Source organism: Thermobia domestica, chromosome 7, assembly GCF_964235325.1.
Source record: "Thermobia domestica chromosome 7, izTheDome1.hap1.1, whole genome shotgun sequence".
Taxonomy (NCBI): Eukaryota; Metazoa; Arthropoda; class Insecta; order Zygentoma; family Lepismatidae; genus Thermobia; species Thermobia domestica.
Window position 1 is genome coordinate 297437101 of NC_137460.1, and position 72089 is coordinate 297509189.

The 72089-nt window shown below is 35.0% G+C and overlaps 1 protein-coding gene and 1 long non-coding RNA gene across 3 annotated transcripts; one reads left to right on the forward strand and one right to left on the reverse strand.

The window, feature by feature from the left end:
- Positions 1-8908: 8908 nt before the first annotated feature.
- Positions 8909-23035, forward strand: LOC145691086 (uncharacterized). The gene is made up of 2 exons (XR_014132333.1): positions 8909-9012; positions 17606-23035. It is a non-coding gene; the product is annotated as an uncharacterized LOC145691086 (long non-coding RNA).
- Positions 23036-28217: 5182 nt separating this feature from the next.
- Positions 28218-43518, reverse strand: LOC145691087 (uncharacterized). Of its 2 annotated transcripts, none has more exons than XM_081766762.1 (2): positions 43468-43518; positions 28218-32583 (listed from the first exon to the last, which is right to left on the reverse strand). In XM_081766762.1, coding segments are annotated over exons 1-2 (963 nt in total). In that variant the 5' UTR covers positions 43470-43518; the 3' UTR covers positions 28218-31622. The 2 variants fall into 2 exon arrangements, with proteins under 2 accessions (XP_081622888.1, XP_081622887.1); XM_081766761.1 differs by having other exon boundaries at positions 43355-43476.
- Positions 43519-72089: the final 28571 nt, after the last annotated feature.

The following is a 72089-nucleotide window of genomic DNA, read 5'->3' on the forward strand; positions in this document are numbered from 1 at the left end:
AGGTACGTAATTCACTCTAGGTTCCCATTTCTTCACTTCATAATGTTTGTCATCAGCTCGGCTATCCCATAAGCATAAAAAACATTGGTACTTCGTGTAACCGCACTGCAGTCCTAATAAAATACCAACTACCTTGAGATCACAACATATTTGCCAACAATGGTCCTTGTAATTTATAAGATTTAGCAAAGTTGACATGGTGTTATAGGATTCCTTAATCTTCACTGAGTGCGCAAGTGGTATAGAAGGTTTTTTATTTCCATTATGTAAAAGGACAGCTTTAAGGCTGACCTTTGACGCGTCGATAAATAACCTCCATTCTTCTGGAACGTAAGGAATTCCTAGCTCCGCCATCAACCCATTTATATCCGTACATACGCACACATTATCTTGCATTGAGAAATAGCTTGAAAATTGAAAATGCCTTTCCTGTACACTGATATGTTCGTTTCTGCATCCAATAAGTTCCACTGCTGGAGCCTTGATCCCAGAAGTTCCGCCTCTTGTTTTGCCAGGTGCAAATCACGGACTAGGTCATTAAGTTCACATTGCCAAATGAAATGTGGCTCGCGAACACAGTCAGGGATGAACGTTGGATCCTTGGATGTACAGGTTGATGTCGATGGTTCATCAAGGTCATGATCATCATCAGAGTCTTTTGGCCATATCTCTTCCCAGTTGGTAGGGGGCTCGGGAAGTGGAAGTTCATCCCCGTGCGGAATAGGTCTAATTGCGGATTTAACGTTGGGATAACTTATTGTGTATTTGCTTTTTTTAGAATGTCCCTTAACTACTGTGAGACAAAAATAACAATCATCCAGATGGTTGGTGGGTTCCCTCCACACCATTGGTACAGCAAATTTCATGAACCTCCGTTTCCCTTTGGCCCATGCAAGTAAAGTGACGTAGCACGACGCACAAATTATGTTGGGTGCCCAAGTTTTGTCCTGATCTCCCACACGACATCCGAAATATATATAATATGCTAGTTTCACCGATGGCGTAATGGATCTACACTGTCCTTTAACTACAAACTGGCCACACACATAACAAAAACTATTTGGTGAGTTAACACACGAACGCCGTCCTCTTGACGCCATTGTACTGATCACAAACTAAACTTCTGGTCTTAGTTGGGTATAATGCCGTTAAGATCAAATATGAAAGCACTCTTAGCAGCAAAGGCAACTTTGAAAGTGAAGTAGTGTTAAACCACACGTCAGTATAAAAATATACAAAACTTCCTCACCAGGTGTCAAGAACACAAAAAAGAAAGAAATGCGCGGGGGGAGGGCGGAAACGATACCGTAGTGGAAAATTCAGACTGCATTAGTTCATTGTTGTCAACAATGAGTCTGTATTCAATTCTTTCTTTCTTTTGCATTCTGTTACATTTGATAACAAATATTGATAACCATTTCATGAAGTCTCGGGTTCAAACCCTGCTCCCGCCAAGTGAACTTTGTGGTGGACAAACACCGTGTGCGTGGGTTTTCTCGGGGTTCTCCCGTTTCCTCTCACTTTCTTCATTCCACCATTTCATTCATTACTCATTCTCACCGTCTCCTTTAGCCTAACCGGCATAACCGTGGGACGTAAAACTCAAAATTTCATTTCATTTTTTCATTTCATGAACAAAACGAAAAAACTTGGAGAATTGCATATATATGTATTAAGATATACATATACTGTACGTTTAAAAAAATATACGTTTGAAGTTCATTCTATTTTTATACACGTTTCTAATTTACAGAGAGCAATACAAGTGTGTTGTTGACTATTGTAAATATTCATTTTTATGTCTGTGTTTGTAGTAATAAAGCAAATCGTTTTTACCCCAACTCAGGAGATCTGAAAGCATTACTATCAGGTGCAATAAACAGTGCACACAGTATACATACAAATATATTTATTTCTCTAGAAAGAACAAAGCGATTTTTACGAAACTTTTAGGGTTTATTAAATATAAATCAAAGTATACTTAGGTATAATTTCTATGTTACTATATGTAAGGGGACAGGAGCTAGGGGAATAAAATATCTGAAAAAGGGAAATTTTTGAGGGAATTTCCCGAAAATCCCTCTGTTACGGGAAAACTGTACGTGATGGAGAGAAACCGAGTGCATATTCGAATTCAGCGCAAAAATTTCCTTTAAGAGCAGGTGATTTTTCTCATGTAACAAACAAAAAGTTTAAATTTGTTAACCAATGTTATTCAGTTTACTACAACCTCTAATTCTCTAATTCATGTATAATCAATTTTTTAGAAATTTTCTCATATGCAGAAGGGAATGAAATCATACATTATACAAACAACGAGTTACAGTTTCTTTTATATCTGAATTAATTTCACAACACGCCCCTAACAATAGAGTTTAATTTTAAAAGAGATTTTTTTGTGCATCTACTTCAAGCAAAAGCTTATTTTATTGTTGCCCCGGTTTACCAACTGTCTTCGGTTGCTACAATTGTTACGTGTAAATAGTGTTATTTGTGCTGGGCCCGACCTAATGGATTTCCATGAGTAAGGGGTTACAAATACGTACGTAACTGACTTTACCTTGAAACATTGGTTCCTATGAAAGCTGTTGGTATCAAACTGCATTAGCGGGACAATAAAAGCAGGAAGGGCACACAACAAAGTGAGGGCACAGCCAAGCTTCTATGCGCACACACAGTGTTCTTAGTTTGAGGGAAATTTCCCTAATCTAGGGAAATTTCATACATCAATTTAGAAAAGGGAAAAGGGAATTTTTCGATAAAACATCGGAATTTCTGGCGCTGACTGACTGATCAATATAAATGCTTAAATTTTTCTTTCTTCTTCAGAAATAAAACAAAACAATAGCAATGGTTTGCGTATGTGTGTGTTTCTCATTCTGTGTCTGTTCAAAGTATAGAAGTAAAAGGGAATAAATAAATGCAGTTGCCAATTTCTTTATTGTAGCTAAATTAATTTTGTCACCTAACTTCTGTTATAAGAATTGCATTCTCAACAAACTAGGGGAAAATTTGATAAGAAAAGGGAAATTTTTCAGTCAGTCGAGGGAAATTTTCTTAAGAAAACTTACGAACACTACCCACACTCTGCATGGTTTTAACAAACAAATACACTAAATATATAAAAGAATACGTATTTCTTCTATACATGTTAAAAAGCTACTGTCGCATGCAAGATCAAATTAGGAACTCAGCTTGCACTTGAACACTGCCTTTACATACGAACTCAATTCATAATTGTTTTCTTATGGTGTAATGTGAGGTTTAAAACAGTCGCTGCATTAGTATTTTATTTGGGTAGGCCCTCTCCCTCGCTTATCGATACATAAACACATTTGATTGATTAATGACAATAGGAAATTACTTTTACAATAGTGGTTGATGCTATTTGTTAAATAATTATTTACCATTAATATGAATACTCTTATATATTTACTCTTTATTGTTTCTTTTAGAGTGTATATGTTTCAAAATTTTTGGGTAGCCTTTGCCTAACCAGCCTACCTGCTAAAACCACCACTGGTTTAAAGCAGAACATTTGAATTATGTTTTTCTGTATTATAAGAGATACCAAAGGTAAAATCTCCATATGTTTTTAATACCTATTATTTTCTTTTGAAATAACATATTTCTATTCTAAATTTTATACATTTATGGATTCATAAACTACTTCAGCACCATTATTATTATTATTATTATTATTATTATTATTATTATTATTATTATTATTATTATTATTATTATTATTATTATTATTATTATTTAGAATTTGCACACATTATAGTTCCTTTCCTATTCAAATAAATTATCTACTTTAGTACTGTGCAATAGGATGCTAATAATTTCAACATTTCGGTCAAATATCGGGTTTATGTTGAGTAACTCTATGGTTTAGATTCACAGATCATGGCAACATTGAATATTCTTTAAATACGCAGCTGGTATTGCATGAGGTAGGAGTAGTTCTGCCAGTTGGCGGGAAATTTCCCCTAAAACGGGGAATTCAGAGCACTGCCGGGAATATGGAATTTTTCTTTAAAATAGGCTTAAAACGGGAAATTCTGACATTCTTAACTTTTCGGGTATGTTTTATCATTCTTTCACTTTTCTTATTTTCCTCTCCTCTCTCTCACATGAACAATTCCTTCACTAACTTATCTCAATATTGACCAACTAAGTAGGCATATTGCCAGCACAAACGACTAGTAAAGACAAAATGAAATAAAAAAGTGTCTGGTACTATGGACTCCTGCTGTGATCTGACCGTGAGTCAGTGATGCCAATTCCTTCAGAGCCGTTTTCCCTTCACAAGCTTCAGAATTTCCCTTTTCCGGACAAAATTTCCCTTCATCCAAACCGTTCAAGTACTGTATTTAGTAAACGTATTTTTAATCGTTTTCACTTTCACCGCCTCACCCCAATCTTATAGCCACATACAAGCAGATACCTGACAGCCTTCCTTTGAGCTTACGCAGAATTTGAACTTGATTTATTGTTTAGGTGTTTAAGGCGTCGCGATAGAGGAGGGCAAAGGATATGAAAAGGTGTAGGCCAGGACCTGTGTTAAAGGTGCAATCTCTGCATTTTCCTGGTGTGACTGAGGAAAAACCCTATAAATACCTCGGTCAGGACGGACAACCTAAATAAATCATAAAAAATATATAATAAATATTATATAAATTTAATTTTTATCCTAGATATCATGATAGATTTTAATATTAATGTAACCTAAGGTACAAAGAAAATATTAACTATATATTTGCTATGTACTTACTTAAGAACAGCACTCCCATATTTACTGAAACGAATACGAACAGTTACAAAGAAAACTCTAGCTGCTACTGTCTTTGGCTGTACACGAGGAATGTTCGTAATGACAATACAAAGTTTAGAGATGCGGAATTTTTAAGAATTTATAATTCAGTGCGCACAGTCACCAGAAAATTTGTAAACTTACACAAACACTACACACATACACTAATGAGACCCAGTATTCGCCCATATATACAGTGAAAGTCATAAGTATTCGTACACCGACTGAAAACTATGAATAAATGCCCGTAGCTCTGATTTCCTTGGGGATAGAGCATTGAAACAAATGGCACTGCATTCTGCATTAAGATCTTTAGTATTTACAAAAGAAACATTCCGTGAATGTGGAAACATAGATAAATAATAGCAAAAGAAACAAAAGTGGACATGGTTTTGATGTGTCAAAAGTATTCGTACACCTACGAAACGTCCAGAAAGAAAATGATTGTGCATGATTCAATACTTGGATGGATACCCTTTGGCCCTAATCACAGCTAGAAGGAGCTTCGGCATCGATTGCGCCAAATTTCGAGAATCTTCGACTGTTATAGAAACTCATTCCTCTTCAAGTGCAGTTTGTAAAGAACGTTTACTCGTAATGTTGCGATTGCGGAGTTTCTTTCCAGGTCAGTACCATAACACTCAATCGGATTGAGGTCAGGCGATTGATGAGGAGTGACCAGTTGCTTTGGTACATTGTATAGTAACCAGAGCCTTGTATTGTGTGCCGTATATTTGGAATCATTATCCTGTTGAAATATAAAGTGGTCGTGCAGGCCCATTTGATCAGCACTAGGACGTAGATTTTTCTTCAAGATATCAGTATACATATGCTGGTATATAATACCATCAATAATTGTGAACTTTCACACTCCCAAAGCACGCATGTGCCCCCAAACTAGCACTTCTCCACCTCAATGCCTGACGGTTTGCTGTACATATTTCGGGTTCATCTCTGTATTTGGCTCCCGCCACATTATTTTTCTACCGTCGGAGCCAAACACACTAAATTTACTATCATCTGAGAATATCACTTTTTCCCAGAAAGCTACACCTTTGTTCACGCAAGCTTTCGCAAACCGGAGCCGCTTCTTCCTATTCATCTCGGAAGCAAAAAAAAAAAAAAAAAAAAAAAAATCTTTCAAGCAACGCGCCCATTATAACCTTGTTTGTTTCACGCACGACGCACAGTACTTTCCGAAACTAACATACCTGATTTGGCTGCTTCTGCAGCATCTGTGGAGCTCTGATTCTTGGGTTCTTCTTAATTTCACATCGTCCAAAGATCTTCCGTGGACGTTCACTTCGCGGCATGTTTTTGATTGTGTTGGTTTCGCAGAAGCTATCTATGATTGACTGCACGGTCGAATGTGGTCGTTCGATAACATCTTATATCTCCCGTAAGAATTTGCAGTCAATGGTAGATCGTTATGAAGTATTATAATTATTTTACTTTCTGCATCTATTGTCTCCGTCCCTTTTTGACACATTACGTCTTCCGCCTTGAACAACTCTTTGAATTTGTATGATATTTCGCTTGTCTGTAGTTGTATTTAGCTTTTCAGATATCCAGAGGGCGTTCTATGTCAACAACAGCTCGAACAGCTGGACGTTTTTGTCTTTAATTTCAGTGTACGAATACTTTTGACAGATCAAAACCATGTTCATTTTCGTTTCTTCTGCCATTATTTGTCTATGTTTTCGCACTCACGGAACATTAGTTTTGTAAATAATAAAGAACTTATTGGATAATACAGTACTGTTTATTCCAACGCTCTATCTACAACAAAGTCGGAGCTACAGGCTCATAGCTTGTAGCCGGTGTACGAATACTTATGCATTTCACTGTGCATATTTACGTTCACGAAACGCAGATTTTTTTTTCTCTTACATCGATTAGTTCTCTTCACAATCAATTTTCTGGTTGGGAGAAACATCTGATTGGGAAAACCAAACTGTTATAATGGTTGGAGTGATAATTTAATTGAGAAATATTTCATCTTATTGCATTGCATTTAATTCAACAATGGGAAGATTAATTTTTATAAAAGATTTTAAAGAAGCATTGTTGTAATGTTTCGAATTTAACTGAACACGTTGATTGATGTGTAATATTGATAAATATTAACGAATGCAAAGCAAGATAACTTGTGAGAATGTATGTGAAATATGTGCAACGGATTATGTTTGGAACATATAGGATGTTGAATGTATACTGAATTTTAATGAAATTAATCAGATACGTAAATACATTCAATCTATAAATGATTGAAGAGAGGTTCAAATTTCCCTGCAATATTGAGAGATTACAAACAATTTCCCTTTCCTCAAAATTTACTCAAAATTTCCCTGCGCCAAGGGAAATTTCCTTTCAATTGGCATCACTGCCGTGAGTAAACACCTTCCGCCTTATGCAGAGTCGTTTTGACGTCATGATTAGCATCATACTAAAAACCTAACTACTGTAGAGAACATATGTTAGTCGAACTCTTTAGTATGCTACTAATCACACATCAAAACGACTCTGCATAAGGCCCCGTATCTTTCCGCTGTGGTAGCCTTCCCCTCGCATACGTGAAATGGTTTATTGTTTTCAAAACAAATGGGGTACAGTTGTCTGGTAGTTCTGTGTTTTGGCACGCACACAGGAGTCTGCTATGTTTCGATAATGAAAGGAAATATCAAACCCATCCGATACATATAGCCTAATAGGAGAAAGGGAGCCGACCATTCCTACCTGTTCTTATCACTTTTCAGCAGGAGCATATGTAGGATGTCTCAAATGATGAGTAAATTCCTTAAGAACATCAACTGATATCAATTAACAAGAAATAAAATAATACTTCACACTGTTATCATTTGTTGTAGGCTTACATCTTTATGAAGTTGTTTTCCATAGAAGCATAGCTCTCTTTTCGAAATAGCTCCTTCATGTCACAGAAGAGTCTAATTTAATCTTGTTTCATGATAGGATAAAAGAGAGAAATGCGGAATTAGTTTCGCGGTAATTTTTTATTGTTTTTTATTTATTTATTCTTATTTTTTAAAGTTGAGAGAGAGTAAGAAGCGAGATAAAACTAAAAGATCTAACAAGGAGTGGCTTTCGGATCCACAATCTAATAGGGGTTACAGTCCGTGTCGGGAATCGATACCTAAGATAGGTATTAGAACTGTAACGTCGAGCTCTTTTGTAGTAAAAGTGTGCTTCAGTATCAGACAAAAAACTTTAAGCATCTAGTTAATGTAATACAATTGCAAAATATCTTGTCTATTGCTACAGCTTTTTTTTTCTTAGCAAGGAACAAGTAATGTACAGCAACACAAAAATCATGTTAAGAACAGAAAATTGTATCGTGTTTCTTTGCCGATTACAACATTTCCTTCCAAATGATAGAGGAAAAGATGGTGTTCGTTAAAAAAAAAAGTTCAGTGTTCTTGATTTAAAAAAAAATATTTTGCCAGCATCTTTGTGATAATGTCATGCATGACTGTAAATAGTTGCTCCTACGTTACGAGAATGAGTTCAACTGTACGTTACAGGCCCTCTAAAATGATATTTTGCAAAATTATTTATCACTAGTTGTTATAAATTGTATCTATTTTTGTTGGCGGGAAATTTGGCATCTAATCAGGAAATTTCATGGCTTCGGAAGGAAAATTCGCTGTTAAAAAACCGGCATTACTGATTAGGAGATCGACAGTGTCCGTTATGGTGAGTGCTTCGTGTGTGGTGGTGCTCTGTGAGGATGGTAGTTGAGTGGGATCTCCTATACACCTACGCTACACTTACACTTTCTTTTACATTTACAGTTACATACATCCCCATCTTTTCTCTACTCTTAGTTCTTTTTTCATTTTACACTTCCTATTTTCCTGTTCAACAATTTTTGCCCTGTTCAACTTGGCTTTCAGCCCTCTTTCACTGTCTGAACGTCTTTCCCTATTTTGACCTTCTTCTGACTTTGACCTTTTTAACGATTGTGTCCTTTCTTCCCAATTGTGCCCTGAATTTTATTCAATTTTGTTCCTGAATCATAAATCCTCCGTGTGAAGTACACATTTGACAATTTTGCAATCGTAGCACAAACTAGTAGCGAGCAGATGCATCTATCTATTTGACCGCTAATGGTCTACGATAAGACAACACAAGAACGAAGTAGAAATGCAGAATTTCCAAGAGTTTGGCTATTTCAAAATAAGGTAACACATTTAAATAATAGTTTCTTGAATTCAAATACAATAATACCTATTAGATATAATACAGTGGGAGAGTACAGATATCGCACAATTCTGTACATACCTTTTCATTTATACTGGTAATTTGGGTGCAGTTTTACTATACGGATCCACAGATTGTACAAGGCATAAAAATTTAGGGAAGTCTTTAATTTGTCCATTTTATGTCGAAAACGGAACCCAACTAACCCCTGCGTGACTTCTGATCCGTTTATACTCCTACAGCTACCACTACTTTTACCCCTATTTCAACTACAACTGATACTATGGATTTGTGTAGTAAAACTGCACGGTAATTTGTGGATCAACTCGTTACCACAATAGAACAGAGACGTGGAGCGGATTTCAAGTTTTTTTTTTTTCACTTTTCAAATTGTTTATCGCCTAATACTATGGAATGAGGTAAAAGGAGACGACTGAAATAGAGAGTGCTTTTTTGGGTTAAGTGCCGCATCGCAGGCCCGTATCCACGGGGGCCAAGGGGAGACCAGGCCCCCCTAAACTTTGGCTGGCCCCCATAAAATTTCACGGTAGGCTTACAAATGAATTATGGTGATGAATATAATATTATTGGGTCGCCCCCCCCCCCCGTAAATTTTGTGGCTGACTACTGGCCTGCCGCATCGCCGGACATATTTTAGAAAATTTATCGGGTCAATTAAAGAATTATTTAAGTTTGTGAGAAAGAAAGAGTACAAAGCAGGTAAGGGGAATGGTGAAAGTTAAGAAAGTGGTTGTATTTGTTGATTGTTTTTGATGTTGTTAGCGGCACTGTATGTGGAGGCGGATGAACTGTTTCGCGGAGAGGTACACTTGCTTTACTATACGGACCCAGAAATTGTAAAATGTACAGAAAAAAAAATTGACAAGTTTTTAATTTGCCCATTTCATGTCGAGAACAGAACCCAACCAACCGCTGCCGAGCTTCTAACCCGTTTCTACTACTACTATTACTAATCTTACTCCTTCCTCTACTAATACTAATACTTATACTATGGATCCGTATTAAAGTAATACTGAACGCATAATGTAACGTAAGCTAACGTAACTTAATGGAATCCAACAAAATATAACCAAATGCAATACACTTTGGTGCTTTTCTTCAGTTTTGAAAGTGGTCCGGCGATACGACAGTAATGCCGATTTTTTTTTTATATGTATATAAAGGGGGTGGAGGAATTCGATAACCCAAAGATAATTCATGCTTGCGTTGTTTATACAACACAGTTTGGTCTGTGCCGATGACTACGTCCATTAGTTTTAGGCTGAAAAACTTAAATATTTTGTCATTTATGAGGAAATTTTTTGTCATTACCGTAGAAAATAATTCTTACGAGTTCCTCGGAGCTATTCACTTTAAGGGTCTTCATTACAGCAAAATTAAACTATCGCTAATTTTAGAGTTTTCCTGTAATATCTTCAAAACAAATAAAAATATTCGAAAAGCAGAAACGTAGTGAACTAGACAATACTATTTTACATGTGATACCGTTATCACGACTCATATATCTTCTTACGATTTGCAACTGTAGTTAGTTTTTTTTTTTTTTTTTTTTTTTTTTTTTTGTTGCGGGTTCTGTAAATTGCGGCATACCGAAAGCAGATAGGTGAATTGTGGTGAAGGTATCACATGCAAAATTGTATTTTCTAGTTCACTACGTTTCTGCTTTTCGAATATTTGTATTTGTTTTGAAGATATTACAGAAAAACTCTAAAATTAGCAATAGTTTAATTTCGCTGTAGTGAAAACCCTTAAGAGCACTTTACCGCTTTGCATTTACATAGTGTGCGGAAATATGCCTCAAAACTACAGGAGTAGAAACAGACAAACCTCCGCTAGGGTCCATTAAAAAGCATGAATGCTATCTACAGGAGCTCACAACGGAGTATCTTCTAAGTAGCGTGAATGTGCGCCAGTAGGGAGGAGGCGTCAGCGAGGATGTGGATTGTGATTATGCGCGTAAACGAGGATGATGTTAAAACAAGTTTATTTACCTTCTCCGTAGACAATTTTGTGTCGTCGAAGAAAGTATCGTGCACTGCTACGTTTTCCCATTGCCATTTCTCACCATCAACGAGATGTTCACATTTGAAAATGGAAATATTTCTTTCTTTCCAGTGTCTTCCTACATTTACCACACATTTTGATCATATTTAATAATCCGTGCCGCTCCACAAAACATAATAGCTCTTTTTTACACCAACATAGATTGTTATAAAATTCACAATCGAAATGCCACATCGGTCATGTGTAGCTACCATCTTTGTATGCTAGGAGTTAATTCCCTCATTGCAAGCATGATGCCTGACGTCAGTATGCCTCCATTCAAAATAGTAACGACACGAAGCATCGTCGAACTCTTCAAAACACTACATTATACTTTTTTGTTAGCACGAATTTCATGAAAAATAATCAATTTACCTTTCCTTTCCTGTAAATTTTTCACTTTTTGGGTATTCTCACCTACATTTAACTTAAAAATCCATTTAAGATAAACTAGGAAAATGAAAAATGAAACGAAATCTTTCAGTTTTACGTCCCATGGTTATGCCGGTTAGGCTATAGGAGACTGGGATTATGAGAAATGAATGAAATGTGGAATGAAGAAAGTGGGAGGAAACTGGAGAACCCCGAGAATATCCACGCACACGGTGTTTGTCCACCACAAAGTTCACTTTGCGGGGGCTGGGATCGAACCCGAGACTCCAAGCACCAGAGATGAACGCTCTACCACTGAGCCACCGCGCTCCCCTATTGACATAATTGAAACGTTCGTAGCGAGTTCCTACCACTTGCCTAAACCAACATTTATATCTCTGACCGTCCTTCCGTTTAATTTTTCCAATCACGTTAAAGAAAACGCGGCATATATAGATTGGGAAGGTGTACAGAAACTAGACAGGGAGAATGAACCAATAATAAGGAAATTGAATTAAGCACAAAGGATAATGAAGAGAGAAAAGTAATAAATTAATGAACTGGACGAGTGGACTATTAATATATGAGCTATGGAATAAATTGAAACAAATTCAAGAAAAAGAACAAGACTAGGCACATTTATGTAATTTATACCCCTATATTTCTATATAGTTTAATATTATATACAGTTTTATATACTGTTATAATTTGTTTTATATGTCTGTATATATTTTTATATTGTATTTAGTATAGTCTGTTACTTTAAGTTATATCTAGCAGGCATCAAAGGAAGATTAAGAGAAAGTTTTAAGGCAATTGATCAAGTATAAACAACAGAGGTGTTACAGATTTTTTGGAAAAGGTAAACACAGGTGTTAGGGTAATTAGACCAAAGCAGGTGGCCGATAGTTGACGCCCGGGGAATTACGACTCAGGTGGCTTCCCATGCAAACGATAAATTGTAGCACTTTTACTTTTAGTATAAATACCTATGCTCTGAAGATATCTCTTTCAATTAGTGTCTGATGAAGACAACGTTATGTTTTCGAAACCGAAACACTGAAATTTAATTTTTAATAAGTGCATATATACTGGTCAGAAGGGTTTTTTATTTCTTTAGTGAGTTCTAGAGGCGTGATGGATAGAGTTAAAAGTCTTATGGCTTGACTTGAGTGTGGTAATTGTGCTGCAATAAGCTGTGGTAGCCTTACTGTCAGTGTGAACATACTAATTCACTTGCTTCTTCTTTGAAGACAGATCGATGACACATGGAATTGTTCATTGCTTCATCAACAGAACCTGATCTTGTGCCGCTAAAAGTTGATCTCTTGCTGAACTATTGAGAACCACAAATAAACTTTCGTCTTTTAACTTCTAAAAAATATAACGTTCCTAATATGGACTGAGAAGAGCCTTTAATATATTCTAAAAGTCTTAAAAAGAGATACACAATTCTTTTAAAAATAGTGAATGGGAAATCTTTAAAAGACGGACACAAATTATTCGATATTCCTGTTCTTCACACGAGAAGAATAAGTCTTTGAAAATATTATTTTCAAAATATTTAAACCCTTACCGCCAATAGTATAGCATTTCAATGAAATGAATTGACCAAGTGCCAAGTGAATCCAGTTGCTAAATTCTGTATGTTCAAGATTGATTTTAAAGGATTTAAAACGTATACTCGCTTTGGCCAGTTTATGAATACAAAATGTGCAGAATTATGATATTGTAGCAGTTTTCTATCTCCCAAACAGAAATTTCCAAAGGAGTGGAGTACGTTATCACACATTTTAATAATGAGATTATATGCCGAGTTTCTTGAAATTCCGCCTTCCCTCCTTGAGATATATATTCTGATGATAATAAGATTGGAAACACTCGGCCCGAGGTAACTAGAAATTATCCGTTAGGAAATCAGGACACTATTTAGATAATGGTCAACTATGCGTATATACATAAATTCAGATGGAAGTTCACACGAGGGAAGTAATCGGGTCCGAAATGAAGTTTAGCAATTAAAGACAATAAGAGACATATTTTGATGCACTCTTAATTGGCCAGCAACAATTAGAGCGCAGCTATATTTTTCACATAGCTTTCAAATTCCTCTCACCCTTACGATATACGTGTTAATGATTTTAACATGATACAAACTCGGCTGTAGCCAAGTGCTAAAAAAGTACATTATGCTAAAAAAATAAATTCAAGTGGTTCATTTGTTTTGCCGTGATGACAAGTCATGCAATCTTGATGTCATCATTGTTAAATATGAAACAAAAATTATAGAAATTGCCTTTCTTTTTTCTTTAAAAGCAGAATTTCTAAAAAACGTTTTGGACACGTGCCACCTTGCTTTTAATAAGGATTCTATATACTAAGATCCATTTCAGTAACGTGAAATAGTCTATTTTTGACATGCATGTTAACCCTTCCTCAGCGTCAGGAAAATAACGTGAAAACAACTCTGTTCCAGATAAGTATTAATTATGTTAAAAAATTCAGTTCACATGATTGGGACATTTTGTTTTTGATAGACGACGTCTTTTCCATTTGTATAATGTAGATTCATAGTATTAGTGTTGTGCTGTGTGCGTACATTTTTTAATAATGAAAAACGAGTTGTTTCTTTAATGTTTGGATAATACATACCAACAATTGTCCATGTTATCTAACAGCCAAGATGTGAGTATTTTCTCCAAGATTTATCTTACGTTGATATATATTACACTAATTCCAATGTAAGCTTAAATGTTGGAATATTTTCAGTTTCAATTCTTAGGAAATTTTCTTTTTTTTCTAACCATTATTTTGTCAATAGCTTACAAACCAGTGGTACCAGACTTTTTGCATGCATAATTTTTAAGAGATTTTTCCACATATTTTTCACAACTTTCTTGGATTTATTTGAATATTTTCCTCAACATCTTTTCAGTACTGCAATTGTTTATGTATTGGTTCACCATTAGGACCTAACTTGAAGTGTGCTTCTGATAAAAAAGAAAATTAAATTGAATACACACAATATTATGTCTAGAGTGCTCGTTTTACAAATCTTTTGTGCTATTTCTATCGTACACTCTAATTTCGTTGTAAATTATTTGTTATTGCTTCAACTTTGATCACTTTGTTCACTTCATTTTGTACGTCATCCGAGTTCAGTTTGTTTTCTAGACCCGATCCCATCCGTACAGATTCGGTGATCTATACAAATTTAGCTATCCGGACAGACCCGATGGCTCAGAAGTAATTATTTCCAATATTTCTTGATTATTGCAAATACAATTTTACGTTTATTCGTCTTCTCATACTGGAAAGTATCGCAATGGTTTTGGTCACAGGCTAAGTATAAAATTAAAGAAAACACTGGACTCAGTGTTGTCTCTTATATTGTATACGATAGTTTTTTCGGGCTCGCTAGTTTTAATTTTCGCGATCCCTTATAAGAAAAGTCACATGTTTTCTATAATTCTCATCGTTTACACTATTTTAAAACACAGAGTTGTCTTGCAGTGCACTATTTTCACACACACACAAACAAATCAAAATCAGAAATTAACTTAGCGTCTCGTGGTTTTGTCTTTTAGGCTAAAAGAGACGATGTTTAATGAAAGTAAATGCTAGTTAAAGTAAAATTTTAGTGATTTATTAACGGGAATCAAACCTTTAACTACATGCACCAAAAGCGCACGGAAAATTTGTAACCAGTGTCATCTCAGCTTCCTGATAACAAATATAATACGACGTTCCAAGCGCAACAGGTAAGAACTGATTGTTAGATACCTTTTTCTAATAACAGAGTTCAATTCCCAGCTGGAGCTAATGTGATTCGGATCCCACATTTAGCTCTAGGTTCACTTCCTATATAGCCTTGATAAATGGTATGCTAAAGCCAGATAATCCATAACAACTAATAACAGATGTTCTTCAAAGGGCTGTACAGACCAATTTTTTCACAACAAACATTCTGTAAAATATTCAGAAATATAGTAAAACCTGCTTGATAATTTTGATATATCAGCTTCCACCAAAATTGGGTTCTAACAAGAAAGTGGTCTATTGTAGCCAGTATTAAATTTGATCAGTTGCTACATTTCCCAAAAAAACTTCGGAGTTACTTGTTCTTCCTGAAATATATGCCGGGGAAAACTTGTTTTAACCTAAAATTCTACAAGTAGTAATAATGCAGTTAGTTATATTAATTTATAAACAAATTTGAAAAGATACGGTGTCTTTCAATGAACCACTCCCTGGATTTATCGCTACTGTAATGAATTTGTAAATTCAATATTATAATCCCCTGATGTTAAATTGCAGACAATACTATAATTACTAAAACCATTCATCAAGTTTGCTCTGATGTAGTTATAAGGCTAAGGTACTTGCCTTCAACGCAGTAGAAATGTGTTTTAACAGATTGTCTGGTTTCGAAACAGCAAAGTTGTGTGATCATCTCTTACAGCATAACGTTGAACGACACGTTGAATTTCAAATCAACTGATTAATTACTCCACACTAATCTACCTTCAATTCGTTTACACGTTTTTGCCTCAGAATAACTACTAATAATACTTAATCATTCTTTATTTATCAGTTACATCCCATAAGGTGTGTATTAGTAAAACAATGAAACAAATTTAACATTGAAGAATATCATTTTTGTTTCAATCTACTCTGTAAGTTATCTAATTATTTAACAGCAAAATAAATATCTCAAGTTAGATTTCCAAATTGAATGACTCGTCAGCGAATCGTAGAATTATAATCGTAATAAGTTTGGAAGATCCAGTTTCCCAATTTCAGACTTCACTGTCCTGATTTCTGCATTTGAGAGACGTAAATTTAATTCCTAAGCTTTCTATTTCCTCGTAGCCGAACAGAATAACCATCCTTGTTTCGCCTTATAAACATTTTTTTCCTCATTTTAGAATTCCTTTTTTCAGGCCATCTCTACTGGGTTAAGGTTTACTCCTGAAAAAAGAAAGAAAGAAACATAATCATACTTCCGTTGTTCAGCAATCGTGATACCTGACTAAACTAGGTGTAACATTATTTTTTTGTTTCCCCTTCTTCAACTTCTAGTAATAACAACAGTAATAAGGCTGGCCATTATCCAACTCGTAAAGTTATTACTATTATCACTTATTAAACATATATTTTCATTATTTTTGAGTATAATTGGTATTACTATTAGTATTTTTTGTTTTCAGCCTTATTTTTTTTTTAAAAAACTTCTTAGTCTTGTTATCATTCCCCTCCCTGTTCTTTTTATTTCTGTTCTCCTTTGTGTCACGTTGCAGCATTTATTTCTACAAGCTTTTTTGAAGTGATTTTCTGCGGATGGTCAGTTTTCTAGTGTATCCTCAAGTTTTCACAATCTAATCTCTGCTGATTCCGTGTTCTCAGTCATATTAATGAACCAGTGTTTTATATTATTATTATGATCACATGACTGAAGAGATATGATTACATCCTTATAATTGAGAGTATCAAGTTATATTTATTCTCAAGGTGTGAATGACCAGTTATTTAAGACAGATCTTCACCGAATTGGCCGTGTACTATGACCAGCTAATTCTTAGATTTATTCCTTGAATTCAAGTGTTTTTTCTACCTGCTCCGAATTGAAAGAGATTTTCATTCGAGAGTTTCAAAAGAAACTATATGGTTGTTTATCGTCGTCTAATTTACGTCATTTCGTAGTATTTATTGTTTGTTTGCTTGTTGAAAGTAAGCGTCTCTTCTCACCGGGTCTGTGTGAGATATTAACGTGCGGTTTAAATGGAATACTAGCCATTGTAATGTAGTTACTTTTCAGTGTTTTCGCAACAGAAATTAAATTAGGGAGGGAGCGCGCACACTAAATATGTACATACTAGCCACTGTTGAGATGGTTTTAACAGTGTTTAATCTAAAAAAAAAAGTCTAATATACTTTCTAAAAGATTCAGGAATAAATATATTTGGCAGCCGAGCATCGTCCTCTTTCCTTAAGGAGGCATTTTTTATGTTGAACCTTTTTTTTTTGTGTAGGCTTATATTCGTAGGTCTAACTCATAATGTTCGTTTTATTTTATTTAAGATCATTTTGGCAGAATACTAGGAATGCAGCTTACATAATGTCCTTATTTCGTTTCAGTGTTTTATTGAAGGAGAGAAAACACCAGAGGCTTCAATAAAACAATTGTAACATTTTCAGTAATGCGCAGACAGGAAAGAGGAAAAAAGAATATGAGTAAAACTAAGTCAAGAACTTTTATGTGCAATCAATGTGACAAGATATTTATGAGACGTTCCGATATAGAGTTACACAAGAGAACACATACAGGAGAAAGGCCATACCATTGTGCTCTGTGCTCTTGGAGTTTTGTACAAAAAGGCCAGTTAGTTAGTCATATAAGTACGCACTATAACATTAAATTGTTTGGATGTACAGAATGTAACGTTAAATTTCGCCGCAAGGAAAGCTTATATCATCATATACTAAAACATAGGGGTGAGAAACCATATGAATGTAACGATTGTGGAGCCAAATTTATTCGTAGAAGCAATATACGAGAACACGTTCTCATTCACGTAAACGAAAGGCCGTATCAGTGTGAGGAATGTGGAAAAAGGTTCACGCAAGCAAGTACTTTATATACTCATTTAAAAATTGTGCAGAAATATGGTTCCCACTATTCAGAAAACTTCCACCCACGTGAAAGAAAACTTACTAGTATAATTAGTTGCGAGTATTGTGGACGAACATTCAACAAAAGGAATCATTTTGATGATCATGTGCGAATTCATACACAAGAACGTCCCTATCAATGTCAAGAATGTGGTAAAGCTTTCAAACAGATCGTTCACTTGAATGTTCACTTAAGACTACATAGTGGAAATCTTCCATTTTCTTGTGCAGAGTGTGGCAAAGCATACAACAACAAAGCGCATTTAGCATGGCACATGCGAAAACCATGCACTACGCACTTGGATTTTGTCTGTTATCAGTGTGGAGTGAAGTATTTCAATGCAAGTGATATCCTGAGACATGCAACATCAGTACACAAGGAACTATCGATGCGAATATCAAGAATATGGAAAAGCATAATCAAGTGATGTCTGTTTATGTGAAAGTAGGCAATGGAATACATGGCTAACTCTTATTGTAAAGTTGTGAAAGTTCATGGAATACAATCATTTTATCGAATTTTAACTTTTTGTTGTATTGCCAAGATCTGTATGGAATCGAGTAGATGAGAATATTATTAGAACATCTATTCCTGTATTTCTGTTTATTCTCCAAACAGTTTTTATTTCTTTAATCTATTCAAAGCGACTTAGTTTAATGTATTAATACTGTTGAAATCTAAAATGTTGATTACAAATAAGTGATTATTATAAGAATTTAAATACATTGTTTAAAATTTCTTTAATGGAACTGAAGGAATGGTACAAAGAAAATGTGGTCCATGTGTAAGATCAAATCTGGATCAGTTGTTGTAGCGAATGTACAAAACATGTAAATTACTGAAGATTATATAATTCATGTTAATGAAACTATGTTTTGAGCATGTTATTAATTTGATGAAGTGCATCAGAAACTTTAAAATATGAAGAAGATTTTAGTTTCTAGAATGACTTTAAAGGCGTTTTGCTGTTCATTTGCAAAATATTTGAATCGTAAGTATTAAAAATATGAAATACTTGCTTTGCGGCTGTAATGTTTATCGTTATTTCTCTCGAATGTACAAATTTAAAGATTTTTACATTCTTTCGAGCAATTGCATATTGATTATTGTTTTTTTTTATTTGTCCTGTCAATATATTTAACCCTTTCCGGATGCTGGCTTTTTGGGTTATTTTTTAGACTTTCAGTCAAGCACCTACTGCATCGTCACTATTTATCCTAGGATCATGGTTCATACCTCATTCTCTTCAGAATAGAGCTGGCTTTCAAACGGTATCGCCTGCATGCCCATGCCATATACCAGGAGAGGGAAAATTGATGTCGAAGGGAAAATTTTGAGAGGAAAATTTTTTTGTCCAACTTTGCCCCCCCCCCCCTGTGTGAACGTAGAGACCTCCAAAAAATCTGATAAATAGCACTTGGTAAACTAAATGCGTGTACCAAATTTCAAGTTTCTATCTTGAATAGTAAGGGCGGGAGAAATTTTATCAGGAATTCCCACAATGCCAAAATTACCGCAAAACACCATGATCTCAGGGAAAAAATTTCCTGAGACATCCCTAATTACCCTAGGGTCATGTTTCGCCCATCATTCTCTTCAGAATGGAACTGCCTTTCAGACGATATGACTCCCGTCGTTCTGTTCAGAATGGAACTGCCTTTCAGACGGTATGACTCACGTGTCTCTATCATGTATGTAAGGCGGGAAAATCACGAAACCCGGGATTTTTTGGGTCTAAATATCCCTTTTTTCGAAATTTTTCCCCTCTGGATTTCCCCATGCTTTAATGCAGAGATCTGAAAAAATCTGATAAATACTACTAGGTGGGCTGAATGTTTATGCAAAATTTCAATCTTCTAGGTGCAAAAGTAAGCCCGCCCCCAAAAAATAAACCGAATTTGTCCCATTTTTCCCTATATAGAAGTATATTTTTTAAAAATTCCCTGAGACATCCCTAATTACCCTAGGATAATAATTCGACCGTCATTCTCTTCAGAATGGAACTGTCTTTCAGACGGTATGACTCACGTGTCCCCGTCATGTATGTGAGGCGGGAAAATGACGAAAAACGGGATTTTTGGGGTAAAAATATACCTTTTTTCTAAACTTTTGCCCCTCTGGTTCCCCCCTGTTTTAACACTGACATCGGAACAAAAGATCTGGTAAATACTACTCTGTGGATGAATGTTTGTGCAAAATTTCAATCTTCTACGTGAAAAAATAAGCCCGCCAAAAAATAATGAACATAGGCTTAAAAAGGAAAAATATATAATTTAAAATTTTGACGTCATCAGCTCCTATGTCTGGACGCAGGACGGTCTGAAACCATACGTAATGTCTTCTACAATGCCTCTGGATTTGAAAAAAAAACCCGGACGAAAAAGCTCAATAGAAGAGAAATAACGCAATGTACCATGAAAAACGTCCATGGTAAAAATTGTACCATAAGATCCCCAAAGGGTTAATGTTTGTTTATATACTACACAACATAACAAGTGGTTAGTGATTTCAAGCAGAGTATAAACTATAAGCTTCCGTTTATGTTAACAGGTTATATATTTGTTCTTCTATATTCCGCTAAGTGTAGTTAAGACATTGCTACTGTAAATATACAGTGCATATTAAGGCAATATGGCGCTAAGACATATCGTTATTCTTAAATTTAATATGAATTCGTGGTACGTTTTAGAAATCTATTAGGATAAGATTACTTGTTGTTGTGCAAATATCATCGATAAGTAGAATGTCATCCCCAAAAGTTCTCTTCCTCGCAAACATAAATACAGCTATTTTCCAACCATCTAAATTATTAAGTTGTACTAATTTTACTCTTTTATCTAATATGAAACAAATGAATCAGAATATTAATCTTTGATTTGAAAACTTTTCATTCCATTCTCGAAACTACTCTAATAGCTGAGGCCGGCATAATCTAAAAGACTAAAGCATTAAATGAACGATTACTAGACATTTCCCGTTTTCGAATCCCTTTCAGGTCATCAGCGGGTTATTCTCATAATGTCCCCTATAATTTACACTGTTATACTAAAACTGTGAAAGAAATTATTCTATTTCGGATACTTTTTAAGGTAAACGTCATATTTGGCAGAATATATTCCGTAGCTTTCATCTATATGCTACCTTTTAGTTGCCTTCAAGTAATCATTTTCCCCGTTGTATCATTTCTCAGAAATCTAATCTAACAGTTGATTACATGTATCATTTTTCTGTCTATGTGCTTTGCTGGAAGACAGGTTTTCAATCCATTAAATTTCAATTTCGTTCAAAGCAAACAAACACAAGTGATACACATTTGGAACTAGACTATCTTCCAAAGACTAAGTTCGAAAAACGACCCTACATCCTTACAAATTCTCTAAGGTTTGGTTCATTTTCCACGTATTTTTATCACGTTGTGGTTGAAAGTTAAAAGATAGTATTACCATAGTGATTGAATGGTGTACAATCTAAACGTAACTACTATAGAAGAAAATATTACAATGTTAAATCTCAAGTTTGATAATGATCTGTATTTGAAGTCTAGAGTGATTTTAATAATAAAGAACGAAATAGTAGCATTACCGTAACTACAAACAGACAAAGATGACTAACCATTTGTTTTGCTTACTTGTTTATTTCACTGGCAAATCGAGTGTCCTCACAGTATGTCCGTTAATAAGCTTTCTTCGCACCAAGCCAAAGGAGTAAGTACTTTATCAAAAGCTTGTCGCAGTCAGCCGATGCAAGGAATAATATTTTAAATTAATGTACATCTTCCTGGAAGCATATGACTTATCTTATTCATCTGTTGCACAGAAGATAAAGAAATAGGCCAGACTTCGTTTGCAAAAGAGTAGAAACATCTCAAGAGAGAGTAGTAAGATGACATTTGCCTCCACTATCAGTATTATAACCTCCGTGACACTATAAACTTATATGTTAGAAGAGAATAGAACATGAAGTAAATCAAAGATTGAACAAACGATGGAAGTCTACGTGAATACATTTTGCTGCGCACATTGCGATGATTTTTTTTAAATTCCGGACTCTTTAAACTATCATTCTTCAATAGAAGCAATTAAAGTTGTTTGTTTCAAATTTTCTGGTATATTGTATTTCTACACCAACTAATTCTTGGGAAGTCTTATTGCAAGTTAACTCTGCAATAATGAAATTATAAAAACTGAGTAAAATAAAATAAAAAAAGAAAAAATGTAGGAACTATATTAATATTTTATTCCAATGTAAGAAAATGTAAAGAAAACATGTCACGCAAACATTATTATTTTGTGTTATCTTTTAAGGAAATGTACGGAAGGGAAATGTTTGAAAACAATTTTGTAGATTTGGCGATATCTGGCTCCCAAAGTTATCAAAATGAATTTTAAAATATTTATGTAAATAGTCTAAGTATGTTTATAGCTAATTTGTTTTCAGGCGAGAACCTGAATCCTGTCACGTACTTAGTGTACTATTCACTTGAGTTATTAGAAGACAAGAAATATGATAATTCTAAAACATCAAAGTATAAATTAGTGTAAATTGCTTAATATAAGAAAGATCAGCAACAAACCCGGGAGATTATTCTGGCTGGAACAGCGAACAACAGACAGCGTCCAAAGAAAATTCTGCAGCTAGAAATAAAATAAAGATGTGTGGAAACAACATAGTTGAAGGTGCTAAAAGAAAGCTCTTTTTCTCGCATGTAAGTTGTATTTTTATTAATTGTACACCAAAAACTATTACAACAAACCGATGCTCAGACGTTGGTCCTCCGTCTAACAGTACAGAAGGTTGACTTTCGTATTAATTCGTTCTTTTTTATGTAACATTACCTTATTCATAAACTGTTTTCTATGTACCTTAAAGTTAAGTAAATAAAGCTCTTTATCTCAATTAAAAAAACTTTTTACTTTAATTTTACTCAAAATTTATAAGAATTAAGGGAAAGAAGGGAATACTTGTTTCCTCTCCTAGTTTTTAATGTTCAAAGCTAAAATTAGCTATTATTTAAACGGTAATTCATAATGAGATTAAAAATAAAAATACTGAGAGTAATAATGAAATTAAAAACTCTAAAAAGGAAGAATAAATTAAAAATATATTTATTTGCTACATATATTTTAAATTTAGAAGTTAATTGACTATTTTTACGTCTTACAGTAGGTCAGAGATAGAGTATTCATCTCTGTAGGTTCCGGGTTTAATTCCAAGTGGGCTTTATGTGGACAGACACGTCTGCGTTTTCTCGGATTCATTCCGCGATCTTCCTCATTACCATCATTTATTCTCTTAGCCGTAGAACATATTCCTGGGCGTCAAACGTAAAGGAAACTAAATTTATTAGGAGGACCACTTTTTGGCGGGAAGAGCAATTATTTTTTTTTTTTAAATACAAGAATGTTGATGTTTTATAATAGAAAATAACCTTTATGCGTAAGAACCTTTAGTAACCGTTCCGAAATGTTACAGACTGTTCAATAAGTGGCGTATGAACATTTGCTTCGTTCAACAATAGATGGTGCTTCATCGCCTTCGCACAGTCACGAGTTACCCTTCTTCAAAAGAAACGTACGAATGGAATGTTGGTTGTAATAAGTTGTAAAGCCACAGGAAAATGGCGACTATCGAGAAAGGTCCGCAGAGAAACTTAGCACATAATAATGATTCTCATAAATATGACCTCGGTTACAACTTCTTTGATGACCCAGTGTATGTGTTTGGAGTGTAGAACAGTAAAAATACCGGCGAGGTAAGAAAAAATTTTTCTCTGATGTTTTGTTACACTGTTGGTTAACGCCTTATTACCTCAGACTCTGGATTGGAAAACATGGTCTGTAGGTGTGTGTTGTTACGTGCATGTTCATATGCAAATCAATTCACTATAAATTCTTCACGACTCTTGCAGGTTGGCAAAGAAAATCATGAGCATTTCCTGATGAAGTAGCTGCTAACATAATGAATGCCGGTTACCTCCATATTGTTGAAATTATATGGAAGCTAGTGTGCATTGTGTAATGTTGAAAGGAAGCTAGTGTGCCTTTTTGAAAGAAATGATACTCTTATCCTTTTCAAGATGAACTTCACATGGACGACAGAGGGATCTCCTGTATAAAAAAATAAATATAAATAAAAAAAAAAAAACAGAAATAGAGTATGTGAGCAGGATATTTGGCAGAGAGTGAAACGGAAAAAAGAAATATAATGGAAAAGTATACTTTCGGTAATTGGAAGGATGTTGTTCCAGCAAGTAAAGTAGGGGAAACATGTAGGTGTCCCAAAAAAATGCTGGAAAAAATTAAGGGAACAAGGAGATTAATTTTCACTCATTCTGGGACTTGGCTGATTATGCACACAACAGTTACGTGACTCAAAATATCAGAATTCGGAATACGAAACGTTTGTACACAAAGGAAAAACGAGCTCCGTGGCTATGCGTTTAGCGTACGCGCCTTTAGCATGGGAGACCCAGGTTGGATTCCCGGCTGGAGCTCATGTGGTTCGGATTTGGCGTTAATCAGGAGGTCCCGTCACATATGGTCTCGCTGCTGAAAGGTGCGTTAAACTAATATCAACAAAGGGAATATCTAGTTCAGTCTCGTTTTCCTATAAACTGAAATTTAATGGTGTAGATATTAGAGTATGCAAGAAGTGTTTTTGTTGCAATTCACGGCCTTCACCATACCAGGAAAGGAAGAGATCAAGGATGGAAACGTCACAGCCGATAGTAATGAAAGTAGTACTCATCACAACCTTTTGCAAAAGTCAGTTTGAAATCTACAAGGAAGTTTATAACATATATACCAAAATATGGCAGTCAGTAGAGACGGTGCAAAAACATGAACAAGCAGTACGTGAACTGCGATCTCACAATAAGTTCTCTGTATGAGATAAAGTATGTTCCATAGTGTACACCTCAGCATGTAAGATGCATTAGTTCTGGCAGATACCGAAGCCTTTTTTTTTTTTTTAGGAATTTTGTATATGATTTAAATTACCTAAATATAACACCTGTTCCTTTTGAGACTCAAATAAGGTAAAGTTGGATCATGCTAAATCTGTACATGACGAAAAGGAAGTCAAAGCCAGTAGAACACTAATCCTTGCTAGGGGCAGAAGCCACTAAAGAAATACTCATTCATGTCGCATGGCTTGCTTCCTTAAGTCCTACTAAATACCATGTCATTTGCGTTGATTTAGAAAAGACCCTCCCAACTCCAAAATTAGCTGTTGGTCCAGCTTTATACAAAAAAGTCTGGAGTTATAATTTCAGTTCACGATCGTGGCCCGAACATTGGCTTTATGTTTCTGTGGAGTGAAAATACAGCGAAGCGTGTTTCCTGTATTCCAGTTTTATACTGAAATACGTTATGGAAAGAAATGTGCACAGTGAAGAATATCGTAGTATTAGTGACGATTGCAAAGGGCAAAATGAAAGAGGAGCTTGATTGCCTTATGCTGTGCCCTGGTTCGGTGGACTATTTAAAAAGTAATTCATCATTTCCTAGTCGTAGGCTATACAAGCAACTGCCATGGGACCGTGATTTTGGCCGCATGAAGCCGTACGCACGTAAGCATGACATCGTGTATACAACAGATGAATGAGCAGAGGTAACCAACAATGCAAACAGGATGAAAATATTTCATGCAACACGCATACAGCAAATTGGCTTCAAAGATCTCACAACAACTGTATCAAAAATTAGCAAGGAAACAACAACAGACAAGAAGAAGCCTCTCAATTATTCAGAGGCAGCTGTGTTTAGGATGGATGTTTTGCATGTGAGCTATGCGTACCAAAATGTAGCACCTGTACGGATTACGTACAGGAACTAGGGATTACTTTACGAAAGGCAGCGTAAAGAAACTAGGCCGCTCATTGCCAGAAGTGAACTTCAGTGATTTGCCCTGCAAGTTACAGAAAAAATTCTCATCGATGTCCGGAAATACTGTGACGTAATCTCCATGTTGGAATGGATCCCCAAGTTTACCATTTTTTTTTTTATCGCAGCCTTGTTCCGACGGAGTTAGCTGGAAAGGAGTATGCCGTTACGTTGGATTGATTTATAAGAACGGCCTGCCTCGGTTGAATTTAACTCCTTTAGCCTAATCGGCAAAACCGTGGGACGTAAAACTTAAAGATTAAAGATTTCGGTTGAATTTAAGATAATTTGTGACTTACATTAGTATGACACTATGTGGTGTTATTAGTGAGAATGTTATCACTGACACTACATATGCATTAAACTTCAAAACTATTTTCTTTTCGTTACATATTTAAGTTTGGTTTTTTATTAATATGCATGCTTTTGTTCATAATACATTTGGTCATGCATTTGTGTTAATTTTATTCCACAGTACTGATACCCAACATTCTGATGTAATAAAGAGCTAACCAACAATGAGTAATATTGAACTGCAAAAGGGACAAATTTACTCACTTTGAATTTTAAATGTACACAATTGCATGTGTCTGTATAAAATAGAAATTTCAGTGATGCTTTTCGAATGAACTGCATTCCAGTACAATAACAATTCCGATTTATGGATCTCTTCAAACTTTCAAATGCTAATATCTCGAAAGCAGATTTTTGAGGGTTAGTTCCTTATTGTATCGAGACCTTTATTTAGATCTGCGTGTTTTACTCCCACAAACGCAATTGAATTCGCCACTGAGAAATTTTCTGTCTGAAACAGTATTGGTAGTTATCTTTTGATATCGCTTAGGGAGATTCCTCTAGATGAACGTTCGCGTATTACACAAACCCAACGGCACCTTCCTCGCTGATCTACTATGTAGCACGTGCATGGGCCCTTTGTTCAATTCTCGGTGGGGCAGCATTTAAATTTGAACGCATTATTCAGATTCCAACTGAAACTCTAGGTATACGTGTGATGAAGAGGTGGTACTTAAAGGGAAGATAAAGTGTCATGTTACAAACCAAGGGGATAGTTTTTTCATGAATTCTCAAGATTCACGCACCTATCTTTTCACCTAACATTATTAACATTACTTTGTGACAATTTTTTAACGCTAGAGCATCTCACCCAATGGAATACATGTTTGCAACAAAATAGTCTTGAAATATAATCATACGAACATTTTAAGATAAAAGCCGGTAGTCCGTAGTCGGCACAAAGAGGGTTTTAACACAATTCTCTTATGGAACTATAATTCCATTCCAGCAGAAATTGATCGTAATAGACGTTAAAAGGGATTTTAGAGCACTCCTTTAATATTAAAATCCAGACAACCTCGTGGATACGAATGTGTACATCCCCTTTAGTAACTACCCACCTTAATAGACAGAATGTCATACAATTCATATGCTTTGCATTCAAATATTTTATTTGTTCTTAGATTATCTGAAATGTTTCATGTTCGAATTCCAATAGGAAAATATGAAATTGGAGTAGTATCTCAATCATCAGAAGATGGAAATACATTCAATTTAGATATAATGACTTTTCTTGCACAAAATGAAATAAATAAGTTGATTCGGCGTCGTATATTCTGTAGAAACTTCTTAGACTTGAGTGAGTGTTCCCTGATATTAGCACCAGCTCAAAAATGTAGATGCTCTCCTTTTCTACGAAGAATTGTATAGAAAGAAAAAAAGGCAGTGGAAAGAGGAATAAGACAACCTATTAAACGAAGTTTCCCCTGGGCGCTTTTTAGCTAGTTTTTTTTGATCGAAAGTTAAGCCTGAGCAAAGATTTTGTCAGCATAAGCAAATTACGGATTTACGTCGATTTCCATAATGACACATTTTGAAAGCTGCTAAGCAGACCAGCGTAAATATTTTATGATTTCTTCCTCAAAACTACTCTATGATATGATTGTATTAATAAAATAATTTCTACGTCATATAAAAACTAGGAAAGCACACGTACATTTGTAATGCTTTTGAAGATGATTCATAAAAGACAGATTATATAGATAATACATACTTTTTAATTATTAATATTAAACCAGAAGAACATCAAAATATGTTTCTTCCCACTTACTGGTAAAAATGGTAGATGGACATAAGACTATTTGGTATAACATTTGTTTAAATTTAGAAAGAAAATCAAAACAGAAAACCAATCGCACCCAAATTTATTTTCACGAGGTGTTTAGATACATAGTAGATAGTGGCTTCAGCAATACGAACGACTTTTGTTATTAAAATTATTCACCATTACCAACATTAACAAAAAAAAAAAAAAAAAAAGACTTGATTTATACGTGAAACCTTTCAGTCAGGACCCTCTCTTTTCTTATATCTACCTCTTTCTCTATATATACATATATATGAGAGATAAAAAGTCTTGACTGAAATATTATAAACGATAATTGCTAATACGTACAGTGTTATTAAGTCATACCTACAAATAACAAAGAATGATTTCTCTCATCCTCCACAAAATAAATAAGTATAAACAATTCATACGGATTTGTGGACAGAAGTGCATAGTTTCGAAGCTAGGGCTATCCAAAAGAGTGAAAAATCTATATTGCAATCGCCTTGTGTCGAGAAAGAGAAATCATGGACTGGTACTTTTTAGCACTATAATAGTCACACACACTACATGCAAAATGCACATTTCAGCAATGTGCATTGTGTCGCTAGTGATTCCCTACAAAGCCCAAACATGCTCACAACGTGAATCCCAGATGTGTTCTGAATAGGTTCCGAGCAAGCAGAAGGTAAGCTTTGAGGGCGGTCCATATGTTGTACGCTGGCGGGAAGGTGGAAGTGTTCGGGATTGCCTACTCCAAGATTTATCATGTTCGGGAAAACACATACTACGATGTTAATACCTAAAAGGTATATTTCACGTTTATAATATACAAGCGTTAAACAATATGTTTCAGTACTCATTATTCTGGAGGCGAGAAACCACAGAGTTAACGGTCCTTAACACATCCGACTTCCCGGCAACACATTACGTATAGATTGCCGGCAAGGACGATTTTGGGTCCATCTTTAATTCAAAGTATACTAGAGAATAATTGGGAGTAAGTTTGGAAATTATAGTGTGGTCAACTGGTTTTGTAGGATAATGAAAATAGTATATTATGAATATTCATCTACCATATGACTTACTTTACATTCTCGCTTACCTGGTTCGTGCACTGTGTATAAAATACTTGGCATCAAGGTTGATAAAATTAATGAATTATATTTATTATAGTATGTGAATAAAAAGTTTTCCTGGACAACGAGTAGGTAATCACGCTGTTGTGATTAATCTTAATCGACTAAGAACGAAGGTAAAATATTTGAATGGATACTTTGTTAAGAATATTATTATTACCGACACTAGATAGTACAAGGTTCTTATGCTTATAGTTTCAACAACTGAGATAACCTTTATATTTCACGAGAAGTGATATAACAATTTTGTTATTCTAGTCCTATTATTTGTTATGTGTACTTGAACATAGATGGATAAGTGGCAAACGAACACAACTAGTATTTCAATGATGTCGCTACTCAAATTATAGCCCTTATACATTACAAATATATACGTAATAATTGGGCACTTGCTTACACGCTGTATAGTGGATCTTCTAATAATGCACTTGAATCAATAACATGTATAAACGTCGGCTCCACACAATCATTTACATATACAATTGGACCAACACCGTGAAATATAATGTAATGTATTACTATTTTGTTATTGATATCTTACTTCTACCAACGGATGGCATTATAATACAGTAGATTTCCTAAAACTCAACACTCGATAACCCGTCACCCGACCACACCCTAGCAGGGCGAAAAGACAGGAAGGGTATGGCAAAATTTTCATTATGACAGCCTTATGCCTTCATAAAGTACTTTCCTGAGGGCTATCTTATCAATAAATTACTGTACGTTGTGTATTCAATTAATTTTCATTTTCATGTATAGTAAAGGCTCTATGACTTCTTAAAGTATGTACCGTACTTTTCCTTTGTTTAAAGGTAATTGGGTAGTTTACTCTCTGTTGTATTATCAAGTAATCAATACATACACGTACAGTACTGTATTTTTTGAAGAAACACTCGTACTATTCATTTCTAATTCTATTTCCGACAACCCGGCATTGTTCACAAACTTGGCCACCCTTCGGTTCAAATTAGGAGGGGTTTTCGAGACTTTGCTGTACTTCGATTTCTTTAGATATACTTATGGCCGTAAAACTTTGGACCTGTAAATTGATGACATGAATAAATATCTACCTATTATCCTTTACTTTTGCAACAATACTGTGGATACTATGAAGTATGAGGCACCTACTTATTGTTTTACTCCTTTTTTTACGCACTTTTACCAACAGATGACTTTAGTATTTCACTGATTTCACTATGGCTGCATGCACTTATATTGTAGAATAAGTGGTGTATATATATATATATATATATATATATATATATATATCGAAATATCTGATCAAGGCTGTTCTTAATTTGCAAACACTATATTCACAAAATTTACTACTACTTGTTCCTCATATAACAATAACTTTATATCTCATCAAGGATGGTTTATATATAATTAGATATTTCACAATTCCGTTCTTTTCACTTCCCAGCAATGTTCTTCCTCGTTGCCTCCGTCTGCATTCCACTGTTTTCAGGATTGGAAATTATGTTAGATACGGATTACATTATCTTTGTTAATTGTCAATCTTCTGACTTCAGTAGGATTATTGCGTTTTTGACTGGCGATAATGGTTTATAGAGAATTCTTTGTGCACACGTTGCACAGCGCTGGAATACGTACTTTTGGATGTCACGTGTGTGACTTCCTTTACCTTGATAAAAAACGCAAATTCGTAGCTTGTCTTTGAAATAATGCTTGTTGCAATGTAGATTTTCTACACCATTGCATGGCTCTAGGTTTGAAACTATGCACTTTTGCCCACAGTTTATATTCATGCTTTTTTCTTCTGAGTGATCAATTGTTTCATAAGTTTGCTAGTATATGTCATCAACATACTGTACATGTATTAACATGTTAACATATTTCATTGTATGTTTATCAAAAACTATGAAGTACCTAAGAAGGAGTATGAAGCTAAGAGGGAAAATGAATGTACATGTGAATGGAGAAAGTAATTTGTAACATTCTAATGATAACTATATACATTCGTCTAAATACATGTTTTAACAGATTCTAAAACAGGTGTTAGATACGACTGGTAATCAGTAGTAAATTAGGATAACCAACTCAAATATCTTACAAGTAAGAAATTTAATATGTTCAAGGATATATTTGCAGTGTTAACATCATTAGGAATATTACGTCCTCAAAAACAGTGAACCAACTATTCTATGATAACCAGTACTTCGTAAATTATTAACCTAAAAATATCTCTATCAATTCGCATTATAATTACTCCGCTCTTAACATAAACGGAGTGCGTCGTTTATATCTATGAATACAAATAATACATTCAAATTTTACTATTGCTGTAAATAATTTCATCTAGATAGTATTACAATCACAATGCTGAAACCATATTTTTCCAGAGTCTCGATAATACAAATGAATATTTCGCATGTTGTGAAGTAACATGACGCAACAAATCAGTTGTACTAGGGAATCCTGTACCACAAAACGAACAATGATAGTACTCTGATCCTTTGTGCCATATTTCTGTATGAGAAAGTAAATGATGTTTCTGAACAAAGGTAGCATAACATACTGGACATTTGTACGGTCTCTCTCCTGTGTGAAGACGAACATGGCTTTTCAAATGACCAGGTTGAATAAAGCTACTAGAACAATATTTACATTTGTAACGTCTTTCGTTCAGATGGATTTTAATGTGGGTTTCAAAATGACTCTTCTGGTAAAATTGCTTCTGGCAGTAATCACAGATCATGGGTGAGGAGAGTTTAAAGGGTCTTCTAGTATGGCGTCCAGTTGCTATAACTTTCTGTAGATGGAGTGCCAATGCACTTCTTTGCTTAAATTTGCGGCCACATCCATCACAAGATAATTTACCTAAGAGATGATGTATATTCCCTAAGCGGTTATATATTCGTATGTGTCGCAACAGATCTTTATGTTTCCTGAAGTTCATTCCGCATTCACCACAGCAAAAGGGCCTGTATCCGATATGACTAAAAATATCATCTTCTAACTGCTCTTTTCGACGATATTTTGATCCACAAATTCCACATTCATATGGTTTAACGTTACCGTGAATACGAAGATGTAGATATAACTGGGACCTCTGTTTGAAGCATGTTCCGCACTGTGAGCATTTATGGGGTTTTTCCCCTGTGTGGATTCTTATGTGCTCGTCGTGATTTGCTTTCCCTACAAATCCTTTTGAACAGTACTTGCAGAAATATTTGAATTTTTTAAAATCCACTCCAGCAGCCCCCAGCAGGCCACCAAACAGATCCTCTTTATTCTCAGACTGCTCGATATTTAGACGCAAATCAGTGTAATCCCTGGAAGAAAAAAAATAGTACGGTGAAGTCAAGTAAAACGAAGTGCGATACAAGTCTTCCTTCAGACTGTAACAGATTGTTATACAATGTAATTCACAACGTTTCTGTTAATTACGAAACACAGTGCAAATATAAAGCTGGACTAGAGGAAATTAAAATAATAAATGTGTGATAGAATTAACTTTAAACAGCGGTTATTATTATCTAAGGGTACAAACCAAGGCTCAAAATTATAGTCGTACGAAAATGCATAAATATAGGTTGAGACTGGAATATTAATTGCTACGAGAACCTAGGCAATATGATAATATGCCACTTTTCCCAGCACATAAGCAAAGCTGGAGGTTCAGTGTAGCTCGGATTGAGATACGAGCTAACATTGCCTTAAGGCTAAGATTTGACACTATACCAGAATTCAAGTAGATCAAAAAGTTTAATTACTTCACAGTTTTGATGCTATTGAAATAGATGAAAGAAAAAGCAAATCAAATATGAATGAATAAAAAGTTAGTTAGCAAAGTTCAACGAAAGAGCAGAGCTGAATGAGACATTAAGGTATTTTAGCTTTTTGCATGTCCTTTTTAACCTATAAAATACTTCAAAAAAAATTGAAAATAAGAAGCAGTACGTAATCACAGAAACTATTTTGTTAAAGAGTGGTGGAGCTTCTATATGTGTTAAACTAAAGCAAAATTTGGCACCAAAATTATGTGGGCTAAAGAAGAATGATTAACAACAATATATGATAATGGTGGTATTGCAACAAAGTAGAGTGATGTTCTACTCTAAAACAAACACAAATGCCCTGAGATTGTGTCTTCAAGTACGGACAAATTAGATTAATTTTCTAGTAATAGAACATCATGTACTATGAAACAACTCTAAAAAGAATCAGAATTATGTACAAAGAATTGAGGTAAAGTTTTAGCTGAACGATCGAACATAACGGTAGCAGCCTGTTTGGATAAAACAAAAGTGTAATCCTCATCAGCAACAACATCAGGATTCGCTAATCGATGATAGTCATCTGAGAGGAAACTAGCTATCAACAACTACTACAAGAAAAATAAAGGGGGTATTTGATGGATCAACAATTACTCGAAGATGGGCTTTGGCCTCTTTCATGAACATGTTAGACGTAGCAGTACTAAACTCTTATCTAGTTAACAAATATCATAATCCGAATTGGAATGTGTAAAAGAATCATACGCGAGGGTTTTGTTTTTTTAAAAAAAATCAGAGTTAGTTTATGAATTGATTAGATGTCTAATGTTGAGAAGAGGTGAGTCATCTACTTTGGAAAAGGTTTTAAGAGAGATTTTTTTCAAATATGGTATTAAGATTAAACGCAATAAGCCAGCAAGATCTAAAGAAACGAAAAGGAAACGGGGATATCAGTTGTGCCCTAGTTCTATAGACAGGAAAACCAAAGTCGTATGCTACAAATATCAGAATAATGTGTGCATTGAGCATATGTTCATTCTATGTAAGCAATGCATGTAATATGCAGTCTTGCAGAAATACATCAAGGCAGAAGTGAGCACAAATAACAAAATCATCTATATTATGAACAACAACAACAAAAGAAAATTCTCACGTTAAATATGCACACTGGATGTAAAATTTTATACCATATATGTAACATGAAACTTTTCATCTTTTCATATTCGAAATAAATTTAGTTTATTATAGTTTTTATTGTACCCATTATATAATCTAAGAATTTATATATATATATATATATATATATATATATATATATATATATATGTGTGTGTGTGTGTGTGTGTGTGTGTATTGTGTATGTAGAAGTGTACATATTATACGAAATAAATGTCAATTTGTTACATATTCAGAATGATCTCCACGAAATTATAGTCACATGGTCACACTACAGTGTACGTCGGCCTCGCAGGCCCGGAGAGTATAAACTACGATAAGAAAAGCGTAGTGTCATTACGGGTTAAAGAAAATATGAAAAACGTCAGAATATCAAAATTGTACAGAAACGATGTCTTTAGAAACTAATATGGAATGAAGGCATCATTAAACCAACACGACTTTTTTAGAACTTAACGAGGGACGAGAACAAATACACTTCCATCGAAAACAGTAACAAAAGAAACCCTTAGCATAGGAAAAATTGGAATGAACTTTAATAATTAATGTTAGACCCTACCGAGCTCGGAGCATAGTGAAGCTCGTACTTGACTCAAACATCACTCTATAATTTCAACAAGGGGCACGAAAAGTTGATCAGTGGACCTGATGAATTTCGTGAAATTTTCTGTATAGTTCTTTGGGTATGGTATGCATGTATAAGCTTAAGAGGCAAATAATAAATGCATGTGAATGACGATGATGATAGAATAACGATATTAGCAAAACATGGGGAAAATATATACAAATTAATTGTGTACCATAAAATAAACAGTCTGGGTTTGAGCCAAGAATCCCTATAACTAGGATAATTTCCTGGTAAGAAATTACTTTCAGGATTAAGCAATTGATGCTAAATTAATGCTCTAGTGAACAAAAAAGATTGAGAATACCTTGAACGAATTATTCACGCGAGCGTCAAATATCTAGAATTGAAGTCATTAAGTTTTACGTCCCACGTTTAAGACGACTAGGCTAAAGGAAACGGTAATAATGAGAAATGATTAAAACAATGGAATGAAGAACGTAGAAAGAAACGGGAGAATTGCGAGAAAACCCATGCACGCGATGTTTGTACATCACAAAGTTCACCTAGCCCGAGCTGGGATCGGACCAATGATCTCATGCACCAGATATTTAGAATTGAAAAGATGAGGGAATCTTGTACAACAAAGTTTTGGTTTAATTGCTGTTCCTTAGCATTGAGCTTTAGATCTCGACCTTTATATCTAGTTCTGCTACATCTCGAGTTTTATACCTAGTTCCACTCGTAAATATGATAAATATTTCTCCTTTTAATTGCTTTTTTTTTACAAGTGCCGGTTTAAAATTAGTTTCTTCAGAAACTAGCATAACAACACAGAATATACCACTTAAAATCTTAGGAGCAATATTGGATGTACCAAGTTTTGTTGTACACAAACAACAAACAAAATCACTATCCTTACAGTTGTCTTGCATATGCTAGTGGTGAAAGTATTTAAGTTCGTTCTGAGGGAACGCTAGCTAATGCTAATGTAACTATGATCCATTAATTATGTTGAGACCCATTTTTTCTACTGTCATTATGTCATATATGCTGACTATATATGTCATTATTCCATACATACTGAATATATGCCTTAGCGTTCACCTGTGGTGCATGGGGTCACGGGTTCAAACCCTGCTGGGTTTAGTCATGTCCATTTATCTTTGGTTTGCATACTCTATTATTTGTGCTGGAGCAGCGGTGACTCAGTAGTAGCTTCAACTCTGGTGCATGGGGTCCCTGGTTCGATCCACGTTCGAGCCAAGTGAACCTTGTGGTGGACACACACCGTGAGCGTGGGTTTCCTCGGGATCCTCCCGTTTCCTTTCACTTTCTTCATTGCACCATTTCATTTATCTCATCATCGTCTCGTTTAGCCTAACCAGCATAATCGTGAGACGTAAAACTCAAAAATTTCATTTCATGAATACATATTCCTGCTTCAGCAGGCAAGTCAAACTATAACGTTATTAAAATAATATAGAAAATAATGAAATGTTTTAATTTCACAAAAAAAAAAAAAAAAAAAAAAAAACAGAGTAAGAGATCAAATTATTCCTGGCTCTTGGTCGTCAAACACTGGCTATATGTGTCTCACAGCACTTGAACTTAGTTGAGTATGGTGCACATACAGATATATGTCAGGAACAAGAGAAATACCCGATTATAAATGAGGCAACTACGAATATATCATTATTAAAGTAGATACTTTCCTATCACTTGGCATAAGTGTCAAGCTGGAATCCAGGAATTGTGAGAACGTATCTACTAATGTTGAGACTATAACAAAATGAAAACAAGGAACAATTTATTTTGTGTAGCTTCTCACTGACTTCCGAAATATATAACAGCAAGTAAAAGTGGAGAAATCCGTATACAGTAGCTATTTGATCACGATATTAACATATAATTTTAACAATGATTTAAATGATGAATTTGAACCCTTATTATAAATATACATATAAGAAAGGAAAAGAAAAACACAGAAGAAAGTATCTTATCCAAGCAAATTAACGAAGACCCTTTGTTTCGACAATATAGGATCTCATCAACTGGACATTAGAACTAATTCGTGAATTTCACAGTTACATTTAATTATCTCTCATTTTCATTCGCATAAAGGAAATACATAAAGATTCTAATTCTTCGCCCCACAGAAATGATCTTAACAGAATGAAGTACTTTCGTGATAGCTTTTGTTTCACGTCTTTGTGTAACACTGCTCTAATGAAGGACAGCATCTGGTAATAACTGAATTGCAAAACACGACGAGGAATTGAATCCAGCGCAGTTAGCAAGTGCATATATTATTATGCAGGATCTACACTGTATGGGTCATTCTCCACCACAATAACTCGCCTCCGTAAGAGCTGGACTACCATGCAACTCTTCCTGATTTAACTTTCATTTACATTTGATATATATTACACGATATTCGATGTCTTTAAAATGCAAAAGCGAAACTAATTCTAATATACTATTGTGTACCACAATGTGTAATCAAACAAAATATTTAATTGAATTGGAAAATGTGTATAAAATTGGCAATTTATGTAGTGGAGTCAGTTTGAATATTCTTTAAGATTCATAGTCCAATGGAAACTTTAGAGTGTCTTGACTTCTACAATCCAAATGACCGGCTATGACTTCTAGAACTAGCAAGACTCAGAAACAATGTGCAAGAATGTTGACATGACGGAAAAATCACGTAAATACTACCGGATTTTCTTCCGGGTATTTGAAGTTGTATTTTGACGTCGAGACTCTGTGAGTCAGAGCATTCATCATTAGTTTTTGTCTACTCCGTCATTCTGTCCATCAGAGTTTCTGCTTATCAGTTACCAAAAGGAAGTGATTATGCATTGTTTCCTCTAGTCTTAAAGTCATACCAATCCATACCATGCTCTGTGATTATTCAATTATTCAACATCAGATCATTAAATTCTTATTTTAAAATATTTCTGTTATGGAATTCTATCTTTGAACTTCTATTCCCATGTTTTTGTTCAATTCTGAGCTACATTTTCTACGCCCCGAAGACGTGCATTAATTTAAATTTCTTGTCGGAGGAACTTGGTGGATGTCAAGGCCTTCAGTAATTCCATATACGAGAGTGGTCTGGGGTTCGCAACTCAGACAAAAGGACTCGGTTTGATATATCTCCGGGAGGTTTCTAACTGCCATTTACGTCAAAAAACCGGTCAAGTTTAAGATAGATTGAAAACCTATTTTAGGTTTTAGCATAGTGGAATGAGCGATCTTTTGGATAGTGGAAAAAACTATTTTGTATGTTGAATGTCAATGTCCAAATTCATTTTGGTTTCGTAATGTCTAGCGAAGTGCAGAAGTGTGCAATCATATTTCAAAGTGTATTCTTACGTTTTAGATATTAAGTGCTAAGGTTATATTTAAGGTGGTTTAGGAATTTTAGATTATGTTACATAAAGGTCAAAGTTATATTAGTTATTTAAGTTACAAAGGCTATTTTTCTTGACTTATTTTGCCCATGCGCATTGATGAGTTAAGAGTCTTCATCCCAGCGAAATTAAAATACCGCTAATTTTAAAGTAATTATGTTATATCTTCAAATAGATTAAAGATAATTAAAATATGGAACAAGAGCGCCCTAGACAATATTATTTTGTAGGAGGTACCGTTATCACAAGTCACCTAGTGGCTTTCCGTTTTCAGCCGTTTAGAAACGCGAAAATAAATGCCGATTTTCAAAATGGCTCGAAATTGAAAGCAGATAAGTGAGTCGTAATAACGGTTTCTCATGTAAAATAATATTTTCTAGGGCGCTCTTGTTCCACATTTCGATTATCTTTTATCTATTTGAAGATATCACATAATTACGGTAAAATTAGCGGTATTTTAATTTCGCCGGGATAAAGACTCTTAACAGAATTGTTAGGTTATACATTTACAAGTAGTGGAATTAAACAAAAAGACAGCGCAAACCCAAACAAGAATTCCACATAGATATAATACTAGGCTAAACAGTAAAGTGAATCAAGGAACGAATACAGAAACTCCAGCAAACAATTCTGTTAGGGTTGAAATTGCTCAAAATTTGTTACCGATTCTGAGGTTCGATGTCAAAAGTGGCGATGATATTCGTTTATTTATGGAAGAATATGATGACATATGTAGGATCAATGGTTGGGACGAAACTAAGAAAAAGGAAATGTTATTTTTGGCATTTACAGGGCAATTTAGGATAGGCAATTTAGGTATTCTTGCAGAGACAATGTGAACAGTCACAATCTTAAGACAATTTAAAAACACTTATTTTTAAGGAGTTTGGTAGATCTACACTAGGTTTAGACATAGAAGATCATTTGCAAGAAAGAATATAAAAACCTGATGAATCAGTCACGAACTTCGTGTTATGACATGGTTTTGCTGATTCAGAGATTAGATGTCAAGTCGTCAGAGGAAAGGGTGATTGTTCTTATAGCCTCTACATTACAACCTTATTATTTAGAGCGCATTGGAGCCTATGAATTTAAAACTATAAAAGAAATGTTACGTGCTTTAGTTAAGCTTGAGAAAAATAAACCTCGTGTACAGAGTAGGGAAGAACGCGAACATAATACTTCCGTTACGAAATAATTTTGGAAGCTCGTACTTCCAAAGTTAAAAACTTCATTAACAGCAGATTCTTCCGAGGTGGAGTCAGATAGTGAAGTACATATGAAAGTCCTGAACAATCAGGAAAAGAGGAAGAAAAAGAACATCTTAGTTAAGCAGGAGGCTAGTGAACCGAAAGTGCAGAGTTAATCAAATAATCAGGCACAAAATTCCGTTACTGCCGATCAATTGGAGTCGTTGGAGAAAAATGTTAGTTTTACAGATTAGTCAGCAGCAATATGATCAGAACAACAGTAAAACTAGCAATAAAAACAATGGTAATAAGAACAGACACAATTTTCAAGTAAAAGGGAATAATTTTTTCAGACAAAATAGGAGAAATCAGAATCACAACTCGAGTCAAAGAGGAAATTTTAGGGGTCGGTTCCGTGGTAATTTTAGAGGCAAGTCGAGAAATCAATTGTATCCTAGAGGTACCACAATTACCACTTCCAAACAACTGTGTCTGGTAGTAATAATCAACAGTATCCGAATCAGGCACAAACACATCCCATTTGTTCTGTTTGTGGTCATGGATTTCACACAGAGAATGCATGTTTATTGCGGAAATACTCTTTAAACGCGTAATGTCTGTGAATGTGGGAGGTACATTTGCAGATAACGCAGTATTCGAGAAAAAGATTCATGTTGTAAAATCATCCATTACTACACAAGAAATTATGAGTTTAATGCCCTTACTCATAGAATATAAGAATGGTCATCCTGTGTTAGATTCTGCTTCACAGATATCAATTATTGGAGAAGATATAGTTTCACCAAAGGCTAAAATTTTGAACATTCATACAGGAATAAAAAAAATTACTCCAAATTCTCTTTTGATAAATAAAATAACAATTGTTCATAAAACTCCAATTGACCAAAGCAGTGTATATATTTTAAGATTATATATTTGTGTTACACTTTCGGCAATGTAAATAAAAAGCCAGAGAATATAGTGCAAGTAATAGACCACATCAAATCTTTTCCTACCAGAAAATCACAGGATTCTCGAAGAGATTCTCAGAGAGAAATTTTTCAAAAGGACATTATTGTAAAAAAATAAACGAACTTTACTTGGAGAAATATCAACCAGAGGTTTTCCATAATATTTTTCAAGGGATCAAATGTAAGCCGGAAATTTCGTACGAATATCATAATAAAGTTTTTAACACCAGATTCAATTTAGCTTTTGGTAAGCCTCGCAGTATATGTATTAGGTATGCTTTTGGTATCCTCGCAGTATGCTTTTGCGTCCTACTTGTGACGAGTTAAAAGTCAAAATAGATAGTGCAATAGACGAGGATAAAATGAACTTGCAGTGTGAAAGAGAGGTTCATTTGTTAAAAGCACAAAAATTCTACGATGACTTGAAAGGAAAAAAAGCAAGCAAGCCCGGGATGATCCATCAGTCGATGTTTTATATTTAGACTATGAGCAGAACTTCCCTCTCCCTGTTCTACCTGTTGGAGAAATATTCTACAATAGGCAAATAAGGATTTATAACCAGTGCGTTTATTCCGCCCAGACAGGAACAGCAAAGATGTATATGTATGATGAAACAGTCGCAAATAGTGAGCAAATAAAACTGTGTTCTTCCTTAATCATTACATTGAAAATTTCATGGACACTAGTGTAAAAACTCTGTACATTTTTACAGACAACTGTGGAGGACAAAACAAAAACCTAACTCTCGTCCAGTATTTGTCCTTACTTGCTAATAGTAAGAAATTTGAAAATATTGTTCATCACTATCCGGATCCAGGACACTCCTTTCTCCGATGTGACAGACAGTTTGCATAGATTGAAAAATTCAGACGTCAAGAAGAGTATGTATATATACCGGAGGGAAGGTATTTACTTGTTCAGAGAGCATCCAAAAAGTTTCGCGTCATAAAAGTCAGCAAAACATGGTCACGGTCTTTTATAATTTCTTGGCACCTTGGTTCGTTAGGAACATAAGGAATGCGGACAAGGCGTTCAAAATCTCTATTTACAAGGTTTTACAGTATAAAGACCGAAACATTTGTGTATCCCACGGGCACTCTCCGGAAATAGAATATGATTGTTTTATTAGAGTCAAGAAAATTGCAGACATTAGTGAAGTAAACGTAAGCAAAGCACCTTGAGCTTACTGCAACTCCCTTCTAATTAGCGCAAAGAAGTTGCAAGATGTGCAAAAATTTTCTTCTAAATAGGTTCCAGACACCCATAAAGAATGGTATGCCAATTTTTGCTGTGCAGAAATCGAAATCTTTGAGTTTTACGTCCCACAAATATACCAGTTAGGCTAAAAGAGACAGCGATGATGAGTAATGAATGAAATGATGGAATGAAGAAAGTGGGAGGAAACGGGAGAACTCCGAGAAAATCCATGCACACGGTGTTTGTCCACCACAAACTTCACTTGGCGGGGGGCTGGGATCGAACCCGGGACCCCAAACACCAGAGGTGAACGTTCTACCACTGAGCCACCACGGCTCCCAGTGTGTAGAAATTTAAAATAACATGAGTGATACTGATACAGATATGAACGAGTAGCTGACATTTTCAGTGAGTGTGAAAAACATATCGCCATTTGCATTTTTGTATTTCTGTAATAATGTACTGTAATAATAAAAAAATATTTTTTTTATTGTTAACTATAAATATCTTATACAGTTAAGAGTTACACTTATTTCATGCACGTTTCCATACAGCAGGATAGCACTACAAATTCCAACACTGGTGGTAGACTGACTAGACTGCATTTTAAGTAGTGAAAGAAATTTAAGTGCACGTTAAGAATAGTCCGTAAAGTTTATAAGGTATTTCTTTCTTTCTTTCCTTTTATCTGTTTTAAATGATTTCCTGAGACCTTCTACCCTCTTACTACCGTGTTGCACGCCCAAATTATTTCGTGATATTCTGTTATATGCAATTATGACATCGATAAATTCACCCGTAGTGCTTTGGAAATTGTTTCTTACGATAGGAATTCAATTCATTGGTTCAGATTCCCTTCACGAGGATTTCCCAGAACGGGTATAAAAGTGCGTAAGGAAGTATCCCATAAAAATCCCTGTGAAAATGTACTAACTAACTTATGCTAGGTAGGCACTAAAAGCGAAAATAGTATCAAACCGGATCAGTGCTGGAGCGTAGCAGGAGGGGCTGTGTGGGGAATAGTCAGCAAGAAGCGGGCATCAGCAACGGAAGATATGTGCATAAATAAAGATAGTGCAAAAATTAGTAGATATCGCACAAAATCAGGTAGGTTAGAATGCTTGTCATCGTTTGATATGTGTAACTCTAGTAAACCTCAAATACAGCCTTCCTACATCGAGCAGAAATGATATGGTTCTAAAATACTGGTCCACATCCATTGAGTTGTAGTCAAGAGAGTAATCAACTTTGCTACTAACCCGCCTTCACTCGGAGCTCCTTCGTGGCTAAGCGGTTAGCGTACCCGCCTTTGGCGTTGGAGACCCGGGTTCGATTCTCGGCGGGAGCTGATGTGGTTCGGATTCCAGGTTAATCAGTACGTCCACGTCTCATATTGCCTTGCTGCTGAACGGGACGTTAAACTCACACTCAACTCAACTCAACCCGCCTTCACTCGCTCTCGCTCGCTCGGCTACGTAAATTGAGTATTGAGTTTCGATAAAGAAAGGAACCAACCTGGCTACGGACCCACCTTCATCAGCGTTGCCCACCAGCATTCTAGAACCTTCCCTCTCTGGTTACTGAGCTAAAGTTCCGTCAAGGTACGGAAATGTGACTTCTGAAATATTTCTAAGATTTAGTCACCAAATTACTCGATAGAAAGTATGCATTTCCGAAAAAAAAATGAAAGAAAAATAAAAATAAATTCACATGGGGTTGAATTCCTGTAAGTCCCGCGGCGCCAAACTTACGTACTAACCAATTCAAATTTAATTTAGCCTCAACTACTCTAACCTATACTGAACTAACCTAATGTTTTCATAAGTTGTTATTATCATATCGAAAACTATCACAGGGAATGAATATTGTAACCATTTTAATTGTTTTGTATCTTACATTGATATCTTAAGTAATCCACTTACATATTATTGGTGACCAGCTGATCCAAAAACTACCTGAAAATTCAGTGTTGCTAACACATGCTCCTAAAAAATAGTTATACCACTCGTAGATTATCGTTATAATAGTTAAACAAACCTTAAACTGCAGCTAAAAGATAATAAAAAGAAGATACATTTTCTAACTTTAGTCTATTTAAATGAGAAACATATAGCGGTAGTAATATATTTTGTTGATATACTTAAGTCATTCATTTTCAGCATTCCATCAAAATACTCAGGGGCGTCATTTCAGACTTCTATTGGGAGGGGGCAAGAGTTCCGCCTACATAAGACTTTCACGTTTTGAACTAGTATATTAGTAGACAATCGATTGAAGTGTATGTATTCCTCAAACTCTTGGTGGGGGTCAATTGCCCCTCCTGCCCTCCCTAAATGACACCCCTGAAAGTACTTAAAACATGTTTCGATTATTCTTTGACGAGAATCAATTAAGTCCTCTCTATTGTTTCTGCGTATCCTCACGGTAGTGAATGGTTACATTTTAGTGGAGTTCTTTTCTCTCTTTTGTTTCTTATGAAACACCACGGTTATGAACGGCGGGACCTATTGTTAACATTGGTAGTTGGGCTATGAGTTATGATTGGAGCCTTAATACGGCTCAGTTGGAGGTTGCACTTACTCACTTTTAACAATGCTAGAGTAGTTATCAGTTCAAGAGCCTTGGCTTAGTAGTATTCTTGATACAGGGCAACTTAAAATACAATACCACGGGAATACAGAGACCACTCCCGCTTTGCAATTCAAAACTTCTTCCATACAAAACAAGAATGTATATCAATGTAATATTACATGAGCAGAGTAACTGCTTATTTAGGATATATTTTAATCATCCTACAAAAATAAGTTTTGCATTAATTTGGACAGTCTTTATTTCAGCGTGTAAAAACATTTACGTAGCTAGTATGATAAAACAGAAGAAACGGGATAATTGTTTTTTGAGCTAACTTGTGATCACTCTACATTAGGAGATATCAAACTTGAACTTGTAATTTTCCTCCTCGTAATCCCTTGCCTGAGTATCAGTTACTAGGCAACTGAACTTTAGAGACTTGATCCGAGGAAAATTATTTCGTTTTTTTGATTTCGTACTGTATGTTCTAAATTGAAATAAGAATGATTCGAAGGAAAATGGTAAGCTTGGAAACAAGAGAGTAGAGAAACGGAGAAGGAACAACACAGAAGAGAGAGGGAGAAAAAAGAAAAATACAAGAAGTGGGTTTGGAAAGAAGGAATGAAAATGTATGTTTGAAGGATATACATAAAAGGAGAGAATAGTTGACAATAGAAGAGTGATAAAGAATTATAAGATCCAAAAAAAAAAAAAAGAAAGAAAAATGTTCTGCTCCCCACCATCAACCTATAAACACGATTCCAGGCGTAAGGATAAAATCCCCAGCAAACAGCACCGCTCAAAGTTATATGAAAGGAATACAAGATTTATGGGTACCATACTATATAATAAACTACTTCAATATATTCGAAAGACGAGGGGCCGCGGGTGTTCAGTGGTAGAGCGTTCATCTCTGGTGTTTGGGGTCTCGGGTTCGATCCCAGCCCTCGCCACGTGAACCTTGTGGTGGACAAATACCGTGTGCGTGCGATTCCTCAGGGTTCTCCCGTTCCTCCCACTTTCTTCATTCCACCATTCCAAACATTACTCATCATCACCGTCTCCTTTAGCCTAACCGGCATGACTGTCGGACGTAAAACTCAAAGATTTTATTTCATTTCATATTCGAAAGAGGGATTAAGGAGAAGAATTCAAGAGATTACCGAAAATCTATGTATAAACACTGCTTTTATTCTGTGAATGAATACCTAGATGTGTAAATGAATTTTGATTAGTGATAGCGTTTAAAATGTCAAGTTTTTGTTTCTTTTATATAGTAGACGTTGCTGAGTATTTTAACTTAATCGGTATGTATATGCAATGGCGTCAGAAGTATTTTTCAACGGAGGGGCAAACTTCAATCTTGAAAATAGACACGGAAATGCAACATAGATAAGATAATACGAATATATGTTCGTCATGAAACAATAATTTGATTTAGTTCGATACTAATAATAATAATAATAATAATAATAATAATAATAATAATAATAATAATAATAATAATAATAATAATAATAATAATAATACAATACAGCTATAATCATTTTCTTGAGAGGTACATTTCCATTTATGAGAAGCGTTTTGGTTGACATCTTTAGATTAATTAATCTAGTGTCACTTCTGTGCTGGATTTGATCTGATGCAGAGATTTTCAAGCACTGAAATCACAATTAAAAACGTATAAAATTGTAAAAATTGTTCTGCTTATAATGTTTGTAAGTACAATTTTTACCATTTTACATACCGGTACATATTTTCTAACTGTATTGGAAATGACCACGCGGCCACTATTAAAGAACCTTAAAGCTACTTAAATCACTTGGAAACAAGGAAATTAAAACTATATTTTTAAAAATTCAGTTCTGGTGTTGCAATACACTGTAATATTAGAAATTCCTATTTAGAACTACAAACGTTTTAGTGCTTTGTAGTAGAAAGTAACTTGAACGATACATAATCAAGTAAAGAATAAAATATTTTTTTCTACTTACGTGCCAGAAATGGAAAAATGGAATTTTCACTAATGTCTTCATGAAATTTATATAGAAAATTCAATTACACTAATTATCCAGAGTTATTTGTATTAGTTTACTACATTACTTCAGTATATCCAGTTTGTTATTACAATCACCTCTCCTCCTAATGTCATTATATTCACTTCACTTTACAGTAATAAAGTATTACACAATTAATAAGGAATAATTCAAATTTATATTGAATTTTAGGTGCTATTTTTTATTAAAAACAATTGGTTATATAACGCTTAATATTTTCACTTACTTAATTCTAAATTTATTTCTTTTCAAAATTGACCAAAAAGTGGACTTTCTTTCGCTTGTCTTTGATATGAATCAACTTGCAATGGTGTTTAAATCTCACATTGAAATCTGGTCGTTATGCACATACAACAGAAGATGAGACAATCTTTTCTACGTCATAGAAGTCCACAAATACATCTTTAGTCGACGCAAAGAGCCGAATGATCTTTTGCAAGGTGCTGAAGAAGCTGGCAAAGTGAGAACGAGAGTCTCTAGACGAACAATTTGGTCGAGAAGGCTGCGAACAGTTCGGGTTTCAGGACTAACCCTTACGGGTACCTAGGTTTTGGGGGTATTTTTTAGACTTTCAGTCGAGCAGCTACTGCATCATCACTATTTGTCCTAGGATCATGGTTCATACCTCATTCTCTTCAAAATGGAGCTGGATTTCAAATGGTACCATTTGAATGCCCATACCATATACCACGAGAGGGAAAAGTGATGTCAAAGAGAAATAATAATAATAATAATCGGGGTGGAATTTTTTTTCACATTTTGGGCCCCTCTGGAACGGCCCTATGTGAACGTAGAGATCTCAAAAAATCTCATAAATAGTACTTGGTAGACTTCATATGTGTGCCAAATTTCAAGTTTCTATCTTGAATACTAAGGGCGGGAGAAATTTTATCAAAAATCCCCACAATGCCCCAAGTTACCGCAAAAGACCATGATCTCAGGTACACAATTTCCTGAGACATTTCTATTTACCCTAGGACTATAATCCGCCAATCATTCTCTTTAGAATAGAACTGCCTTTCAGCCGGTACCATTCACATATCTCCATCATCTATCTAAGGCGGGAAAATCCCGAAAAAGGGATTTTTTGGTCTAAATATCCTTTTTTTAGTTTTTGCCCCTCTGGACCCCCCTGTTTTAACGCCGAAATCTGAAAAAAATCTGTTAAATACTACTTGTTGGACTAAATGTTTGTGCACAATTTCAATCTTCTAGGTACAAAAATAAACCCGCAAAAAAAAATACCAAAAATCTCCAATATTCCCCTATACAGAAGTATGTATTGATTAAAGTTCCATGAGACATCTCTAATTACCCTAGGGTCATGTTTCGCCCATCATTCTCTTAGAATAGAACTGCCTTCCAGACGGTAGGACTCACGTGTCTCCATCATGTCTAAGGCGGGAAAATCCCGAAGAAATGGATTTTTTTGGTCTAAGTATCTCTTTTTTCCAACTTTTTGCCCCTCTGGACCCCCTGTTTTAACGCAGAGATTGAAAAGAATCTGTTAAATATTACTGGGTGGACTCAATGTTTGTGCAAAATTTCAATCTTCTAGGTGCAAAAGTAAGCCCGACAAAAAATATATATACCGACAATGCCCCATATTCCCGTACACAGAAGGATATTCCCTAATTACCCTAGGATCATGATTTGCACATCATTCTCTTTGGAATAGAACTGCCTTTCAGGCGTTAACATTCACATGTCTCCATCATGTATCTAAGGCGGGAAAATCCCGAAGAAAGGGATTTTTTGGTAAAAATATACCTTTTTTCAAATTTTTGCCCCTCTGGATCCCCCCTGTTTTAACGCAGAAATCTGAAAAAAATCTGGTTATGTGGACTGAATGTTTGTGCAAAATTTCAATCTTCTACGTGGAAAAATAAGCCCGCCAAAAATAATAAACATAGGATTAATAAAAGAAAATATTTATTTTAAAATTATGACGTTATCACCTCGTATGTCTCGACGCAGGAAGGTGTGAAACAATACGTAAGATCTACTACAGTGCCTCTAGACTTTAGAAAAAAAACGGACGAAAAAGCTTAAATAGGAGAGTTATAACGCAATGTACCATGAAACACCCGTATGGTACTAATTGTACCATTGGTTCCCCAAACGGCTAATAGCTTTTAATACGCTGGTGGTCGTCATCGAAGTAGGTGCAAGCAGTGAGAGCTGAGCGCATAATCTATCCAGGTTAAAATCCGACGCATGAACTCCCAATTCCTGCCTCAAATAATTTCTTAAGAAATGCTCACAACATACAACATCTTCACAAAACATCTTATCGAGTTATATGATTTGTTTCAGATCTGGATAATTGAAACGACGGTGTACTTCATTCAACAAATATTCATTGATTTCGATGTACTTTTTCGAAGAACTAATACAGGTTCTGGGGTAGCTGCTATAGAAGGATTATCAGTCTGCTCCAATCTAATTGGCGTTCTCTTTGATCTTGATGAAGTAGGCAATTTTAAGTGTAGTCTGCATTTTCCTTTGCTTCCTTATAGATGTTTTCAAATGCACTGTTCATTCATGGGTTTCTCATAGTATCCTCTAGAATTGCTGTTGCTTTTTTAGCTCTAGAAGCAGAAACTTCAGAATTTTGAAGCACTTTTGATAGTTGTTCGCATGGTACAAAAGCACACATACTATCAGAAAAAATATTCCGAATTTGTTCATTCTTTTCAAATACCTTTTTAGAATTACTTTTTGACCATCATCTGGACCACTTGTATTACTGATGATTTCTTTCAACGTGATTTGAATTCGTTTGTAGTAGATTGAAATCTGATTAGAGATTTCCGTCTAACACAGCAGCGAGTAGGACAAAGAAGCAGCAAATGTTTATGATGATTTCGTTGTTAGTTTTACAGGATTCAAGAACGACGTCGGCGTTTGTTGTCTCTCCTTTTACAGAATCCAGGTTGATGATACAAACGTCTTTCACTATGGCCAGTACGTCATACAAAGATTAGCATTTTCGTGCTACTTCCTAAAATGGAAGATCTAATGCAGCATGACTACTGCAATGAATGTATACAGGTTTCGGATGTTGAATCAAAATTATCTTCTGCACACCATTCAGTCGTCCTGGCATATTAGCTGCACCATCTTAACACTGGCCGCGGATATTTTCTGCATCCAGGTTAAGTCTCGTTAGAATATCTTTGATCGCGAATTCTAATGTTTCCGATTTTGTGCCATGTGGGGTAGTCATTCCCATAATTTTTTTTTGGGGGGGGAGTTTGATGAGTCAAAGTCAACACAGTACACACAGAGATAACTGATCTTTCTTTGAAATATCAGTCGTGGAGTCGGCTGTTTGCAAAAAATTGAGACTCTTTAACTTCTGTTACCAAGTCTGTCTGTATTGCATGTGCCATAGCCTCCAAAATTTCATTATTTCAATCAGCACTAAGCCAGTTATCCTGTCGATTAATCCATTGGCTGAGAACAGGCACATCCATTTTTCTTTCATCCAGGAGCGACATCAAATTACCCGTACTATGCAAATGTCCCCTGATTGCTTGGCCACTCTGAGCTAAATATCTAAGACTACTAATTATTACAAGCAGCGACTGTCTTCCTTATTCTTGTTGTTTACGAACTTGGTCGGAAAATAGAGCTGAAATAGATGTTCTGCTTGTGCACTCATATTTTAAACGAACGGAACGACAATGGATTTCGCATTTTTCATGTGCTCTGAATTATTAATCCTACCTCATTTTTACTCCTCACTATAAAACTTACTGCGCTCTGCATATTGTTTGTAAGATCATTCATTTCACTTCATAGAAAATGTATTTAAATGTCCTGTTACTTATTTAAACTGTTATATTTTTTAAACTTTAAAATCTCACTCAACGACTCGTTTCACATTGCAGACTTACGATTATTTAAACAACAATTTTTAAAGTTTTTACAGTGTTTTGAGAATGTAGACCAATGGAAATAAAGAGAATTTTCAATTCTTTTCCCTAAATCTTTCAGTCTAACACGGGGTCAGAAAAAGTGCCCAGTCCCATATCTCCAAAAGAAAGATGAATCTGGAATACAGAATGTTTTTCACATTACCATAGAAAGCAAAATTTAGTTCATATAATCACTGCTGTGTGATGTTTATAGAGTCTGAAAGTGAGGGGGCAAAACAAGTATCTTGCCCCCTCTAAAAGTCTTAGGGGGCAGCTGTCCCCCGGTTCCGGCTCCCCTGTGTATGTGTTAGACCTATGTGTGTTTATGTATTTCTATATCCTGACGAGTCTTGCTGATACGCACGGATTCGTGCAATATGTATGATTATAAAGACGAAATTAAACGAATGAATGATAGAACTATTGATCTTAGAAAGAAATAGGGCTATTCTACTCTTATTAACATTAGTTTAGTAAGGACGGTAACAACTGATTTTCCAAGTTGTAATTTTACAATTTTACTTGAATGCCTGCTGAAATAGAAATCTTACATTTTAACACATAAACATCGTAACACAAACGCTATAAGGAAACCTGATTCTACTTTACCGTTTGCATTTTTATAGGATTTTCGTTCTCTTTCTTTAGTTTACGCTAACTTATTTTAAATCATTTTTCACCAAGGATTTTGGAGACAGCTCTTTAAACGTCCTCGTCCATTGACAGTCGGGGGTAACTGTATATCTTTTCCACCCTCCAGTTCTGCTACGGTCTTTTCCAGCTAACCAATCCACAGCGCAGAATTGGGACGCTATTCTCAATTTTTAATCTGCCAAACTTATCGCAATGAAATTGTCTTTGTCCGTGTGTCTTTTCCGAAAAAAATCCAGAAAGAAATGTAGATTTTATGCACTTGTCTTTTCTGATTAGTGAACTGCTCTACTTTTTTCTCTTTTTGTCACTCACGAATGAGGGCTTTTTTATTATCTGTCTCTAATTGCGAAACAAACGCCCTTCTTCTATGACGTAAGAAAAAAGAAAGCATTTTATTTTAGTTTTATTACAGAGGAGATTTCCACATTTAAAAATTAAAATATCGCTATGGAATGTTTACTAAACATGGGAAGGGGGATTTAGCGCAAAGTTTTCATTAGATTCACATTCATGTAGACTGAATATAAAATCCTTGCTAGATGCCAAAACGAAAATATTGAGTAAACAGCCCAGAATTAATGGAACATGTAGCACACGCATTCTTCTGGGGATTATTTGAACTCCTTACACAGTGAATAATAGATGGCCTATTGTTCACTGAGTAGCGTTAGGCACATAGGCCATATTTTGACATTAAACCGAACTTTTTTCTTTTTTGGCACTTAGCACGGATTCTATTTCCAGTCTACATTTGTTTTCAATGGAAAGAAAAGGACTTTAGAAAAGGGGAAGGGATAGGGAAGTCTCAACTGAACCCTAGAGACTTGATTCGAAGAATATAATTTCATAATTTTGAATTACAACTGTAAGTTCTAGATTCAACATTTTATATACCATGTTGAAATATTGTGAGCTTAGCAAAAGAAGGATGAAAGTCAAATTTTAGAATATCTAATGAGAAATAAATAATTAAGAATAGTGTTCAAGAGGAAGAGATAAGTGAACCTAAAGTATAATTAAGAAAAGACAGAATTCCGGGAATCCTAACTTTGGGACAAGTAATCAAAGGGCTGCTGCACAATTTGGACATAGGAACAATAAGGTGTGGACGAACAGAATAGTATAGTTAGTACTCAAAAGTATTATGAGATGGTAACAAAAACTTACACAAAAAGAGGAAGAATAAAAAGATGCTAGAGGACAGTGAAGGGAAATAAAGGGAAGGAATCTCTAGGATTATAGAGGATTGGTGAATTATGGCTCGAGGAACAATGTCATGTAATAAATTGGATAAAAGAATATCAACTTCATTTACTTGCTATATGATGTATTCCTCCCTTTTGCTATATGATGAACGAGAGACGAGATAGGTATCAAAAATCATGTGCAGAAGCTATTATGATGTGACTTAAAGATACGAAGAATTGCCTCAAAGTAGTATATAGATATGTTATGAGTGAGTTGTAGAATAAGTATGCAAAGTCCCAATAAATAAAATAAACGATGATAGGCTTGCTGTGAATTGAGATAGTAGCACTAGCAATTAACCTAAGTGACAAGATCTCGCAACCTTATGAATATTTTTTCTTCAATTTACTGATATATACAAATGGCAATACATGAGGTTTTCAAGCTTTACTCCAAAACATCGTTCACTGCTTTAATAATCGTTTACATCTAGCGATAATGAGATCTTCAAAAACACGTGAAATGAGGAACTTTTAATAATCATCATTCAGTGTTTTATGAAAGAGTGTATGAAAGTAGTTAGTAGGGCTGTTGGAATATAAATGGCAAATTGATTTTGTAGTTATAAAGACTCTTAAATTAGAATTACATTGCGAGAAACATTCACTTGACGTCAGTGATGACAAACATTGACTGCTCCGGTGGGGTACGATGATACGGAAGTACCCTATGTCGTTTCATGGACGCCAGTGACATGAAGGCAGAACATAAGGGAAAATGATAGTATGCACAGAAATGTTAACATTTTGGATTTCACTGATAAATTCAATTTGTAGTTTTCATAGACTTCTTTTGTAAACTCAACAATTATCCTCGATATATGTAACATAGATAAACACATCAGTACAAATACAGGAAAATTAAAAAAAAAAAAAAACTTATGTCGCCAGTAATATAAGAGAAAGGTATATTTCTTCTGCTTATAGAGTAAAATGAATGGCAATAATTTGGAAAGAAATGAAATCAGTAATTTATGCGTAATATTTGATCGTAGGTTAACTGCCGTGTTTGCGAACGCATATTGAGAAAAATATTGTGTAACAACTCGTATCATATACTATGTTTTATTATAACAAATATAAAGAAATTAATAAAATAATGTAGAGATATTAATTATTTCGTTAGAGGGAGGGGAACAATTCATCTTGTTAGTTGTAGCACATGCTGATGAAAAATCTTTCTAGCATTTTTACTTATAAAACTTGCCCAACTGGTTAGAGAAAAAATGAAGGTGATAGGGAATGCGTTTTGATCATTTTGTAGCAATGTTGTTGTGGATGATGAACCAATTATAAATTGTGAGTATATGTTCGTATTATATACATAGTGATCAAAGTGGACGAAAAGAAGGGGCGGTATGTTTTATTACAATTTTGACTCGGCATACCGGTTATCTAAGTCTTGAAATCAGTGAGGATATGTTGCCTAAAAATCGCATTTCTATTTACACAATGACTCAAAACCATGGGAGAACTTTTCCGTAGTCATACGGCGCATGGAGAGACTATGCCCTCTGCCACTTTTCTGAGAAACATAAAAAAATATCCCCTTATATTGTATTACATAGAATTATAGTCAAAATGCTCTAAAATCGAGTTTTTATATCGACAATTTGTAAATAGTTTTCCGCGAAAAAATTCCCGGACCTCCACTCAACGGAGAGGCATTTCAGAACCCCGAAGGTCCGCCTCCACAACAGACAGTCCTTAAATCCGTTCATGCTCAAAACACGGCATTTATATACATTAAGAAAGAAGACATATGTACATAAGAAAGAAACAACTGAATGTATCTTAACAAAATTCTGAGAGAAATATTTATGGAAAACAGATTTTAAACTATCATAAATGCACTGTGTTGTAGTGTTGGGAAACTCGAACAAAGAGAAAAAGAAATTATCTGCTTTATCAACTGAATTAGAGAACACCCGCAAACAAACGACAAGTGCTAGCTAATGACTTATGCGTAGTGGGCTCGTCAACCATGACTCCGATTTTTAGATTATTATCAATAATGCACTTGGCCAAAGTTTCATGCATTTCCTCAACAATGTGCATAGATATATTCACAACGGAATGATCAAAATGCAAAATATGGTCCATATGAACACCATTGGCTTTCTGAGTACCTATCCATGAAGGCAAGTGTGTAAATGGTCAACTTTGTTTGGCCAAATTATATACTTTTCTAAAAACTCTGTACGTAGTTTCTCCATGTTCAGACTCTTGTGTAGCACTGGTATGCAATATTAGATCTTTGCTGGACTCTTAAATAATTTTAAGACATTGCATATGAGCTGTACATGTTTTGTGATTAAAGACTTTTTGCGGATAGCCTGACGGTTTTGAGCATCTCCGCTCCCAAATGCTTTTACCGCTGATGTACTCCATTCATTTGAAATTCTAATTCTACAAAAGAAATAAAATCTTTGAGTGCAACTATTTGCCAATTACTGTATATAAAAATGGTTTACTAAAGGTATATGAGCATCTACCTTACAGTGACGGTATGTCATACCACCGCATACAGTCTCACTTCGACCATTATATATATATATATATATATATATATATATATATATATATATATATATATATATATATATATATATTATCAAATGCTTTACTTTGGAGCTCTTCTTTCGTTCAAACTCGATGCATTTGCTAGTCTTTTTCAAAATATCGCAAAAATGACAGTGTTATAGAAACTTTCCACCACTATTTACTGGAAAACACCACTGCCGAGATGTTTTTATTATGTACTACAACAACGTTTAACCCTAGAACGGTCGGGCCGGGTGTGTGAGACCCATCTACTTATATTTAAAATAAAATTTTCAACTTAAAGTTAGAGGTTTGAAATGTAACTCCGTATACCTTCCTCAAACACTCGATAAGAGATGCTAATGTTGCAAACCATTTTTTTTTAAAAATGTTCATAGTAGAGCTGTGAACCTGTCGTGGGCCTGTCAGACCCAGCCCGAACGTTCACATAACTTTTTTTTTTTTTTTGCTAGTGCGTCAATCCATATGAAATGGTCCAGAGATGCCTGCTCGATCATCTCCGAAAATTCAAAAAAATTGAGTGTGACGAATCTTGTGTATGAGATGGCCAATAACATCATTCACGTTGTTTTATGTAAAGTGTTTCTGAATGGTGGCCATCTTTGTTGTCAATGGAGTGCCATTTTTTTTGCATTTACAAGCGTTTTCGAAAACTACAGTCGCTCAGGACGTACGTATCAGAGGAACTCGAAACAAGAAAGAGACGAGAACATGTACGCTTGCTTCTATATAGATATACAGGCTTGCAAACCAAAACATGAAATCACTAGAAAAAGTACAGAAAATTACACTTTTGAAGAGGATGTATTTTTGAATGGCATAAAGTGGGGGGTTCATAAGTTTTGTGCTGAACACTATTGCATGTAAAGAGTGCAGAAATATCTACAGCTATGATACTACTACCATAGTAGATTTATGGGGGGCCGAAAGTTTAAGTTTGTGATTTTGATGCCATTTTGGGGCGTAATATCTTAGGATGGCAAAATGCTAAAAATTTCTACTTACGCCACAAAGAAATTCTGTATGTGAATAACCTAATGGAATAAAATCATGACTGATATTAGATGGAGAAAAAAGTGAGGACATGGTAAAATCACGAAGAAAGCACTCGCGTGACGGTGTTTCTTCGCGGAAAAAATTTAATGTTTTGATACATTTGATACTAGATCTCAAAAACTACGCATGGTTTAGCAATTACGTCCGCTTTTGTTTGTGTTGAGTTGTGCAAAATCTTGCGAGTGGCGTTTGTTTCATCTTTCTAGCTCCATGATAATGAAACATTTAAATTTTTCCTGGTCAAAACCGTTGTCTCGCGAGTGCTTTCTTCCTGTTTTTACCACGTAGTCACTTTTTTCTCCATGTAATATCAGTCATGATTTTTTTTTTCCGGAATAGGTTATTAACATACAGAATTACTTTGTGGCCTAAGTAACAATTTTTAGCACTTTGCCCTACTGAGATATTACACCCCAAAAATGGCATCAAAATCACAAACTTCAATTTTTTGACCCCCACAAATCTACGACGATAGTAGTATCATGCCTTTGAATATTTCTGCAGACTCTTTACATGCGATAGTATTCAGCACAGAACTTATGAACCACCCCACTTTATGCCATTTCAAAATACATCCCCTGTATTGTATTTATTTTCATCCTTTTTCATACAAATTGTTCACAACGTGAACGTATGAGTTGGACACGTCATAAGAACACTGAATGTTTACATATGTATACATTTAAATCTACATGCAATTATTAAAATAGTGTGAATTTATGTAAAAAAAAAAGGGGGGGCACAATTTTTCATTATTTTAATTTACATACAACGATATAAAACAACATAAGAGTTAATAAAAGCATACATTATAGTTATACAAAATATATATACTTTAAACCTTATTTACTACAGGCGAGATATTCTTGTACAGAATAGAAGCAGTGCTCCAGTAGGTAGTACTTGATTGCTTTATTGAAACCGGATGTTTTGTTTTTTAAAGTGGAAGGAAGCTTGTTATAAATGTTCACTGCCATAAGAAATGAACCTCCGTGTTTCTCAATCTCTTCTCTAAACATTCATTCTCGTTTCGAGTTCGCCTGATACGTTTGTCCTGAGCAACTGTAGTTTCTGTAAAGGCTTACAAATGCAAAAAAATGGCACTCCATCGACCACAAAGATGGCTACTATTCAGAAACACTTGTACATACGACAACCTGAATGATGTTAGTTACATTCTCATACACAAGGTTCGTCACACTGAAAGTTTTATAATTATCGGATATCATCGAGCAACCATTTTCCCAATCTTGGGACCAGTTGAGATGGATTGACCCTAGAGTCAAGAATCTTGCAGGAAGTTTCCTTTTCTATTGTGATTACCTATTCGGCATTTGTTGGAGTGTATGTATATACGAATAACACTTCAGTTGGTATTTTGAGCAACTTTAGAGCATAATGAAACGTGAAAAAGTTTTTGTGAGTAAAATTCATAGAATTTTATATGAATGTGAAAGTGAACTGGATGAATCCGATGCAGATCCTGATTTTGAATTATTTAGTGACCATGAGCCTTATGCAGAATCGTTCTGATGCGTTATTAGTGTCATACTAAGGAGATCTACTAACATTTGTTTCCTGCAGTTGTCAGGCCTGTAGTATGACGTTAATTAGATGTCAAAATGATTCTGAATAAGGCTTCATGATATTAATAGTGAGTGTGGCAAAGAAAGTGATAAGAGGAAGAATTTTTATCTGTTGCCGCTGCTGAGAAAATTCCACCATTCCGCCATTAGATATCAATCTTGCCAACAATGAAAACTAAAAAAAGTTTACTTCCTGACATTCAGTACATTTGAACATAGATGCTGCCTTAGGTTATGTTAAATGAAGTTATGAGTGCCCTTTACAATATTATGTATCTATTACAAGATTTGAGGAAGCATTATTTTTTATACAATTTTCTAGAAAAGCTCACATAATTTACCAACAAACCTATGTAAACAATTACAAATATTTTTAAAAAGTAAACGAAAACACAAGTTTTGAGCTGAAGTGCTTTCTTCTGTTTTAGAAATACTTGTAATTACATAAAAATATATTTTATTTAAAAAATGCCAGTTACAAATTAATTAAGCAGTTTTATTTTCTTGGGTCTTCCAGACCCAGCCTGACCGTTTATAACACTTCTTTCCGCCCGAACATTGTAGAGTTAATCTCAATTATGATGTCAGTAGTTTAAGTGCGTACCTATCTAATATCGAATAACATTGGGTAAATTATTAAATACTAATTAGAAAATAGGGAGAGAGATTCTGATAGCGAGGTTGTTCTGACTACTCGAAAAAATTAAAACAAACATGATCAAGTTGGGGAAAAGCCACAGAAGACTTAATCTTCTGAGTCTGTTATTATGTGAAGTGTTGCGCACTACAGTAAAACCTCAGCCAAGTTGGCCACTTGCTCATCTTGTCCTGGTTCGTCTCAAAGCTGCATTTTTCCATAAGACATTCGTTACTTACTACTCTGTATGTTGACCACTTGTCTATCTTGGGAAGTTGGCCGCATGGAAGCAATCTTTACCCTATGATTAATGATAAATTTACCTGTGTCTTGGTCACAGAAAATATCGTCTTGTTATTTTTCTTAACTCCTTCGTATTCCTATATGAGAAGCAGATATTCTATGTTTGTGACTGGAGACAAAGAATCATGGATTCTCACGATTTGTTCTTGGAAGTCATTGGTCAAAACAATATCCTGATAAACAGGTGGTGAAGAAAGATATGAATAAGAAAAAGCACATACAGGAATTCAGCATATGGTTGTACGTACAAAGGTAACCAAGAAACTTCTGTCGCTTTTTCTGGAGGTCTGTGTTCCATTGGCCCTCACACCGTGAGTTAAATGCGAACGGAGCTAAGGTGACGTTCAGTTGTTGGTGTGAGTATATCCAACATACTACCTGGTTGTGGCAGTTTAGTTATACCGTGAAGTTTCGTAAGGACAGAGTGAACATTGCTAAATTTTTCGAAGAAAGAGTATAAATGGTTTAATATGTACTCAATATTACGCAAATATAATAGAATTATGGGTAGGATCTTAAAGTGTGTGCTTTTTCATTTGAAACGGATGCGAACTCTCACAAAGTTTGTAATGTACCGAATATTACTTCTGTTAGAAACAGAGCTATTTTTCCAACACTTCCCGACATTTGTACGTCTTGGATATCATTTTATATGAACGCAATGCAAAATAGGCGTTTCAATTAGCGTAATCGATATGGCATTTACAATTCCTTGTTCTAGCTTTGGGTTACGTTGAAGTCAGCAAAATTTGCAAAGACTTTTACGGAATGATGCTCATTACGACTTTATTTCATTAAGTATGCCCCTCATTCACTTTTCTTTTTTACTACTATTAAAAGATTCAATCAATTTTTTTCGGGCATCGTGAATTGAATTTGTTGCTACTTGTGTGGTAATTCAGTCAAGTAATTTGTATTTTCTTCGGATTCGAACGATGCAGGTGCAAATTCAAAAGTTCACCAAAAGCACGTTCATGGTATGCAGAGAGAATTGTTGTATTTAGTATTACAAATATATGAAAACTGCTATTAAATCATAAAATAGCAACACTTGGACGAAGAATAGTGAGTTATCCAATACTTCCGTGAAGCAAAGGTAAAAGGTTTAAGCAAAGAAAATAATTCAATCGTTGTCGAATTTGCGTCATCTGCAGAGTTAACATTTCGAAAGAATACCTTATTTGCCCAGCTTTATATACATATGAGAGAGAAGGGGCACGCAGTTTATATTACCTTTATGCCTTGACGATTCTTATTCATACGCACGAATTCGTGCAATATGCATGATTATAAAGACGCATTAAAATGAATTGAAAAAGGAGAAAATCTGGTGATCATGAGAAAATCAAATCCGAACTTTGAACGTATTTACACGTTTCATTGTCCCTACATACCCCCCAAAAAAGTCCAAAAGCATATTCCTCCGTTCTTTCGTCCCGATGTATGTGCCTGCCTACAGGTCGCATGCTCACTGTATCTACACCAAAGTTTGAAGATTTTGTGCGAAGGTCCAATTTTCTTAATATTTCGGAAGTTTATACATTATTAATAATCCCACAATGCAGAACAACACATTTCTCATGAAAGAAACAAGATGCACAAGCACTCAGTTCAGTTATTCAATTTCTTTCAAAACAACTTCTTCAAACACAATTCATTCATGATAATAATTCATTAATAGCCCTAATGTATGATATAATTAATTTCTCATGGATTTTATTTCGAGTTTAGCAAGGAATCAAACCTGGATCTCCGATGTCAAAGGCACTTGCCCCAATGGTTTAGTCACGACGGAGCTCGAATGATTTGTCGTGGAAAAGATTTTAAAAATGTTTAATTTTGATGATGCGTTTTCTTCGTGCAAAGTTTCCCGGAAATATAATTTCGTTCGTGTTTCACAAATTAATATTTCAGTACTAACAACGACAAACATAATTCGCTTTAAGAATACGAGACAGAATGTTTAATGTGATGCCCCTCACTAGCGTCGGTAGCTTTAAACACTGCGGTACATGCGACACTTCACATGTGCAAGGTATTTTTAGTTGCACATTGTGGTTTGATTTTGTTTATCGTAACTCACGTAATGCCCAAGAAAGATGTCTTTCATAAGCATACAAGTACACAGGATTGAACTCAGGAAGGGCTAGGAGATATATCTCCCTCTCCGAAATACGAAAAAAGACCTTCAAAGCATTGCATTACAACTTGTAAAAGATAATAAGAAGACAATATATTCTGAAACAAATATATCACCTCACTCGCAAACAAACATCTTCCATCACCACCATTCTTTTTTATCCGTTACTTTTTTATGGCAATACGTAACGTCACTCTTCCATTACATTCTGTACTCTCCGTCTGTAATACACACACAATCATGACGTAAGGGTAACAGATGCTACGATTTAATCATATGTTTGTTAGGTTTGTTATCAGTCTTTCTTTTTTCTTCCTTTTCCGTCTCGGCTTACGTGTCACGAGCATCGTGTAAAACTTAGGGCAATGCGTCGTCATTGTGTGTCGAGCCCTCAGGATTTTGAACTGTAGTTGTGACAGGACGTAGTAGAGTATGAGTTACATATTTCTGGTTGCAAGGAACTCAAATGGAAGACCAATACAATGAATCGTTACACGAATATCTAACATTATTAGAATAGCTTAAATTATACAATGCAAGAGCAAAGTTTCAGGTTTGAATCGTGATGAACGAAGTAAATCGTAATGCCATCTTTTAAATAACTGAAGATCATGTTTCACAATATTAGTTCCATTACAATTTAAAAAGCAAATTACACGATATTTAATCTATACATGTTTGTACAAACTAGTGTCAGAAACTGGTGTGTCATTATAATGAATGTTTATAGAACACCTGTATCATAATCAGGTGGCTAAAACTCAAAACTAATTACAAACACCGTGTGCGTGGGTTTTCTCGGGGTTCTCCCGTTTCCTCTTACTTTATTCATTCCACAATTTCATTCATTACTCATTATCACCGTCTCCTTTAGCCTAACCGGCATAACCGTGGGACGTAAAACTCAAAATTTCATTTCATTTCATTTTCAAAACTAATTATCACCATTCATAACTCTGGTAGGACCAAACCCGATATCTAAGTAAATTATTAGAAGCCGTAAATGAGTTAAATGTGCTGCACGAACATGCCAATGCTAGGATTATATTCAAAGGACTATGCTCACTGCAAGCGTCGAACGGTTAAATCTTGTGAATAGTTGGAGTCATAACATATGAGTTCCCGGTTATTGTAAGTTCATGAAAGAAGAAACCTCGAATTAATCGTTCTCTCAATCTAGAGTTCGGTAAGCACTCAGCAGAGAGATCAATCCTAACTCCCGGTCGACTCATGTCCAGGTCACGCAGAGGCTAAATTTGAAAGAACCTCTTCATTAAATATTCATTTTACCATGTCTAACTAGGAAATGCCATATCTGGAAGCTACAAAGTAAAGCGGCTTGTATAATGGGCAGGGGCAACATTGCAACTGATCAAAGGTGTCTCTTTTGTAGTGTCCTATACAGACTGACTTGATCCTAGCCGATGGTGGCCGAGTTATGTAATTTTTACATTCGTTAAAAAAGTAAAAGGGCAATTTGGGTTTGGCGCATTCCAGTGGGTTACATTTTATCATATCTTTCAATCTTTAATAAGAGAGCAAAAAGTCTATCCTGTGCTCATCCAACCGAGAAATGTTGTTGGAAGCAATCAGTTAAGAAATTTTGCAGGTGTCCACTCAGCCGTGGACCCAACACCTCTCGTTATCTTTCAATCAAAGTTTTCCTAAGTGATTCTTTGTCACGCATTAAAAATAACAGGAAATTACTAACTAGTTCATTTTTAAAATGCTGATTCCATTTCACAGGTAGTGAGACATATAAAGGCACAATTATATATGAATATTCAAACTTCACTGTCATTCAGTTAAAGTTGTCTAGTATATGTTTCGAATAAAATATTCCAGCTTTGAATCTCTTATTGCTGATCATTGGGAATAGTTTATGCAGGTGTACAAATGTATGACCGTTCAAGCCAGGACTTTACGTTGATTGGCATAGAACAAAAATGATAATACGTGGCGACAAGCTATATTTTTAGAATTGAATCATATTCTCAAGAAAATATATCATCTTTACTCTTAATGCTCTTCTAAAACGGAACATGGTTGAAATTTATTAATACCTCTGGTTTCAATATTGATTTCCATTAAGCAAAAAAGACAAGAGATACCGAGAACCGTTTTCCTGGAATCAATTAAACGTCCCGGCGATGCATGCAATCTACTCCATTAACCATCTGTTTAAACCGGGAGTGCTTTAACGTTGATAGCCATATTATAAAAACGGTAATAAATACGGACGAACGGCTTTTAGAAATCGGTTCAGCGTTTCAAGAAAGCATATCATTTACACTCGTAGCACTCTACAAAACCGGAAGTGTTTACTTTTTGTTAGTTCTTCCGGTTTGAAATTTGCTCACCGTAGATCAGAGAAGTTAAAATATAGCGAGTAGTGGCTTTCTAATACAGAGTCGTAATTTGGGAGGGCTGGGGAGAAATTGTTGCGACCTAAGTTTGAGAAATGCATTTTTTAATGCAGCCTATACTAACACATAACAAAAACGTCAAACTCTTGTAGGAGCACAATTTTACCTCTCTAACAGAATCTCAAATGCCGACCGCTACTGTTCTCATATGGATTCAATGTCCCAAGAAAGGAACGTATTTATTTCTCTTAATCCTCAAAAGTTTTACATTAGTTATACTTGTGTATATGTGATGCTGTTGTGGGTCCTCTTTGACGTCTTGTATTGCAATTCACATGCTTATGTCCAATCAAGTGTGACAAGTCTTTGTTTTACGTTTCACAGAATTTATTCGTACGTGATAGACCACATAGACCACATTCTTTCTATGCTGGCAGATATAATGCCATTACCCTTCGGTTCCTCAATTAGTTACTGATTTTGACAAAAGACCTCCTGACATAAGATAAAATAATCTATCAAGTCTGTCTGCAGTTCCCCATTCTTCAATACGCTCTGCAATATGTTCAACATTACGTGTATCTCAGGCCACTTTCAACTAGTGCTAGAAGTGCTATGCCCAAATCATTCCACTACGTGCGCACTGATTTATCTTCCTTGTATGAAGTTCGTGAATCTGATGCTCATTGGTGTAACTAGGGTATTTTACTGGGAGCGGGGCATGGCCCCTTAGTTTCGAAAATTGAAAGAATCTTTTAGAAGACCTTTTTATAATGCTATATATATAAGTTTCTGAGTCCCCCTTTCCCCGCACTATTTATAAGCTCTTCAAGTTATTTAGTTCTTCTAACACGAGACTGTCATGCAACAGTTCAGTGAAAATATATTACATCATAAATTTGCTTAAAATTGTATATTTCTTATATTCAGATGCTACTAAAAACCTACCTAAAATCTACTCTAATTATGAAAACTTAAATTTTCTATTACTCTTACTCGTGCAATTCTGAGCGAAAATACACTCATGTCCAAAATGTTTTCGCACATCTATAACTGTCTTCTTGTAATAATATTATTTGATAAAGATCTTGGAGGGTACTTTAAATACTGATTCTATGTATATAATCGGAAAATGTATATTTGTGGTAAATTTCATAAGAAAATAATTATAAATACGAAAATTAAAATAAATAAAAGAAAATCTTGCTAAATGGACAAGAAAGTTTTATTTTCGTTTTATTGTTCTTATTTAGTGCACATTTGACGTGAAATTTGCCACATGCATGTCTTTGCCGATTATACACACACTAACGTTGTAAGAGATACCGGGCGAATTCGTTATCAAATTATATTCCTACAACAACTTATTTATAAACATGCGACGGTATTTTTTGATATGAGTGTACATTATTCTTAAAAGTTGACTATCATGTTCTCACAAGGAAGGGACATGAACCTGTCATCCGGACATCCGAATCAAACCTAGTCTATTCGATAAACATAACAAAGATATGTTTATGCACAAAAAATTAGGTGCCATGGACAACGAAGTAAGTCCCTGGGGTCCATTAACCCTGTTAGTATAAAGAAAATCGTAGACTCGTAGTGAAATAGCTATTGTATTAACAGTGTTCATTGGAAAGTCATGTTTTATAGTTCATTTTCTTCAGCATAAACAAGCTTTTTAGAGGTGCTATGTATTGGGGTCCATAATATACTTGAACAGAGAAAATTGGGAGAATGTGGGAAAAAATCCCTTCAGAAGTCCCTCCCATCAACTTTGGACCCCTCTGGACTGGCCCCAGGTAAAAGCACTCAATCCAAATGTATATCGAAAAATACTATAGGGAACAGGGAATGACTGTACAGGTTTTATATTTATAGACGGGATAGATATGACGAAAAAGTTTGTATACGTATAAGACAACTCTTGTATGTTCCTGAATTACATATGAGCATTTTAGCGTACTATTGTCGTTGCATCTTTAGTATCGTTAGTAGTTAGATGGTTATAAAGTAGGGGTAAAGTCGGAAAATATGGTTACAGCCAGGGGGCAACCATGGAGAGATCCATTGGATCCTCAAAAAATCTTTTCTTAATGATTGCGTTTTGTCTGTATCAGGGCGTACCCATGGAATGTCCATCCAATCTGGACAGCATGCTATCTTAGTAACTTGACAGACATTTGTGCACTTTCTTAATAAAACTGACTTTCTTTAACAGTGAAATTATTAATGTGGCTTAAAGGTTTGAACTTACACTATTTATGTATTTTTTTCTTTCTTATTAAAAGAATCCAGTTCTTTAATTTTCTCTGAGAATATAGGTAAAGTAGGTGAAGTCCTACGTTCCAGGAGAGATGGCACCTACAACTCTCCTGAATTTCCTACCAATTTTCCCTTCCTATCACTGAATTCAGTTTTCTATCCTTCATTTGGGTAATATAAAGTAATTGCACATAGAGAGAAACAAGTGAACTGGGAGGCAATATGTGATTTTCCTATATCAAAGTATTTCTTCTTTCCTTGCTGACATTTGGAGAACGTTTCTTGCTGGTACATAAGTGGAAGTAATAAGTAAATGCTGCAGCATTTTAAGATACCTATGTATTGCTTCTACATTGTGATCACTTCAATTTATTATGCAATCCTTTCGTTAAATTTACTTTAATTTTTAAATAGGGCAATCCAAGATTACTAATAAAACTGCAACTGACCAAAGCAGTATACAGGGGCGGATCCAGGGGGGGGGGCGATCGGGGCGATCGCCCCCCCCCCCAGAAGAGGAAACTTTCTTATTTTATATATAATGTTATATAAATAAAACCTATCCCAAAATTTGGAGCCCTTAAAAGTAGCAGTATTACAATCCACCGCCCCCCCCCCAGAAGTCGGTCCTGGATCCGCCCCTGGCAGTATACATATTTTAAGATTATATATTTGTGTTATAGTTTCGGCTATGTAATATAACCTTGAGAGAATGAAGACACGCCCACTTTCTCTTTACAAACACATTGTATATATGCTGGATATTTCTCTCATAATGTGTCTGAGGAAGGTTATTTTACATAGCTGAAACTGTAACACAAATATATAATCTTAAAATATATATATACTGCTTTTCTGAGTTGGAGTTTTGTTAGAAATCTTGAATTTTCCAAAGCTACAATTAATAACTTACAAGGGCGATCCAAGTACCAAGGGGCACGAATTTTCATGTACCAAGAGACAATGCTTTGCATATGATGACAGCTATTTGATATAGCCCGTTACGAATTTGTATTTCTTTTAAAAAAAGCAATATGCCTACTTAAATACTCATTGCATGCTATTTTAGCAAACAAAGTAATAAAACTCAATATTATTTGTTTTATGTAATATTATATTCATTGCATTTAGAAAGTTACTTGACAATGCAAAAATTCCCATTCTAGCTCTCGTTATTTCTGCAATAACTTTTATAATATGAAGCTAAATTATCTTGTTATCAAGAACATATTTTGTTTTCTTTAGCATAGCAAAAACATACTCCTTTTTCCAAAGCAAAATTAAAAAAGTTTTCCGGGAATGCACAACTTCCGCTACTTGGAAATTTTTATCGTTTACTCGGATGCAGAATAAAGTCGTGTCTTCGTCTTGCAATATTGTACCCCCTTCCAACTTTCGACACCCTGCAGAAAAATTTCTGGATGCGCGCCTGGTAACAGTTAATACCTTGAGAATGTAAGCACAAACTTTAGTTCATACTTTCTTTGAATTTTGCGAAAATCCGCAAAGGTTCCATAAAGTTTCATTCGCGATGTTAATGTAACGATCTATGTACAGAATATGTAGATGTAACGAAGGGGAAAACAATCGCATTGTCTTTAGACTCCTGTGAAAGTTGGATAATAATATTAATACTACTACTACTACTACTACTACTACTACTACTACTACTAATAATAATAATAATAATAATAATAATAATAATAATAATAAAAATACGGAAACGCGACAAACAATATTGAATAGAGACTTTTGAATGGGTAACAATCGTTTGAGTTTAGCAGTTGAAAATTTCGGCTTCTACTTTCTTTACTTTCTGCTTTTTTAGTGTACCTTAATTATTTGCTCTGAGAATCTTAAGTATTCAAACAATACTATGCTATAAATAAAACATTAACAAACAGACAGATTTATCATATATATATATATATATATATATATATATATATATATATATATATATATACACCTGTATATACAAGAAAAAATTACTACGTCAATAAGTTAATTACTTGTAACAATACAAGAATAATTTACATTAATGAAAATACAGCGAAAGTCGTGAGGTCGCCATACTGCCCACTATTACATAGGCCCAGGGCTTTTTATTACATTCAGGCACAAAAGAACATTAAAAAATCAATGGGCGGACGAGTATAGAAACTATTAAATATGTCGAATGCAAGCATCACTAAAATTGTTATGCGTAAATTAAGGTAAATTAATAACATTATTTTCGTCCAGTAGAAAAATTCTGGGGAGGGCCAGCATTACTTCTAGGTGGGGCCGGCCCTCCCTGTCCCCCCTCTAGTTCCGCCTATGCTAATGCTTGAACCTTCCTCCATAGAGACTACGACAAATGGTAGAAACAGCCTTTCACAATAACACTCGGTCCGAAACTTTTTTTTATTGACAGCGTTTATATCACCATTTCGAAGCCCATCACAGTAGTCAGTCAAGTATTATACTTACAGAAACATATTTTTGATACTGTACATCTTTTATCTCTCTGAATAGTGTAAATTTTAGCAATATTAGGTGTTACTTCCTTTTGCACCACTGTAAAATATGTATACGCAATAACTTCAGTAAATTTAGACGTTCGTTCGCAGTCTCCATCTTCATCTTCAATCGTAACTTACAGGCTGTAATTGCTTCTTGTTGCTGGAATGATTATGGTCTACTTAATTGTTTGAGTCTTGAATCTACCTACATTTTTCAATGTTATATCATTCAAAAATTACAATCCTATTATTACATCCGTATTTAGGTATGTGCAATTCTGTGCTCGAGCACAGGGCGCCAGAATTTCGAGGGCGGCAAATTTTTGAATTTTCTTTAAAGATTCAGAGTAAAGTAACATTTAAAACAAGCAACCCGCAGAGTCCCGCACAAACGCGAGAAAATATGTTCATGTGTTTAATTCACTCTAATTACAGTAGTTACTAATTAGCTAGTTTATCTGATTATTTTTGAGAAGTCATCATCTCCCACCCCCATCTGAAGGGTGAGGATAAACTTGAGCATCATGAAAACTCAGCGACCTCAAAAACTATGGATTCAATAATAATATCTGTCATATTTGATTTCTTTTAAAATTTCGCCAGCTCTCTGAGGAGTGGAGTATGACCTTGAAGGTGAATTGGATTAAAACTGTTACTATTCATTCCGGCGACTCCAAAAACTGAATTCAACTCTAATATTAGCCTAGTCGTTTTTCGGAGGGGCGTCAAATTTTGTGAGGGAGCGGCAAATTATTTAGAGCACAGGGGCGTACAATATATAAATAGGGGCCTGCCTATTATACTGACAAAATAGCTTTTACCCTCTTGAATTTCTTCCATCTCGCAAGAGTTTTGCTAGGTTTTTTGTCTGCTGAGATTCTGTCCCTTGGATTTTTGTTAAGCCACCGCATCTCGCCTCTAGAGAGCAATTTGGGGGAGCAGTTATACAGTTTTCGTTTAAAATATATAATTAAATTTTACGTTGCTCACATGGAACTCTACTTAAAACAAATTAAAATGCGATACCCATACAAATATAGGCTTCATGACAGCATTATAACTTAGATTTTTCTGGGGGGCAAACATATTAAAGCCCCCTAGAAAAAAGTTGTTTGGGCCACCAGCAAAATTCTACAATAAGTTCCTTCCCTTCTTTCTATCTTTCTCTTACTCTTTTTGTATTCCCTGGAGCCTGCGGGCCCTCCCACACGGCAAAATCTGCGAGGCCGTTAATTACGACCCTGGATCTGTTCCATACATGACAAATTAACTAAGGGGACAATATTGACAAATCTCAAAGCCATGCGAATAAATATTATTTCTAGGGCCCCTAATAGTAGACATTTTTATTAGATGGCTTAGGAGACCACTTACATAACTTCCGTTTGAATATACGTATTCAATTTGGATTTTCGAAGGAAATTTAGATAGATCAGATCTAAATGTAATACGTATGAAAAAAATACAGACTTAAAGAATAAGAATATAAATACATTATTAAAATGAAAATATAGAACAAATTTAATAAAATACTTCACGAATTATGACATTTTAGAAAAGGAAATGTTATATTTTTAATGGAAAAAATCACCAGGTTTGGAAGTTGAAGTAATTAAAATAGACTTAAACATACAAGCGGATATATTACAACTTCCGTCTCACGAGTAGAAGACTAAAATTTAGTATGTTTAAACCTTTGAACTAAAAGGAAAAATGTAGAGAAAACTTTTGGATTTAATAGTACACATGGGATCATAAATAACCACAAAAAGAATTAATATTTCTCTCGTTGCATATTGTGCACGTGCTACATATTGTACAGCTATTTATTGAAGGAATTTAGTGTGGCCATAGGAGTTGAAACCTAGAGCCATGTGTCTTCTATTTAGGGATGGTACCGAGACCGAGATGGACTTTTATATACCGGGACAAGACCAAAACCGAGACAGACTTCTATATAACCGATACAGGACAGAAACCGAAATAGACCTCTATAGACTGAGACTTAGATCAGTTATTTCTAGACTTTCGAGATGAGACCGAGACCTGGCCCTCAAGACTGAGACAAGTATCTGTTTACCGATACAGCGATTTTTGATTCGAGACGAGATCGAGATTGAGACTACTATTTATCAATCGAGACGAGACCGAGACTGTACAAAATTAGTCTCGATACCATCCCTACTTCTAATGGTTTTAGCAGAATGTTAAGAGTAGAGATGATATATTTTCTTGAGAATATGATTCAATTATAAAAATACAGCTTGTCGCCACGTATTATTATTTTTGTTCTATGCCAATCAACATCAAGCCTTGACTTGAACGGTCATACATTTTTACACCTGTATAAATTATTCCCAATGATCAGCAATAAGAGATTCAAAGCAGGAATATTTATTTGAAACGTATACTGGATAACTTTAACTGGAATGACAGTGAAGTTTGAAAATTCATATATGATTGTGCCTTTATATACCTCATTACCTGTGAAATGGAATCAGTATTTTAAAAATGAACTAGTTAGTGATTTCCTGTTATTTTTAATGATTGACAAAGAATCACTTAGGAAAACTCTGATCGATAGATAACGAGAGTTGTTGGGCCTATGGCTGAGTGGACACCTGCAAAATTTCTTATCTGATTTCTTCCAACAACATTTCTCGGTTGGATGAGCACAGGGAAAATTCGAAGATATAATAAAATGAGCCCACTGAAATGAGCCAAACCCGATTATGCATGTTCGCCCGTGCAGAAGGTGAGGAAGAGGAGATTGTAACTCTTGTGTTTTTTTGTATTTCCATCTAAGTAATGAGGATCGATGGAGTTAATAATCCGGACACATCAAAAATTCTTCTTCCGCCGTTCTTTGTGTCCTTCCGCTTCCGATTATGACAATGATGAGAAATGAAGTTTCCTCCTTTTACATACTTCTTGATAACTGTAGCATTTTTTAATTCTGAATTACTTGGGAATATTAAGATAAACCAGAATGAAGAAGATAACACTAAGGGACATTATTAAAACAATACATTGTTGCTTAACGAATTGAGCGTTTTTTTAAAAAAAAAAGAGTAACAGTAGGCTATGGGATTTGAACTGATGATCTAGAAAAAAGGAATATACCAAGCGAGCGCACGCTAACCAATTACTCTACAAAGGTAAGTTAAAATAACCCAACTTGGTAAACGTATATAAGGAAATCCATAAAACAAAAGTCCTGATTGCTTCACATATTTTGTGGCTTTTATCTATTTAGTTGTATGTTTACATATAAAATGTTTAATACCTATGTTTATTACAGCCGTGGCATATATATAGAAACAACAATATGAGATTTAAGTTGTATTTCTGATAAAACATAAAATTCCCTCTTTCTTTCTAGATTTCGCTGCGCGTTTGGCACGTTTACAAAAAAGAGCTTATAATTTGGCGACGAAAGTTTCGGACATTTCTTTCCTATTTATTACAATGTATGTTTTCTTTTTCTGAACATTTTCAACAAGATATATTACATTTTCTTCCACAAGAAAGAGAGTTATTTCCATTTGTAATTTCTAAATAATGCGACGCACATGTGGTTGCGCACTTAACGTTGTCGTGATTGTATTAAGCACAATAGTAAAGTTTTTATAACTTGCAAAAGAAGTATACTGTCCATAGTTTGCTCCTATTTAGTTAAGGTCGAAATTTATTTATTTTTTTATGCCATCTAGAAAGTATCCTTGGCAACGATACGAATTCTTAAATTTGCGTAACAAATGTTGCGAGTATAATAGCTGTGATACTGAAACTTATGAATCTAGGGCATGTCCGAAAGTCCAAAGTGCATATCTTAAGCATTCGAGCTTGAAGTATACAATTGGACAACACACTAGGTAGTATATACATCGCCAAACTTCTGATTCTCAAATTCGTTCGAGCATTTCATCGTAGTAGAACGTGGAACATCGATAACAAAAGAAAAAACAATTTCTCGTGCTGAAGACAATAATACAAAAATATCGTACAAATTCATAATTTAGAACAACCATAAAATGACATTAGAGTGTTTCATGTACGCTAACAGCTTCAGAAGTTGTATTCGGTCGCAATTCCTGAAAGTATTTATAAGTTTGGATCTCTCATGCGCAAGTTAACAAGAGCGGCAACATAAAGGCAATGACTATATAGACATTGTGTTACACAGGCGCGGATCCAAGGGAGGACTAGCACCCCTTGACGCTCAGGCATTCACTGGATAAAATGGGCTCCACTCCTGCTTTACACTGGATAAAACTGCAAACTAGGGTTTAGTCCCTTCCTTGATCTATCCTGGATCCGCCATTGATGTTACGCTCACAATAAAATCGCAATGAACTGAAATAGTGTGACGTCACATCCTCCCTGTTGCCACAGTGATCACAATTCTATTTTCTAAAGAACATGGCCTAAGATCTTAAAGCTGAAACGACGTATTAATTTCTGGATTGCAAACATTAAAGTAAAAGAAACACTTGTAGGTCTATATTTAAAAAAAAAAAAATCTAGTGAATCAAAGTACGAAAAGATAGAAAAAGCAAGCAATTATTTATGTCTTAAAATATGACAAACATTGAAGGTGAAATGTTTCCCTTATATCTCAGGTTTTGTGTATTTATAATGTGAAGGTTACATTAAATGTGAAAATA

Coding starts and splice junctions, on each gene's coding strand:
- LOC145691087 (XM_081766761.1), bottom strand. CDS start 43,383: ATGATAATAACAACTTATGAAAACATTAG. Junction 32,584..43,354: donor ACAACTTATGAAAACATTAG/GTTAGTTCAGTA, acceptor TTTTTCTTCCAG/GGATTACACTGATTTGCGTC.